The 72,089-nt window shown below is 38.7% G+C and overlaps 1 protein-coding gene, 2 long non-coding RNA genes and 1 pseudogene across 5 annotated transcripts; 2 read left to right on the plus strand and 2 right to left on the minus strand.

Annotated features, from left to right (window-relative positions):
* Window positions 1-23,973: 23,973 nt before the first annotated feature.
* Window positions 23,974-24,827, plus strand: LOC309501904. Its single transcript, XR_014207051.1, has 3 exons — window positions 23,974-24,213; window positions 24,317-24,496; window positions 24,691-24,827. It is a non-coding gene; the product is annotated as an uncharacterized lncRNA (long non-coding RNA).
* Window positions 24,828-36,521: 11,694 nt separating this feature from the next.
* On the minus strand, window positions 36,522-40,121 carry LOC309500487 (threonine synthase-like 1; annotated as a pseudogene). The gene is made up of 2 exons: window positions 39,040-40,121; window positions 36,522-37,765 (listed from the first exon to the last, which is right to left on the minus strand). The product of its transcript is annotated as a threonine synthase-like 1 (transcript).
* A 4,805-nt stretch (window positions 40,122-44,926) lies between these two features.
* Window positions 44,927-53,122, plus strand: LOC309500540. Of its 2 annotated transcripts, none has more exons than XR_014206621.1 (4): window positions 44,927-45,001; window positions 50,949-51,084; window positions 51,272-52,553; window positions 52,603-53,122. It is a non-coding gene; the product is annotated as an uncharacterized lncRNA (long non-coding RNA). The 2 variants fall into 2 exon arrangements; XR_014206622.1 differs by having other exon boundaries at window positions 44,930-45,001; window positions 50,926-51,084.
* Window positions 53,123-64,618: 11,496 nt separating this feature from the next.
* On the minus strand, window positions 64,619-65,619 carry LOC309501613 (putative nuclease HARBI1). Its single transcript, XM_082173752.1, has 2 exons — window positions 65,376-65,619; window positions 64,619-65,135 (listed from the first exon to the last, which is right to left on the minus strand). Exons 1-2 carry the CDS (start codon window positions 65,605-65,607, stop codon window positions 64,675-64,677), a joined length of 693 nt encoding a protein of 230 aa, XP_082029878.1. The 5' UTR covers window positions 65,608-65,619; the 3' UTR covers window positions 64,619-64,674.
* Window positions 65,620-72,089: the final 6,470 nt, after the last annotated feature.

Here is a 72,089-nt window from a genome sequence, read left to right on the forward strand (position 1 = left end):
GTTTTAGAAAAAACCCGAGCTTCTAACTCCACCTGGAGCGTGTTATTTGTTTTGCAAAAATCCAGCGCTCCCGCTTCATCAGGTCCAATCAGCGCAGGGGGGTGTGAGATCTGACTGTCAATCACAGGTCGTGCACACGCCACAGATCCCCCCTCACTCGCGCACATTAATATCACATGCACACGCCACGCCTGAAGTTCGCCTGGAGATTGCATGAAGCGTGATGGCGGAGAGAAAATCTACTAACAAGCTTCCAATTCCTCGGTTATTGCGATCTATGGATAGATTAGCCAGGGCAGCCTACCTCCGAGTCCATGGTGTTGATAGATGCTGAAGAGACGGACGCGTTCACAGAAAATCAGGTACACACGCACAGTGGCGCACTGACGAGCACGACCTCGATGGGAGGGTGCTCGCTGGTAGTGGGGAGGGGCATGAGAGTTGTAAACATTCAAAATTTTGGCTAATCGACCCAATCTGCCAGACTTGCTGACGGCAGCTTTAATGAACGCGTCACTACTGCATCAGCACCGAAAACACTGCGTGAGTAAGATGTGTGGTGTGACTCGTGAGTAAAGGAGGGTCAATTGCAAACGGTCAATTAATAATATTGATAATGATACCATGATAATGCATGTAATTTACCGCAAAGCGCCACCAAGTAACAGGGCTGATTTGTGTGGGGCGTGGTAAGGCTTTGGCAATCAGCATTACCAATGGCTAGTCAATAGCCGCGTTTCCACTGTCGGGCCAGGGCCGGGCTAGGGCTAACAGCGAGCCGAGCCGGGCCAGTGGCCTCGGGCCTCAAGCACCGGGCTTGCGTTTCCACTGCCGGGCCATTAGCCCTGCAGCGCTGCGCTAAACCCCGCCCTTAACACGCCTTCCTGGATCAAACGTCATACAACCCCACCCATTTCAGCGGAAATTATGATGTTCATTCAGGCAGGAAGTTAGAAAACTTAGATTTTAAGAAGATAGCATACAACTCACCGTCCGCGGCTGCCATAGTGTCCCGACTTGTCTCTCCTCTAACAGATGGACGGTGATCCAGCACACCGTCCATCAAGTCGAACCATGGAAAGTTCCTTCTCTGGGCACCGCTTTGTCCATTGTGCGTTTTAATCGCCTTGTACTGCGCCGGTGCGCCCACAACTTTTTTATTTTTTCCCGAACTTGAAGCGTTGTTCACTGAATGCTTAGCTTAGCAAGTTCAGCAACGATGTATTTTATAACGTCCTCGTTTCTGCACAGAGGAAGCTCCCGAAAAAAAAGTTGCTTTATTTTATGATAGTCCGGTATAAAGAGACGAGACGTGGGCTACTGACAGATAAAATAAAAACATGACTGTGATAGCCTTTATGATTGGTCGGATTTCTTCAAGCGTATGTTTTTTTACTATGCGTATCTTCAAGCGTTTACTATGTTTACTATGGTAACGGTTAGCGCGCATAGTCTTTTGCATCACAAACACAAGGCATTCAAACATGAACGCGAGTTAAATTATTTTAAAAGTCTTTAATGCTGACAGAATCATCCAGCGCTGCCGTCTCTCGACTCAGGTATACTCCGCCTCTGTTCGTAACCACTCCTCTAGCCCGAGCTGGCCCGCTCTGGTCCAAGGTATTCGACGGGCCAGAAATCCTGGCCGTTGGCCCCGAGTAAGTCCCGATCAAGCCCCGGAAGTGACAGTGGAAACGCGACTGGCCCTGGCACGCACTAGCACGGCCCGGCCCTGGCCCGACAGTGGAAACGCGGCTATTATGCTCCACAGCCAATCACGGGCCCCCTCCTTGCTCGGGCCCCGGGGCTTTAGCCCCGCCTAGCCCTATGGTTAATACGGCCCTGGCTATATGTCATGTTTTAGTCAGATATGACGACGCTACTGCAACACACTCGCCACAGATGAGAAGCTGCATCAACGTGCAAACTATCGCAAATCAAAGTGAAAGTAAGTCGCAGACGCTTAACACACAATCATCTTCATTAAATGTAAAGAAACGAAATGATCTTACCAGGGCTGTTTCCGCTTTCTCTTATTGCGGGCTTTGATTCCGAAATTTTAGCTAATGATCAATAAAATAATGTATCTCGTTGCTTTCGGTGACGTGCACTCCATTAAATCTGCATATAGCGGGAATTGAAGATCGGATTTATATCAGCAAAAAAACAACAACACACATTTATGTAACCAGGTGTAAATGGAATCGATTTGATAAATCAGATTGGAATCCGATCTGAGAAAACGCATGAAGTGGCCTGGTGTAAACAGCCCCTAGACATAGGTGAAAAATGTATCCCGACCCGACCCCGATTAAAAAAAAAAAAAAAAAACTTTATATTATTTTTTTTATATATAAAAAAATATAGACCTACCTACCATCCCTTTTTTTCATTTTTTTTGCTGTTACTGCAAACCAAAATATTTTTAAGGATGGCCTGAAAACTCCTGTTATGGTATTAAAAGAAATTCTGTACTCAATACCTTGACTTACTTTAATGTATCAGAGAACTTTGTGCTGGATATTATGCATGATATCCTGGAGGGAGTTGCACAGTATGAAGTGAAACTGCTTTTTGAATACATGAGTTGCAATCTAATTTCTTGCGATTCCATTCCTCAAAGATTGTATGCCTTCAACTATGGCTATTTGGACAAAAATAATCGCCCAACCAAGGTTAACCTTCAACAAGCTGGAAACAGCATTGGACTCAACGCAAGTCAGACATTGTGTCTCATTAGGAACATCCCTCTCATATTTGGAGATGTAGTCCCAGAAGGGGATAAGCACTGGCATTTGATGTTGCTCCTCTTACATATTGTTAACATTATATTTTCTCCTTGCATCTCTGAAGGAATGACAATATTTTTGAAGCATCTGATAGTGGAGCATCATCGATTGTTCAAGGAGTTGTACCCTTCTAGGAATCTGATTCCAAAGCACCACCTTATGATTCACTACCGGAGTCTGAGATCAGCGCGCAGTGAGTCTGAGTTCTACTAAAAACTATAAGCAAATGGCGGACCCTGAGTTCTCTAGCCTGTGTTCGGAATTCCGATCTATCGAGGCTCTACTGGAGGACGCTGTCCTTCGACAATCCCTGCTCCTCTCCCGTCTGGAAACGCTGCAGCGAGAAATTCCACTAGGATCTAATATTTCAACGCCGTATGATTCTAATAGTTTGACTGCTCATACGTCCTCTACCTGGTCATCCGTGGTGAAAAAGAGAAATCGCTTATCTTTACCTCTGTTTGCTCCCGAGGACGATGATTTCTCCATCCCGGTCAGCAATTTCTTTGCACCGCTCCAGACACTCCAGCCAGATGACCAACTAGAGCAACCTATTACTGTGCAAATGCAGCTTGGCCCGGAAGTGCGGCATGAAGAAATTAGGTTATCAAGTCCCGTTAAAAGGACTGCTGGCCCTTGTCGTGGGAGAAGGAAACGTGACATCTCTCCTTCTTCTTCTTCCCCCTCCTCTGTTAAAGTCCGAAAACGTTGCCGTCGCCATTCTCCCTCTAGTGTTTCTGGCCTCGAGAATGCCTTTTTCACGAAACACTATTCGGGAGAAAAGTCGGCTTCTATGCGTGATGCCTCCTTGTCAAACGCTCCGATGATGACTGATGACGTCATACACCTGGGTTCCCCTTCAATGTTTCCAAACCCGGTGGCAATCATCTCCAGGGAGACTACACTACCCTCTGGCCTTCTGGAGCCAAAATCTCCTGTTACCTGTACTCTTCCTGCCAATCTTGCTGTGTTCTCATATAAAGACACTCTTTCTCCACAACTTCTTTTACTTGGGGACTCAATAGTTAAAGAAATTAGACTTCCAGAAGCCATCACATACTCACTTAGTGATGGTAAGGTCAGTGATTTTGTCCTCCTTTTACCTAAACTTCTTGATCTTCATCCTTCTGTAAAATCAGTCATTGTACATGCTGGGGCAAATGATGTAATGGATAGGCAGTCAGCAAAACTGTACCAAGATTTTGAGAACCTCTGTTTTAAAGCTGACTCCCTAGGTAAACAACTCATCATATCAGGTCCCATTCCATTGCCCTCTAGGGGATGGGAGTTTTTTAGCCATCTTTTTGGATTGCACATATGGTTAAAACATTTTTGTATTGCTGCTGGTTTTAATTTCATTGGAAATTTTTATTATTTTTGGACTAGACATGATCTGTTTGGAAGAAATGGCCTTCATCCAAATAGAGGAGGAGTAAAAAAATTGACTTATCCTTTTAAATTACACGGCCTTTGGTATACATTGACAGTTTTTCCAGCTAGACACTCTCCCTGTGCTCTCAGATACTTTGCAATCTATAAGTTATGAATGTCCTGCTGGAAACGAAAATGAAAATCCTTTATGTCTCTGTCCATCCACTCAGTTTGTGCCATCTAATGTTAGTGTCCCAAATTGGCCTATCCCAGTAATAAGTGATAGGAGAAATCGATTACATCCAGCCTATGGGGTAAATCTGGTAAATCTTCAAAGAGTAACTAAACAAACTCAGATTTCTAAAGCAGATCATATCACCATAGTGAAATTTGCTCTTTTAAATATCAGGGCCCGTATTCATAAAGATTCTAAGAATCCTCTAAGAAAACTCTTAATTTAGCTTAAAAACTTTTACGTAGGAGTCTTAGCTTAAAAGCGATTCGGGACCGATCTGAGAGCAACTCTGAGTAAGGAAAAGACAAAAACTTTTATCTTAGTAAGGAGGAGGGGTTGACCCCGTTGCTATGTATGACGCAATCTTTTGCAGACTGTGATTGGTTGGTTGTCCAAGAAGGAAAAAATAGAAAAGTGATTTTAAGTATAGGGTCTATTCTAAGCCTTCACTTTGAAATTACATGCGTCATTTTTCCTATTTGACCGTTGTCACACACACAAATTATATATGTGTATATAAATCCTTTTTTTTTATTTACCATGCTGTTAATTTCCTATAAGGTATTTGATTGGCTTAGAATGATAAAAATTGTTCCACTCTTTCCAATTACACTGATTGCTGGCATGTCTATTTAAGTGGTGGTTTGAATGTTGGTTTTAATGTATCAAACATGGAATTTTCCCAGTTGCCAAATATCGTAATGTAGTGATTACTTTCATTTCTGGCGCTATGGCATTTCTGTGCTGTGTCGGAGATGTTAGCGTGTCTCTAATAAGATCAGTCACAAACATGATCCCTGCACGATCTAATCTATAGCGTCTTATTAACTCACTGTTATTCATTGTCTGCAAAACATTTCTTCTCCCTCTTCGTCGTTCTGTCATTTTCTCCTCTGCTAAAGAAACTCTTAAGCCTCTTAAAAGTCCTCGTCCGTGCTCCTAACAATTTTGACCTTAAGACCTCTTTTAAGGGTTAAGATGCTTTCTGAATTACTTTTAAAATTAAAGAAAAAATCCTAGTAAAGAAAAGAGTAAACGCCCACATTTCTAAGAATTTTCTTAGAATTTTGTCACTAGGAGCTACTTTTTGCATTAAGATTCTTTATGAATACGGGCCCAGGGCCCGTATTCATAAAGATTCTAAGAATCCTCTCAGAAAACTCTTAATTTAGCTTAAAAACTTTTACGTAGGAGTCTTAGCTTAAGAGCAATTCGGGACCGATCTGAGAGCAACTCTGAGTAAGGAAAAGACAAAAACTTTTATCTTAGTGAGGAGGCGGGTTTGACCCCGTTGCTATGTATGACACAATCTTTTGAAGACTATGATTGGTTGGTTGTCCAAGAAGGGAAAAAAAAGTGATTTTAAGTATAGGGTCTATTCTAAGCCTTCACTTTGAAATTACATGCGTAATTTTTCCTATTTGACCGTTCTCACACACACACACACACATTATATATGTGTATATAAATCCTTTTTATTTTTATTTACCATGGTATGGTAATAATGTATCATGCATGCTGTTAATTTCCTATAAGGTATTTGCTTGGCTTAGAATGATACAAATTGTTCCACTCTTTCCAATTATTTTCCACTGATTGCTGGCATGTCTATTTAAGTGGTGGTTTGAATGTTGGTTTTAATGTATCAAACATGGAATTTTCCCAGCTGCCAAATATCGTAATGTAGTGATTACTTTCATTTCTGGCGCTATGGCATTTCTGTGCTGTTTCAGAGATGTTAGCGTGTCTCTAATAAGATCAGTCACAAACATGATCCCTGCACTATCTAATCTATAGCGTCTTATTAACTCAGTCATCCATTGTCTGCAACACATTTCTTCTCCCTCTTCGTCTTTCTGTCATTTTCTCCTCTGCTAAAGAAACTCTTAAGCCTCTTAAAAGTCCTCGTCCATGCTCCTAACAATTTTGACCTTAAGACCTCTTTTAAGGGTTAAGATGCTTTCTGAATTACTTTTTTCTTTACTAGGATTTTTCCTTTAATTTTAAGAGTAAACGCCCACATTTCTAAGAATTTTCTTAGAATTGTGTCACTAGGAGCTACTCTTTGCATTAAGATTCTTTATGAATACGGGCCCAGATCTTTACTTAATAAGTCCTTCTTAATCAATGATCTCATTTGTGCATATAACCTTGATTTCTTAATTCTAACCGAAACTTGGTTAGACCTAGCAAATAATGTGTCTACCCTTATTGAATCAGCCCCTCCTAATTATAATTTTCTAAGTGCCATTCGTTCTAACAAAAAAGGAGGTGGAATAGCCACAATTTTTAATTCATCTTTTGAATGCAAACAGTTATTCTTTGGCAAATTTGTTTCTTTTGAGTATTTAAGTGGAATTATTAAGGGTTCTCCTCAAATTCTGTTACTGATCATCTATAGACCACCAAAGCATTCCCCTAGAGTTTTTCTTGATGAACTAGGTGAACTATTTTCTTTTATTTGTTTAGAGTTTGACAGTGTTTTAATATCTGGGGATTTCAATTTGCATGTTGACAATCCAGATATCAACTATGTTAGTGAACTACTTTCACTGCTTAACACATTTAACCTAACTCAACATGTACAGGAAAAAACACATTCCCTTGGTCACACACTTGATCTGGTGATCACAAGGGGGATTGATATTTCTGTGACTGTAAAGGATTTAGCATTATCTGATCATTCCTGCATTTTCTTTGATGTTTCCATGTCTCCGCATAAGTCTAACACCTCTGATAGAAAAAAGAATGATTAATGATCACACCAATGCTCTTTTTGAACAAGTTTTTCATTCTAAATTTTTGAGCCACACATCAAAATCAGTAGATGATTTGATGGATCATTTTAATTCACAAATGATAGATATTATGGATGATATAGCACCATTAAAACTCAAGAAAGTTAATAGAAAACAGAAAGCCCCATGGAAGCTTAATTTAACAGTTAAGCTCTTGAAGAGAGAATGTAGGAGGACAGAAAGACAGTGGCATAAAACCAAACTCCCAGTACACTATAATATTTACAAGGAAAAGCTTAAAAACTTCAACACTGAAACTGGTAAAGCAAGACAGTTGTTCTTTTCTAACATTATCAATCAAAATCTAAATAACGCTCGTGTTCTTTTCTCGACAGTGGAAAAACTGACAACCCACCCTCAAAAACTACCATTTGAATTCATCTCGACCATAAAGTGTAATGAGTTCGCGTTCTTTTTCAAATCCAAAATTGATCAAATCAGATTGAATATAATACATCAAAAACATACTACAATGCAATCAGAACAAACAACTACAGGAATATTAAACAGGATGGCTAATTTCAGTTTGATCGATACTGAAACACTGAATAAAACAGTACAAAGCCTCTCCTCTTCCACTTGTACACTAGATACCCTACCTACCACCTTTTTAAAATCGTTTTTTCATATTCTAGCACCAGAATTGCTTAATATTATAAATTCATCTTTACAAATGTGTACATTTCCTAAATCCCTAAAGACTGCGGTTATAAAACCACTTCTCAAAAAGAATAACTTGGATACATCCATATTAAGCAACTATAGGCCCATTTCAAACCTACCGTTTATTGGCAAAATTATTGAAAAAATTGTTTTTAATCAACTTACATCTTTTTTAAAACTTAACAACTGCCTAGACGAGTTTCAGTCAGGTTTCCGGACTCACCATAGTACAGAAACAGCTCTTGCTAAAGTCATAGGTGACATCCGACTAAATACAGACGCAGGCAAGGCATCCATCTTAGTATTACTGGACCTCAGTGCGGCTTTCGACACTGTTGACCATTACATATTGCTTCATCGACTGGAACATTGGGTTGGTTTCACCGGTGTTGTGATCAGCTGGCTAAAATCGTATCTTTGTGACAGGAGTTTTATTGTTAAAATTGGAAATTGTTCCTCAACACTAACATCTTTGACCTGTGGAGTTCCCCAGGGCTCAATTTTGGGTCCACTGTTATTCAATCTTTATATGCTACCACTTGGTAAAATCATAAAGAAAAATTCAATCTCTTACCATAGTTATGCTGATGATACACAAATGTATTTACCTCTAATGCCTAATGACTATACCCCCATTGAAACTCTGTCAGTGCATTGAAGAAATCGATACTTGGATGTCACAGAACTTTCTCCAACTTAATAAAAATAAAACTGAGGTTATCGTTTTTGGAAGAAATGAGGAAAGATGTAAAATCTCTACCCTGCTAGAAACAAAGGGCTTAATAGCAAAGGAAGTGGTAAGAAGCCTTGGTGTCCTAATAGATAATAATCAAAATTTTAATAGTCACATAAAAACAATCACAAAATCAGCGTATTTTCATCTTAAAAATATTAATAAGCTTAAAAGATTCATGTCTAAGGAGGATCTTGAAAAGATCATACATGCTTTTATTTCGAGTAGGATTGATTATTGTAATGTGCTTTTAATAGGACTCCCTAAAAAGAATTTAAAACCGCTTAAAATGGTACAGAATAGTGCAGCCAGAATCCTTACTAAAACTAAAAGAATAGATCATATTACTCCAATCTTAAAGTCCTTACACTGGCTACCAATTAGATATAGGATTAATTTTAAGGCACTCTTATTAGTTTTTAAGTCAATAAAGGGGTTGGGACCAAAATATCTTTGTGATATGTTTCAACAGTATACTCAACCAAGACCCCTTAGATCACAACATAAACAGCTTCTATTAAAACCTATTGTTAAAACAAAACAAGGGGAATCTGCTTTTAACTATTTTGGCGTTCATCTCTGGAACCAGCTTCCAGAAAACATTAAAAACGCTCCAACTATCACAATTTTTAAAACTAGATTAAAGACCAAACTTTTTTCAGATGCTTTTTACAGTTAATGTGTGAATAAATATATATATATATTTATTTATTTATTTGGTTGGTGTCTTATATATTGTAAAATTGTATGTAGTTTCATATTGTTGTTTTTATTTTTTACATTTTTGTGTGAAGCGCATTGCATTGCTGCTGTGTATGAAATGCGCTATACAAATAAATTTGCCTTGCCTTACCCTGAATGCATCAGGCAAATTGGCCCATTAATTCATGTATGGACTATGAGGTATGAAGCAAAACACAGGTTTTTTAAAGAAAAATCTAAAAATTTCAAAAACCTGACCAAATCACTTGCCAAAAAACACCAGCTAGCCATTTCCTATCACTGGGAGCACTGTACTATCAAAGGTATTGAGTCTGGCCCTGTTTCAAAAGAATTGTTGTCCGACCTTGAAAACGGTGATTTTATTTCTGAGCAGCTCCACATTGATCTCTCAAGTGAATTAACGGTCACACCGTGGGTTAAGTGTCATGGTACGGAGTATCGTAGTGGTCTTGTTGTGTGCTTAGACTTGGTTGATGATGCACCTGTCTTTGGAAAAATTGTTAACATTTTTATTATGGATGGAATTTTTTTTTTGGCATCATGTATGGAATCCGAGTTTGTTGAACATCTTCATGCTTTTAGTGTTTTTGCACAAGAGAACAGTCTTGTGCTCAAAAAACCTGACGAATTGTTTTACCACAAGCCGTTTGATTTACAAATGTCCTATGGAAATGACAGTCTATTTTACATCGTTTTGGACTGTTATTTGTAAAAAAAAAAATGTAATTTATAATTCATGTAATTTAAAGTACTGGCTAGATGTATTGGTGCTCTGTGCTGGAATAAAGTTTTGAAAGAGTAATACAGAGTGATGCGTTTATTTCAAAGTGAATTTATTCTTTTCAGATTAAATAATTGTTAGTTTATTTTACAGTTCTTTAAAGTAGGTAATGCAAAACCCTAATAAGAAAAACTGGTAACTCCTTTAGTGTTGTTTTTTATTTGTAAATAGGTGTTCCATCAACACCAGGATGGTGTAAAATTTGACTCCTATAAGGTTGAGAAGATTGTCATTTCCATTTTTTTAAAGTGTTAGGTCAACACCAGAACAGTGTAGAATTTTAACTCTGCCAGTGTTTGGTACAAAGCTGCACCCAGCTCTGTAACAGTGTTGTTGTTATCTGCATTGGTGTTAAAATTTTACTCTCTTAGTGTTCATATTGTTACACTGTGTCGGTGTTGCGAGAGGCAACACTTTTGAAAGTGTTGAACTTAACACTTTGTGGGTGGTTCCCATATATACACTTTCAAAGTGTTGAAATTAACTCTATTGGTGTTGATTTCCGGATTTAAAATTTACTGTGATCAAATTATGTACTACATATTACAGCATTGTTTCAATACAAGACATACCAATGGACTCACGCACCTTTCTGTCTTCTTTGGGCACCAGATGTTCCTTCCTCACCCGAAACAAAGGACTTATTCGATTAGCTTGCGTTGATATAGGACTGGTCTTCCTTCTCTGCTGTAAAATAAGAAAGTCTCGACTTACTCTATGTGCAATAACTATTGTTCTTGAAACATAAATTAAGAGAGTTATAAATAAGTTAATTTACCATACGATTCAGGAGAGAACATTTGATGAGTAAATACTGATTGCAATATTCTAAAAAATAAATAAGCAAACTTATTCAAATTCCCTAACATAGGGGTTTATATAAACTGATATTCTAATATAAGTAAGAAGAATTTAATAGCAGGGACTGTATCAATTTTCTTTAAGGTTTTACAAAATAAAGAAAAGTAATTTTTTAATGCATTCACATTTGGAAGAGATTTTGTGAAACGACATTTGTGGATATAGAATTTAACAAACAGTATAATATTATTTATCAAATATTCAACTTTTTTATTTTTCATTAAAAGTCCATATTTGATCCCATTCCAGGAAAAAAAATCCGATCATGACGTAACTCTTTGATAGCGAGAAAGTTAACCTGCGCATGCACGGCCCCGCCCACTAAATCCAGCGGGGTGAAGCTGGAGCTCCAGCGAGGGGAGGAGCTGGAGCTCTAGCTCCTCCCATTTGGCGCTGCATCGAGTACCAAAATATATATATATATTTTATGGCAAAAGAGAGCAAGCAAGCCTTGTGTTGTTCCCTGCCCACGTTATATCACGGGTGGGGAGGACACACATTTCAGCTTTGTGTTGCTTGTTTGGGAGTGGAGCATGCCAACAGTCAGTTCTCGAGGGGGCTGACTGTGAGCATTGCGAGGAGCTGTCCGTGAGGACGCTCCGCTCCCGCCAGCCATTCTTCGAGGAGGACGGTTCGGTGCGCGCTCCCCGAGGCGCGGGTCCCGCTGCTGCCGAGGCACGGCGTCGACGCGCATCTTGGGGATCGCAAATGGATCGAACAGCGGGGTTTGAGACGGGCCCCACCCTATATCTGCCTTTAAACGCTCTGCGGTTTCTCCTCCCCGGGATGAGGCACTCATGCTGCGATTTCCAGTTCCGAGGAATTGGTATCGTTAGTGTTTTTGTTAAGAGAACAAAACAATTAAAAATATAAAGAATGAAGCAGATGTTTATGAATTTTCAATAAATAAATAAACAAGTCAGCTCATAACTCTGTTGAATAAAGAGGAGCTTTTAAAAGGAGGTTTTATCTAGTGCTGTTGCTAAGTTAAAGGAGAACTCGGCAACTCTACAGCTGTGGGGGGGCGTATATTTCAAAACACGGTCGTAAAAAACTCACTGCCGGCGGCCTCCACCCCCTCTCTACCGCTGCTCATGTGCGTTTGTTTTGATCGGAGCAAGCCAACTGTATCGTGTGGAGCTATGTCTACCGAGGTGGGTCATCTGGTAATACATCATACATGCGTGTGTGTTTATGTCGAATTGCCGTAAAGCAATTCGTGTTTCGCGCTCGTTCTCGTTCTCGCTTCTCACTGCCGGGACGGTAGTCCCCAAGTTGCAAGGTTGGTTTTCCAACTGGGAACGCTGGGGGGAGCGGGGAAAGTCACCAATATCACCAGAACAGGTTGTTTAACCATCCAAATGAATTCTAGGTTAAAAAAGTTACCAAGTTCTCCTTTAAATATTACTGGCCAGCGGGTTATTATGAGAGTGAAAATATAAGTAAAACTCTATATCTCAGCCTCCTCGTCGGGCAATGCCGTTTTTTCCCTATCTCCACACTGAGGTGTCGAGATCGTGGAATAAACCGGTTTCTATTTATGCGTTTAGTCACCAAACTTCTACTATAGTAATGTTATGGGTTATGTTAAGCACTAAATGGTTTAGCTCCCCAGTACTTGAGCGAGCTCTTAACGCATTATAGTCCTTCACGTCTATTGCAATCTCAAAATACCGGCCAGTTAACCAAAATACAATAAAATATATCCAATAAAATATATATTTTAAAGTTAAATAACCAAAATACTATGTTTGATAGTTATACTTATAATTTTGTTTCTATTACATGCAGTTCTAGCTTGAGCTCTTACTGTACGTTCACACCGCCGCCGACTTGAGCTTCCAAAGTTACCGGAAGTCATTCATTTTCAATGGAAGCTGGCTTCTCTCTTCTCTCAGCTGCAAGGAGCGTCAAATCCATTGGCGTCGCGTTTTGGGCGTTTTGAGCGTCAATCAGAAAGTTGAAAGTAGCTCAACTTTATGGTAATGAGCTATGACGCGGTTCAGCGGCAAAACGCCAGAAACCAATCAGAATATAGACGTCCTTCGCGCTGGCTGATTCCGGAGAAACATACGATGTAAACTTTCGTTCCTACCAAAACATTAGTTCCGAGAAAATGGAGGAGAAGTTGATCATCGCCGTTGCTGGGTTTCTTATCATTATCGGATTAATTGCACAGTTTAACCATAGAGTGAAAGTTTATCATTTGCATGTGTTTTAAAGTCCTGTCAGTTTAACAGGGCGCGCTTGACAGGGCATATATAAGAACGAGCAGAGAGAGAGAGAGCCCCGGCCGCGCGCGCGCACTCACTATTAATGATAATAATAATAGCTAATTATTATTTTTTCCCGACCAAATGTGACCAAAACGGTTATAAAAATGCTGTCGTTATAACATTACATGGTGTGACACAGACTTCAGAGCGGCCAAAGCGTCAACAAGCTTCCCCGTACTTTTTGACAAGCGTCCTTGACAGGGCGGCCAGAGCTTCTTTGCAGCTCAAGTCGGCGGCGGTGTGAACGTACAGTTAGCTCTCCAGTTAGAATATTGGCTTCTTACTGACCCTTTAAAGGGATACTCCACCGAAAAATGAAAATTCTGTCATCATATACTCACCCTCATGTTGTTTCAAACCTGTATGAATTTCTTTCTTTTGCTGAACAGAAAGGAAGATATCTAGAAGAATGTGAGTAACCAGACAGTTTTAGATACCATTGACTTCCATAGTATATTTTTTTTCCTACTATGGAAGTCAATGGTATCTAAAACTGTCTGGTTACTGACATTCTTCTAGATATCTTCCTTTCTGTTCAGCAGAAGAAAGAAATTCATACAGGTTTGAAACAACATGAGGGTGAGTATATGATGACAGAATTTTCATTTTTCGGTGGAGTATCCCTTTAAGAAACACAGAACTCACTCTTGCACTCACACTTACAATCTCACACACACACACACACAACATGGTTTATGAGGACTCTCCATAGGCGTAATGGTTTTTCTAATGTACAAACTGTATAATCTATCCCCCTACACTAACCCTACCCCTAAACCTACCAATCACAGATTTAGTATGTTTTTTAAGCCGTTTGGTTTAGAAGGACACATATGTCCTCATAAACCATGTTTACGTTGTAATACCCATGTCATTATACACATTTGTGTCCTCATAAACCATATACAAGAACACACACGTCACACACACACACACACACACACACACACACACACACACACAGCCCCGGGTCTAGCCGGACAGCCTGTGTGTGTGGGTGTGGGTGTGTGGTGTGGTCATTGAAAATGTGTTCAGATATATATTCTCCACAGAAAATGCGCCAAGGCCAATGAGTCTGAGTTTGAAAAAATAATTAATCGTATAATTTTTCTCTTGATAAAAAATGAAACCGGGTCCTACAGACCCGAACACCATACAAGGGTTAAAACGACACTAACGAGACGCTTTACAACACAGCGTACAAAACAAACATTTTATATAGATATCATATTCTAATTAAATGAATACTTACAATCACAGAAATAATGTCCTTGGCGATGGTCAATTTGCTGCCGCCGCAACTGCTGCTCGTGTCCGAAAGCTGAATCATACGTGTAACAGCTGTTCTAAATAAGCTACATCTGATTGGTTAATAATAATCCTATTTCAGTATCTTGCCGCACTATTGGCTCGACTGATATAGTAGGCAACCGCGTTTGCCTGCATATTTACGGGTCGTGCAATATAATTTCGGGGGAACATGTGCAATAAATGGGAGTGGCAACACTTTTCATATCGTTGAGAATAAAACAACCGTCCCAACTTTACAAATCCAGGTTCTCCCTCCATGGGGATCATCCATTTCGAAAAGTAAAGCAGATACGGAACCTCGGCCCACGCGAGATGCAATGCGATTGGTTGCTGGACCAGCCAATGGAATTAATATGTGTAATATTAATAATTAAAATTGCCTAGTCATTAGATTTGTGAATTCTTTTTCTGAAAAACAAAATTATATCATTAATCTTTTAATTATTTTGGCGAAGTTTTATATCCATAAGACAAAAATAACTCAAAAGAAACCCTCCTATATTACCTTTTATAACACTGATCTCGCAATATACTTAGAATATCTTTTAAACATGAGATCACAAAACAAAAAGCTTATAAAAACAATACAAATTTTAAAGCTTTTCAAATACATATAACTGCCCTGATATTATAAACTTTAATTTCTGTATTTATTATTTATTTTTTATTTTATTATTATTATGTACATTTATACTTTAGTTGTTGTTGTTATTCTTTGGTTTATACATTTTGAATTGTATTTACAGTGCCTTGTATTCATTTAGTTTTTTGTTGCATTGTAGGCTACTTGAAATGTTTGTAATTTAACTAAATAAATAAAAAGCACAATATGTTATGTATACCATACGTAATAAGATATATTTCTAAAATCAATACTTTCAATATTATAATATTATATATTATATGACGTTACTGTCACAAAAATAGCTTTAATGGTTCTGTTTTTTTGTTTTTTTAAGCAAGTCTGGAGGCTAATGAAATGAAACAGATGAGAATAATTTTCCCATCTAAATACAGTTGATTTTATTGTAATGTGATGAATCAGAAAAATAAACAAATATAACATTCGCTTAGGCTGTTTTTTAAATGGACCAAAACAAAGTGAAACCAACGTAACAATTTGAAGTGACCAGACCACTGACATTGATAATAAATATTATTAAAAAAACATATAAGATGGCACCACAAGACGACGTTCACTTGCAGAGCAAATTTAGCACGTTTATAGTTAACTCAACTGGGTAGCAATTGTGAACAATTTTAATAGAGAATTCAAAAATAATTTGGATTTCTTCACCACTACTACTAACCGGTTGGATGGTGTATTCGTGATATTGAAAGCTGATTGGCCTTGATATATATGCGGAAAAGGGCCAATTTAATTATTAATTTATATGATGTCCGATTTATTCTCTCTTGTGCCTTTTTGCGCGCATTTTCCACGGGTTTTAATAATAAAACTGGTCTGAAAGAATGAAAATCATATTAAAGAAAACGTCAACATTAAGGTTGCAATTATTTAATAAATCAGAGTCGATGTGCGCGTGCATGCGTGGTTCGAATTTTAGTTGCTATGTAGGTTATGAATTCTGACTGCATATATATTTACACTCGAACCGGTCGCTGTCTGGGCGTGCGTGCATGTTATGATTCGAATGTTAGTTGCTATGGCGACGCGTTTTATGAATTCTGCGATCTGCATGTATCTCTCTGCTCAACGATCGACCGCTGTCTGTTGGTTGAGAGACGAGGCGAATTAACAGACTGACTTTTGCGGAGAATTTTCTGGCCGAAACTCGATACTTTGAAGCTTTTCTGGATTGCTGAGAGGAGACTTAAGAACCATATTCTTGAAGGACATCGGAGGATATATACTTTTTGAAAGCGTCATCTTATAATACTTTTATTTGATAGTTCTTTTCTTATTTTAGAAGTAACATTAGTTTGTTTGATATTTTTTTCAGGGGAGTAACTCTATTTCTGAGGATATTTCTATTGTATTGTCTTGTCTTGTATTTTGTACTGATTTTCTTGCAGGTTGGCGATGGCGCGTAATCGCATGATGGGTGGAAGAGGAAGTGAGTGCTTTAATTTTTACTTAATTTTTTATGGTGTGTTGTACAATGACTGATCCCATTTGATCCCATTTATTTGATTCATTGCATGTGAAATAAACTTGAATTGAATTTGAGTAACTTAACTGAAGTAAAAATCTGTAATTGACCACAGACATTGATTATTGATTATGATTAAACTAACGTTATGTGATATGTGAAATATTCCATCCTTAGAGCACTCCAGATCCAGGACAGCAGCTTTCTGTCAGACGGCTGGTCGGGAGGTTTGGAGGCCCGATTCTGATGACCGTGATCAGGATCCGCTGCCCAGAGATGGACAGAGTAAGTTACAGATACTTCTGGTCAAATATTACTCAGTTACAAGTAAAAGTTGAAAAGACTGATTTTTACTTGAGTAAAAGTACAGAAGTAACGTTACTTGTTTTTAAAAGTACTTAAGTATCAAAAGTAAAAAGTAAATGTCAATGCATTGTTTTATTATTGTTTGTAATACTTACAGTACCTTATGCCTCTGAATCTATGCCTGCCTACCTACCCACCCTCATATCAATATATCATTTATTTCTAGAACACAGTTCCTGTAGTGGGATTGAATGTGAGATTGAATAAGTGCTCTCAATAACGTCCACAATAGTTTCGGGCTGTTCCCTCAAATAGTGCCCTATTTAAAGATTTTTGGCTTTTAGGATGAATATGTCAGCAACTGTTATAAGCTAGTGTGCTCCAAAACAATGACAAAATGAGCATTTAAAAGACCAAACCCAACATTGAAAATGAAAGTCAGATTGATGTCAGAATCCAACTACTTTCTACAGAAATGTAACGTTAGTGGAGTAAAAAGTATGATACTTGTCTTTCAAGTGTAGTGAAGTTAAAGTAAAATGTTTCCAGAAAAAATAGTACTCAAGTAAAGTACAGATACTCAAAAAGTGTACTTAAGTACAGTACTCAAATAAATGTACTTTGTTACTGTCCACCTCTGCCGCTGCCAGACCCGACCCAGACACAGAGCCAGGATCGTCCTGGATATTTACCATCTCTGTCTTCTGAGTTTTCTGTTTCTGTGTCCACAGGTCAGGCTCACGGGACGAGGGCGAAGCAGAACCCAGATGTTGGACGTCCGTCCACTTCATCTAACCACTCTCGCAGAGGTCAGAATAGGCTTTTAATAAAGATGTAATGGCTTAGTTTCTATTTCTATTTTCAATGGCTGATTTGTCAACTAAACCAACTAAAGTAACGATAACACTTTATTTTGATGGTCCCTTTTGAACATTCTGTCGACTATACGTAACTTTGCAACTACATGTCGACTAACTCTCATTAGAGCATCAGTAGACTCTCTCCTTAATATGAACTATGATGATATTTTAATCATTGTTTTAACTATGTACGAGGCACTGCGAGTGCGAGCTGACATCGCGTTTGTCTCTCAGGCTTGCTTTCACTGCGTGATGTGTCAGTGCAGTTATAGATGTCCCCAAATTAGTTTTTGTCTTATATTTATATCATATTATGTTGTTATATTAGAATATCACATGATCAAGAGTGCCGTTTTCCTTTGCACAATTGCAAATGTGCTATTTATTTTATACAACAGTTAAATTAACAATAAAGTTAACATTGTGAGTTACTTTTTGGACACAATATTGTCAATTTTCACTTTATATCGCCGACGAGAATTTCATAATGAAGCCGTAGTCCAACAGACAGATTTGTTTTTTACTGAAATCCGCGTTTTGAACGAATCATTTGAACGATTCAATGAACAATCACTTGTTTTCTGAATGAATCAGCCGTTTGAACCATAGACTTCATATAGATAGACGCCCTATCGACCGCTACTGCCTACTGGCGCGGGTGAGCCGTGGGGCCGCCATCTTAGACCGGTCACCCGCTCCACTCAGTGTAATCTGTATGGCAGGTGCAATGAGCTGTCAGCGCATTTAATTAATCATACCTCACTGATTTCCACGCGGGTTTGTTTGCTGCAAAGGTCATTCATGTAGCTATTATACAGGACACATGGTTCGGCGTATTTTAATATTCATAGTAGGCTTAACAGTAATATAATATTCTGATATAAGATATAAAGTGACCAGACGTCCAAAATCAAAATATGTGATGTAGGATATAAGCTATTTTATAAATCACACACTATAAATATGATAAAGAAGCAGAAACAGATAGTTGCAGTAAAGTAAGATATTTTAATAAGTTGAAGAAACGTGTGTGTTTTACATTTACATTGCTTCCTGATATCACGTGCGCAAACACAAATAACCTATATTTATATATATATAAAACAGTTATGTCCGGTCGAACAATGTATGAATTAACTTAAGATTGGATTGCGGTAAAAGTAAGTTTCGTGCCTCTTACAAGTGCTTTCGAACTTCTTTCTGATCTGAATGGTATGTGGAAAACACTTGAGTTGAGGGAGGGAGAAAACACGCAACTGAATGCCTTTTCAAGCGTCTCAATACTTGAAAAACCACAGGAAACTACTTTTAAACACGAAATTACTTGATTTACAGAGGGTCTATTCGCACGTTTATAAACGTTAACGTTACCTGAGGTAATTTTCCTGGACCTTTTTACAGAAGGTAAAAGTCGCCGTAATCTTTACTGACATTGTCCGAAATGATGACTGAGATGGCACATTCGGACGGGACTAAAATAACCGAGAAGCTCTTGTAATTATTACTTTACCCCACCTCTCCATGTCAGGTGAACACCGGCTGGTGCAGTAAACATTGCCTAGCTAACGTTAGCTGGCTACGATATCAGTACAGTAATATCAAAGATCCTTGCTCCTTCTCAATTATCTGGTAATATTCTATTCACAAAATACAACCAATAGTACGGTAATGTTAAAAGTAATCCCCCGGGCCCTATTTGCGATGGTCCGCCGATTAGAACAGGAAAATACTCCACAGTGCTCTAGCATCTTCACTGCTGCCACGCAACGAAACTAGGAACACGACCGGTTTAAGATGGCGGCCGCATTTCTCAGTGCCCAGCGGCCAATAGGGCATCTAGTCTCTATATAATATCTATGGTTTGAACAAATCGGTTGAATAAATGACTCCAACAACTCGCTTATTAAGACAGTGACTTGCCGCCACCTACTGGTGGTTTTAGTTTCATATTTAAAGTATTCTTTAATTAAAACATTAAAAAACTGTACAGTAAATCATTAAATAATTTTAAAATATCATCTAATTATTATCGACAAAACGTTGAAAATATCGAGACATATTTTTGTCAATATTGCGCACCCCTAATGTACGGTATTCATTTTGATTTCTTCAGGTCTTAAAAAGCCTTAAATTTGACTTTAAAAATTGTGCAGGTACCCTGTAATACTCTAATGAGAGTTAGTAGACATGTAGGTGCAATTTTACTTGTAGACAACTGAATGTCTGTTGGGAGGAGCATTTTACTATTAAGATTTGAATAGTAAAATGTAAGTTATATCATTATGTCATTGCTTAATTTGATGTCAGAGATGGGTCTAAAAGTTGTTTTCATTAGTTTTTTCTGCATTTCAGAAAAAGCTCCAGAACGTCTTTGCCTCAGGATCTGGAAGGCTACGAAGGGACTTTTCAGCTGCTGTTCCGGTAGTGCTGTGACTGTTGTGGAGCCTTTTATTCCGGAACCATCGTCACCTTCTCCAGATCACTCCGGCGTCAAGCCAAATAATGGTAAATCATTATTTCTCCAACATTATTTTAAACAGTATTACAGGGTGTCCGCGGATCCTTAAAAAGTCTTAAATTCGATTTTTTTAATTTAAGGCCTTAAAAAGTCTTTAAAAGTCTTATTTTTACTTATGAAAGGTCTTAAATTTTCGATGGCAATTTGACTTACACATATCTAAATGTTTTCCAAATTAGAACCGTCTAATTAGCGTACTTTTTTATTTATTATTCTATCTTTGTGGATTTGCTTGTTCACGTAAACCTAATACAATTCAGTTTATTTACTAAAATGTTTTGACAATCACAATACACTTATTGTGATGCAAGTTTTTTTTGCAAACCCCCCCCCCCCCCCCCAAATCTCACTCCAAGTTAAACTCAAAAGTATACAAAAAAAAAAAAACACTTTTAAAAATAACACATTTAATAGTGAATTGTTAATTTGCATACACGAGCAGTAACTGCACTACATGTACATATTCACAGGAATGATTATTGTAAACAAGATTTAATTTTGATATATTTATTTACCTACCCACCTCTCTCTCTCTCACACACACACACACACACACTAACCCGACCCCTAAACCTACCCATCACACACATACACAAGTCAAGCGTTTTTTGTCTATAAAACGCCGATAGCAGGCCGGGTGAAACCCGTAGTTGTTGGGACATCAGAGACCGGTTTGTCCAGGAGGGCAACATGTTTATTAGCAATAGCTAACGTTAGCTCCGTAGTGTCCGACGTTTTGAGCCATTCCGATGCTTGATTTTTTCCCACCGGACTTCAGTAAAGGGCTGCGGACCTTTCCCACCATCTTTTCCGACATGAAGAATACACTTTACGGGTGTTAATCGAGCTTGATCGCCGCTATCAGATGAAGATGCGCTGCTTACGTCCTCCTCCATGTTTACATGTGCGTAGTGATATTGGCTTGATTTCGGCTGTGACCTACTTACATTTTCGATGCTGATTGGTTGAAAATCTAGCTCAACAGTTTTACATGTCTCAATACGCAGTCAATATAGTGCGCCAATAAATTACACTTTTCTCATTAACTGCAGGATAATGCGTGGAGAACTTTTTGCTTGGATACCTTTAATTAACGTTGAACATATTGAGCAAAAGAAAAATTAGTGCCCCGTTTGTCGGAACGAAACTGAACGATACAGCTCACGTACAGCGGCCTATTAACCAAGATAAAACATTTTTGAAACGTTGAAAAAACTGGACGTTTTGAACGTCCAGGGAACATTTAGAAATAATGTTTTCTTAATTGAATGGGAATGTTAGCAAAACGTTCTCAATAAGGCATGAGCTCGATGGCTGTCTGACACACACCAGAAACACACGCAGAGAAAGCCGCTTCACAGACAGCATACGATCCAGAAAAGAATTCAATTTCACCACTTATTTCTCTTGAATTGTCAAAAACATGCAAAATTGTCAAAATGGCTGTCGTGCCGAGTATTACAGAGTCAGTTATGTCATAAATAAGACATTGCTATGCATTTAATAAATGTGTTTAATAAAATATATCTATATTTAGATATGGCCCATATGATCTTTACCATTACAAGAACTGAGCCACATGTGCCAGAGTTGGCCAAATGAAGCCTGGAAATGTATGTTTTCTTTTTAATTAAAGATCAGATAAAATAAGAAAAATAACTTTAGCGTTGAATCGGAATCACCTCGTAATCGTGATAATAGTGAAATAAAATTACTATTAATATTGTGAAATAATATGTTGGGACATTTATGCAGGCATTAAGCAGAAGTCAGGTGGATAGCGTGAACAATTCCCATTACTTTAGATTTGTAACTTTACAGATAAGATTTGAATAGTAAAATGTAAGTTATATCATTATGTCATTGCTTAATTTGACGTCAGAGATGGGTTTAATAGTTGTTTTCATTTGTTTTTTCTTCATTTCAGAAAAAGCTCCAGAACGTATGAAGAAACCTGGTCATTTCCGTAAGCGCTGGAAGCGTTTTTTCAGCAGCTCAAGAAATGTTGTGGAGCCTTTTATTCCTCCAGCAGATCCTGTTCCTGAAACATCATCGTCACCTGCTTCAGATCACTCTGGCGTCAAGCCAAATAATGGTAAATCATTATTTCTCCATCATTATTTTAAACAGTATTATCTTGTTTTCCACTCAAAATAAGGCTTGTTTTTACAGAATATTAAAATAATTTCCCCCATTATAAAATTATTTTCTCGACCAGCGCTGACATTTTTTAAATAAAACAATGGATCTAGCAACAGACACTCTACTGACTATAAGTAACTTTTCAACTACATGTCAACTTATTCTAACCCTCTACTAATACTCTACTAATACTCTAATGAGAGTTAGTCGACATGTAGGTGCAATGTTTCTGATAGACTTATAGAATGTCTTAAAGGGACCAAAATAAAGTGAAACCAAAGTAACAATTTGATGTGACCACAGATCCCTCTCCGGGCATCACGTCATCCTCAGCTTGGTCCTCACCCTGGTCCTCACCCCCACCTGAGGCCCATGTCGAGAGAGGAAGTAGAGAGTCGTTGAATCTGTGCAGCCGAGGCTCGTACAGCGTCGAGGGGAGCTGGAGTGGCGATGGATCGGAGAGCCCAAGCGAAAAGGGTTTGTCCAGGTCCAACAGCTTCGAAGGGTTTCTGTGTCCTCCGCTGCCGGGTCAAGTTCCTGTCGAGCCAACAGAGACATCAACTGGCCGAACTGCTCAGCGTGCCGTGGAGGGTTCTCCTGTGAACGAGAGCTCAACAGGTGAGACTGAAATAAGGCTTGGCAGTGCAAAGTCTACAGATAGAGATTTAGCTATTTCATGCATAACTGAGTCAAGTTTTTAACACGTCCGATCACATTTACTGTTGCTCGACCAGCACTGATATTTTTAAAATAAAACAATGGATCTAGCAAGCTAATAATTGTCTCATATTTTTCTGTTTGTTTTTCAGAGTCCTTTGAGTCTCTCTATAACGTGGAAAAGTTAATTGGATCCGGAGTATTTGGCAGGGTTTTCCTGGGAACACGCAAATTTGATGGCAAAAAGGTCAATCTTACTGAATTGTACAAACATTTTGCTCTTGCATGCATCAAAACACATTTAAAACAATTTACAGATGGTTTAATACTTAATACAAGGCTAGGTGCTTGAAAACTGTTACTGTTATTGAAACTGTTTTTTTGTTTGTTTTTTTGTGTGCAGGTTGCCATCAAGCGGATACGCAAGATTGACAATGATCGTTATCTTTATATTGTAAGTTGGCCAAAACCTGAATGTGTATTGAGTTGTTTAAGTGCAGATTACTTTAGTTAATACACCCGTAGGAAGCATTAGGTATAAATGTGATCAACAAATAAGCCTAGAGGCACCAAATAACTTTGAGCTGAAAAGGCTCTTTTGAACGCATCTAAAAAGATCAAAGAATAGTACATTTCAAAATGATGTTTTCTTCAGATTTTTACCCAGCTAACCTTCTGTCTGCTTCTTCTCTCTAGCCTGGGAATCGCGAACCTCTCGTTACAGAAGTGGCGCTGCTGATGATGATGAGGCGAGAACCCATAAGCCCCTTCGTCATACAACTGTACGAGTGGTTTGAACATCCTAAAGAATTCTCTCTGGTTATGGAGTATCCGGAGGCCTACGAGACCTTGTATGACATAATCACTCGTCAACCTTGGAGTGACTGCTTCTCACGGGTCGTCATGAGACAGGCTGTGCGGGCAGTGCTACACTGCATCCATCATGGTGTTTTCCATAATGACATTCATGCTGAGAATTTCCTGTTTGAGAAAGACACGCTAGATCTCAAGCTGATAGACTTTGGCTGCGGTCAGCTATTTAGTAGTGAAGGCTACGAGAGCAACAGATACAGGGGTGAGCATTTTGGGAGTGTGGAAACCTGAAGCTAGTGACTTACAAATTTTTTGATGATGCTTTAAAAAAAAAGCTCAACAATGTGCAAATGTCTTCCTTACAGGATTTCGGGAATACTGCCCAGCTGAAGTCTTTACAGAACCTCGATTCCACGCCGTCCCAGCAAATGTCTGGTCTCTAGGAGTGTTGCTGTACGAGTTGTCGAACGCATGTCTTCCTTTTCGTAATAGAACGGAAATCAAACAAGCCGAAGTTACATTTCAGAACCCCAACTTATCCAAACGTGAGTGAATAATGATGATAACATTGATAAACACACATAAAGCAAACGAGTTGTACAGAAAGTTAAAGGTTATAGTGTGTCAGAATTTGTATATATACTGTAGCTCAACGTACACCGAGAGCATCGCTGTTTTCAAAAATGCCAGGTCACATGGTCATGACTAACCAGCTCTCTCCTTATTAAAATGTGTACAGACTGCAGGGATTTGATTGGACAGTGTCTAGCTCGCGATCCAGCTGAACGCCCCAGCTTAGAGCAGATGTTACAACATCAATGGTTTGTTCGTACACTACGCTAGATTGGAGAAGCTGAGGAGATTCACTCGATCAGTTTCAGGTGTGTGGAAGTGTAACAAGCAGAGTAGGATTATTATCTTTTGTCTTAAATTCTGGATTATTTGTAGTGAGATTTTCAAATTTGTGTTCATTGTAATGTTCTTGTTACTGTCAAATCACCTTCATTTATATAGCGCTTGATACTATATAATAATGGTAAATCATTATTTCTCCAACATTATTTTTAAAAGTATTATCTTGTTTTCCACAAAAAAATAAGGCTTGTTTTTACAGAATATTAAAATTATTTCCCCCATTATAATATTATTTTCTCGACCAGCGCTGACATTTTTTTAATAAAACAATGGATCTAGCAACAGACACTCTACTGCCTATAATTAACTTTTCAACTACATGTCAACTTATTCTAACCCTCTACTAATACTCTACTAATACTCTAATGAGAGTTAGTCGACATGTAGGTGCAATGTTTCTTATAGACTTATAGAATGTCTTAAAGGGACCAAAATAAAGTGAAACCAAAGTAACAATTTGATGTGACCACAGATCCCTCTCCGGGCATCACGTCATCCTCAGCTTGGTCCTCACCCTGGTCCTCACCCCCACCTGAGGCCCATGTCGAGAGAGGAAGTAGAGAGTCGTTGAATCTGTGCAGCCGAGGCTCGTACAGCGTCGAGGGGAGCTGGAGTGGCGATGGATCGGAGAGCCCAAGCGAAAAGGGTTTGTCCAGGTCCAACAGCTTCGAAGGGTTTCTGTGTCCTCCGCTGCCGGGTCAAGTTCCTGTCGAGCCAACAGAGACATCAACTGGCCGAACTGCTCGGCGTGCCGTGGAGGCTTCTCCTGTGAACGAGAGCTCAACAGGTGAGACTGAAATAAGGCTTGGCAGTGCAAAGTCTACAGATAGAGATTTAGCTATTTCATGCATAACTGAGTCAAGTTTTTAACACGTCCGATCACATTTACTGTTGCTCGACCAGCACTGATATTTTAAAAATAAAACAATGGATCTAGCAAGCTAATAATTGTCTCATATTTTTCTGTTTGTTTTTCAGAGTCCTTTGAGTCTCTCTATAACGTGGAAAAGTTAATTGGATCCGGAGTATTTGGCAGGGTTTTCCTGGGAACACGCAAATTTGATGGCAAAAAGGTAAATCTTACTGAATTGTACAAACATTTTGCTCTTGCATGCATCAAAACACATTTAAAACAATTTACAGATGGTTTAATACTTAATACAAGGCTAGGTGCTTGAAAACTGTTACTGTTATTGAAACTGTTTTTTTGTGTGCAGGTTGCCATCAAGCGGATACGCAAGATTGACAATGATCGTTATCTTTATATTGTAAGTTGGCCAAAACCTGAATGTGTATTGAGTTGTTTAAGTGCAGATTACTTTAGTTAATACACCCGTAGGAAGCATTAGGTATAAATGTGATCAACAAATAAGCCTAGAGGCACCAAATAATACTCACTAATAAATAATAAATAAAACACCTAATACTCTACTAATACTCTAATGAGAGTTAGTAGACATGTGCAGTGTTACTTATAGACTTATAGAATGTCTTAAAGGGACCAAAATAAAGTGAAACCAAAGTAACAATTTGATGTGACCACTGACATTGATCATTAATATTATAAAAAAATAAATAAAACAAAAACAGTTTTTGATATCTGAAATGTTCCATCCTCAGGCTGCTCCAGATCCTGGAAAACTGCTTCCACAGATGTTTCTCCGGGCATCACATCCGCCATCGCTGCACTGACGAGAATGTCTCCCAAGCGTTGGGCTGGATGTAATAATCCACATAGCCTCTCTCTATTTACTCCCGAAATCTGAACCGCTGAAGACGAGGTGGATTAAGTTTGTTTTTGAAGAAAATGCTCCCTCAACTCTACCAAAATTCGTTTATGTCTGCTCGAATCATTTTACACCGGACAGCTTTTTGAATGAGACTCAGTATAAAGCAGGTTTTGCAAAAAAATGGCTCCTGAAGGATGTAGCAGTGCCAACTGTTCGTGATCCAGCTACACATCTAGAAGTATGTATTACGCGTTGGTTTTCCAAATTGCCTTTGAATTTGTCAAGTTCATAATAACATGTTAGACTTATAAAGTTTGTGATAGCATGTGATAGCACCATGAGTCCAGCTATGTTGTTATTTTTTTATCGCGCTGATAGTGGAATCTTTATTTGTTAAGGACAGCACATCAGAACAGAGCAGCCAAACCAGAGATGTTGCTTGCCAGACAGACGCAAAACCGCTGACCAAGTCTGTTGGTACTCAGTCATCAATGAAGACGTTTCATGTTCGCTACAGGAGTTCAGGTATGTTTATGTATTACATGATACTGCTTATACAGAGGACCTATAACTAGTCTTGTTACACAATAAGTGTCACATAACAGTAACACACAACTACTTTGTATATTACAGGTGTCTAGACGACAGATACAGTTTCGGACATTGACAGTTTGTCACCAGCAGCTGGTTTAATATTTAGGACCTCTACACCTATAAAGTGGCCATCAAAGAGACCTCGTGTGGAACTGGAGGAAGAGGATGACGAAGAAACCCTAATGGACACATCATCTGTAGTAGCACCTGAAGAGCAAGATTATACATTTGATCCAGCAGAGACGGACACAACTTTAACGGAGACAGCAGACATGTCGTAAGTTTCAAAACTGTGCATTTGTTTTAGAACAGGGGTGTCAAACTGAGTTCCTTGTTGGCCACAGCACTGCAGAGTTTACCTCTAATCATTATTAAACACACCTGAGGCAGCTAATCAACTCTCTAAGGCTCATTCAAAAAGTTCAAGTATGCCTGTTGATCCTTCTGAAACTGAGTTTAACACCCCTGAGGACTGTTCCATAAAACAAGATTAGAAAACAAGCCAGGCTTATTTTGGTTAGTCAGACTTTGGCCCGGTTTCACAGACGGTTTAGATTAAGCCAGGATTAGGCCTTAGTTCAATTAGGGCATTTAAGTGGCTTTTATAAACGTACCTTTGAAAAAAACATTACTGATGTGCATCTTGAGACAAAACAATGGCACAAATATATTTTAAGATATGTCAGTGCAAGTTGCTTTCCGTTAAAACAGCTCCAACATGCATTTTAGTCCGGGACTAGGCTTAAGCCTTGTCTGTGAAACTGGGGGTTATTGTCGGTGGATTCCGTTTCATAAAGCAAACTTAAAATAGTTCAAACTCAGTTACCCTGGCAACTTATGCTGGGAAACTAGCCTGGTCCAGGGCAGGCTAACTGTCAGGCTAAGCCTCAGCTGTTACACAGATCCTCTAACACTGACCAATAGGAACACAATGATATTACCACTGACACTCTCTCATACCATTATTGGACTTTATTAACCACTATTAGTCCAAAAATAAATACACAGTATACAGAAAATCTACTTAAATAAGGCTACAATGATAAATTAGACAATATAGACCTATATATATATATATAGATAGATAGATAGATAGATAGATAGATAGATAGATAGATAGATAGATAGGTCTAAATACAATATATATACAGGTTTTCTTTTTTTACTGGCTGAATGTTTTGTGCCCAAGATTTAATTAGATTGTTTTAAAGATTTATGAATACATTTCTCTCTGGTTTTGTTTGGCAGCTGTAGTACATGTTTATGATTAGAAGAACATTAGAACACAATAAAAAAAAAAAAAGCTTTGTAAAGCAGAAGTTAAAATCACAAAATTAAAAATAAATAATTACAAAAGCACAGTATAAATTTTAACTGGTAAGATGAATCTGAGCTTAGTAATTGACAGTATAGCCTACATTTGATTTACCCCATTACAATAGTCCCTTTACAGTTATTGCTATCATAAAAATACACTTGTACACATCTAATGACCAAATAACAAATATTATATATATATATTATGTACTTTATTATGTCTTTCAATTCAAACACATTTAACACAATTATACAAATGGACAGTTCCTTTAAAGACATCATATTTTCCCCCAATAAATATTCCTTATTTTTCCTTCTACTTTTTTTCTTTTGTGATAATACCCACCAACACATAGCCTAAAAAACACACGATTAGAACAATAACCAAAAAGTACATAGTTAGACACTTTTACATATGATTTAAGGGGGAAAAGACAAAAAACAATAAATAAATATTAATAAAAATTTAACATTCACATATTTATATCAAACTCTTATAATGACACATAATTCCTAATAGTTATTCAAGTAATATTAATTAAATATCAAATATTCAATATTAAATAAGTAAATAAATAAAATAAAAAATAACTAGAAATAAAAGGGAGGGAGGGTTATATAAAAATGTAGTTAATGTAGGCTAATATATATTCCTTTATTTTATGGAATATTCTTTGATTTTAGAGTTGCACATATCTTTTCAAAATGTATACATTTGCTCTTAATTTCATGTTATTCTCTCCATAATGTACTTTAGAAACTAAATCTACTTATTTAAAACTGTGGATTCTTGCTTTCTCCAAAAAAATTATTGCATTAAAAGCTGTAATTCTCAGAATTCTAAATAAGTAGGTCTATATGTCATCTTTATTAAGTAGCATAGGTCCTATACCCAAAACTATATTTTGTATCTTTATATATTTAGTTTCTTAAAAAAAGTTCTGTTTACTGAAGTACTTCTGTTCGCTAGAAGTTCATTGCAACTTATCCAACATCCTAAAGATAAATCATTATAATTAGAAGATATTTCTAGTGTTATAAAAGATCGCATATTAATTTTCCAAGCAAAATTATTGCGCTCCTATTTGGCGCGCATGCGCACAGCAGCGCTCGTTCAATATGAAGATTAGCAGCAAAATGGATACATTTGCACGACTTTCTAACATTTACAGATGGAGAATATAACTGTAAAATGTAAGTTTTGCACTGAGGGGAAAAAAAACAATGTCACAAACGCATAAAACAGCACAAAATATACGCTGTTTGATGGTGGATCGATTTGATCCACGATCGACCTCTAGGGCTGCTTCAGAAACACGTGCACGCGCAATTATCTAGACTAGATAAACCTGGATCAAATTAGTGAGATTGCGTGAACTTCAATTACCTTTTATGGAACCACTTTAGCCCCAACTTATTTGTTAGGCTCATTCAAGTCCGGTTTTGGAGTTTAATCCCCGCTTTTCTAAGCGTCTTTTATGGAACAACCCTCTGGTTCAGAATTTTCTTATTTTTATTATTATTATATTTTGTTACTTTTGTATTTAATATTTGTTAACCAGTACGAGTTTTTGTTTCTTAGTGCTCAAGCAAAATGGCAAAATGAGACGCTAGATCGCCTGAGTGAAAGGGAAAGGGTCATCGTTGGAGGTGACATGAGGGCTGACTCACCAGGTACATAGTTGTAAATAAGAAGGATGCATGGATGCTCAGGTATTTTCCGGATCATGAAGCATAACATGCATAGGTAGTATCTAACTGAATTCAATGCACTCGTGGTAATAATGCTTTGTGTAATATACCCCCCAATGAAGACCCAGTAGGGGACAGAAATATCAGTTTTGGGGGGGTCAGATCATTTTTCTGATATTGTGAAAAAAATAATTACAATTACAATACAATACAAGTCAACTCCTATTTTCACTGTAGGAACATTTTAATGTAAAGCGATTTCAGACACCCCTATTGTGGACCGTTCCATTTTTAACCACCGTGGCTAGAAGCAACAGAGATAGAGAACGACTTCAACTTCTCAAGCAAGTGTCAACGTTGAATGACAAAACGCTAGTTTCAGAAAGTATCATTCTTTTCAACATTCCTTATTTGTATATTCAAAAATATTTAAAATAATCTAATTTAATAGTTATAATTTTTCAATGTAAATGATTTAATTTTATTGGTAACAGCCTAGTGTCTAATTATTTTAATTGAATATATTTATAAAATTTAAGAATTTGAAATGAAAGATGGAGCATACATTTAATAAAATTAGGGGAAAATGCCCTTTATAAAGGTACAAAAAATGATTCTGAGTGTTTTCAAACAGTGATGTAATGAAACATTGACAATTTAAGCTTGAAGGGAGTAAAGCCTCTGTTTAGGCTATTAAGGAAATGTAATTTTGCCAAAAGAAGAACTTTTATTTTAAATCAGCCTACTTCAGTGTGATGTTACCATATTATCATGCTTAACACTAAGAATTTGAATAATTGTAATGTGATGATCAGATGCAGATATCTAAATATAGGCGGTTTGCGGGTGGATTTTTTATTTTTAAGGCGAGACACTACAGGTGAATAGGGTAAAATGTTTAAATAATAGATATAACCATGAAACTTCCTCAGTTGATTACTTACACAAGTATATAAAAAAAATGTATTACAAGTTTTAGAAATGTATATGTTTAATTATGCAAATTAGGCATTATCTCATTAAATATGTACGATTTTGCATATATTTTCGGTAGATAGATCTGGGCTGAGTTTCCCGAAACCTTCTTAACGCTACGTCGTTCTTAAGTTACACCTTAAGCTGTACCTTATGGATAATACGTGTTTCCCGAAACGTTCTTAGTTAAGTATACCTTCTGTAAGTCATACTTTCGGAAGGTTGGTCTGGACCACTCTTAGCTTTACCTTATCACTGTTGCAGGGCTATATGAATATAATTCTGAAGTTTTAATACACCCAGACAGTGTTCAGTTAGGCTAATTCAAGTGTTTTCATGCAAAGAATAAAATTGTCATTACACTGATTGTTGTTAGAATTTTAATTATATTATTATAATACAATTTTATAAATGTATTTTAATAAAAGAGCGCTTTTAAAGGCCAGTGAAAGCAAAGGCTACTGTCAGTTAAGTCCTATTCGGACGCTAATATTGTTTCTCATGGGCTCGTATGGTATTTTAAACATTTACAGGGGTAAGTCTGTGATTTTAGTGCCGTCCGAATCCATAATATCAGTGTTTTTTCTCACCCAACCCGCGTAAAAATCCCTGGCCAAATTAGTACCTACTGTTTTTTGACAAACAGGTCGTGTGGTAATTTAATTGCCGTCTGAATCCACATCTCCGAGTTTACAAGAAGAGATTCAAAATTCACTTTTTAAATCCTTTTTGATCACTGCCGAGCACCGTACGTGACGTACACTTTTATTACTGAAATGCTTGAAAGTATTTACAAGAACAATATTTCATCGCAGCTCCACCTCAGCGAACAAAAATGGGAAAGAGAAGAAAGCACATTCAAATTTAAATGGTTATTATGGCAGCAATATATGATACAATTTTAAAATATGTAGGCAATGCTATTATAGGCTATTATAGTTTGGATTACTTTTTATAATATCCCATGAGTCCTAATAAATGCAATTTCAACTATTTCTAAAGTGCTTTTTTTATAAAGAACACCGCTTTCTCAGATAAACAGCCCTTGCATGAGAGAATAATTGATTCTCGAGCCATCGATATCAGCAGATTCAGCAGCATCGTCACGGACAGCACCTGGTAACGTCACACGTATGAAGGTATATCTTAAGCAGCTTCTTAAGGTATAGTTCGGGGAACACGGTTAAGTTATACCTTAAGAGTCTTCGTAGCGCGCTAAGAGACAACGTTATCGGGAAACTCAGCCCTGAACATATGATAAAGCCAGATGCAAAATAATTTTTTCATTTTGTTTACACACAAGATGAAAATAAAAACTCAGAGGGATTTCAGGATATATGCTTTCATTACCTAGGAAATTAAAATATACTGTCCATAGCCTCAAAATTTTTTTTTGATTAAAATGATTTATTAACAAATCCCTCTGAAAATATCTTCAGAATACTGCTAAGTGTATAACTGGAGAGTTTGGTGTACACAGGTGCTACATAGGCTGAGATGTTTCTACTGGAGAATGACAAAAAACTCATTTTGAGAAAACGGCAGTTAAAGAGTTAAATAGCTCTAAATGAGATTTCGTCATTAGCTTTAAATCCCCCTTTGGACATTCACGATTGGTTACTGATAGAAAGGAAATGCCCATATTTGGGTTACATAGTGTTGTGCAGGAGACTCAGAGCTTTACAACGATCCCGGTCATGACAGACTTCAGTAAACAGACGGATCTCGGCGTGTCCCGTGGGAATGATAACTTCTTGGTAAATTCGGGAGAAACTTACTGCCGCAAGTAAACAAAATGTAATAAAATAAACATCTTAATGTATATTTTCAACGTTTTCTTTATAGCAGCTTGAAAGAACACATATTGAAGGAGTAAACTAGCCCAAAATCTCAAGACTGAGCACTGCATGAAAAATCTTTGTTTTTGCCTGCCGTGTCTCGCCTTAATAGTGGATTCGGGGCGACTCAAAGTGCACCAGATTAATGAATTTATCTTTAAAATGTACAAAATTTTCTTTTGTAAGAAAAACCCCCCTAGAGGTACCAAGCTCCACCAACAGAAAAAAATGTGGAAAACACATTAGGCTATATGATGATCTACAAAAAAATACACATTTTTATTATCTTATTATTAAAATACATTATTATGATTTTACCACCTGCGCCTCATTTTGAGCCAGGAAAACCCTGAAATAGGCAATAGGCTTCTTGTAAAGGTATTACTATTTACTAGTAATTAGAATGGTATTTCAGTGCACTTAACTTCTAACTTTTGGGAGTTGATCAAAACAGTTCTCTTTTGGATATATAATAACAATGAGATATTCTGTAGCCTACTGATTATCAGTTTGTTGCATGTTTAGACCTTGTATGTGTGTTACACAACACATGTTGCACTTGGCGATCACGGTGGGGATTGATATGGTAGTGGACCATGATGGTCATAGAAGAAGTGAAGCAGCAGTACCCCCCAATTATGGTGGGGTAATTCGCACTCTGCCTCAGAGAACATAACATCAACCAGTTTTATGATGTGTGGCACATCGAAAAAGGTTTTATTCAATAACATAGATTTATAAGTGGGTATAATATGAAAATTAAGAAATTGTGACAGTTTATAGGCATATCACAAATATTTAGTACTGGCAAACTGTGAACATCACTGTTTTTATTCTCAGCAGTAAAATGCTTGTCTATATTTTTATTTACAGGGATTGCGAGGAAACTTGAAAACATTTCCAAGATGAAAGACTTGTGAAAAATTACGGAAATGGCAGAGAAGCATTAAAAACCACATTTACTGGACTGCATCATCTTCAACCACTGGACCAGAAAGAGTGGCAAAATGGAAATCGATTCTGAACCATGTCAGGAACGTACACAGAGGATCCAAACTTTCCTGCTCGTCTACATCTAAAGGGAAGCAGAGATAATAACCTAAAATTAAAGTTATTAGTTGTAATTAATGCAATTTTTGTATCATTTCTCATAGAAACTCAGGCATTCTACAAGCTGGAGAAAGTGATGACAAACACGCGGATTTTGAAGGACATCACCAAACTAAGTCCACATCACCAAACTAAGTCCACATCACCAGACTTCATCTTTGGAGTCATTTCATAGTGACATTCTACGGTTTGCCCCCAAAAATGTGGTGTTTGTCAAATTGTCACAGTTCATAGATCCAATGTCTCTCTCTAGTCTCGTGCCTTGTTGTTTACATGTGTGTGAGTGGGTGTGTCCGGATCGTTACGGTTGATCAGTATCCAGCTGCAATCACTCATCATCACCAGCTGCCACTCATCTCATCTCCTATAAATGCTCACCACTTTCTCATCTCCTTTGTCAGATTGTTGCATGAAGTCTCTGTGTTGTCTGATCCTGTTCCCGTGCCTCGTGTCCCGTCTTGAGTTCCTGTCTTCCGGTTTCGCGTCTTGTTGGATTACGTTTCATGTCTGGATCACGTCATCACTCATCAGAGCACGCTGCACTTCATCCATCACTCCGTGTCTGACCATCAAAGTCCCTGCACCACCGCCTGCATCACCCGGATTATTCATCATCATCATCATCATCATCATCATTGACTATTAAATAAAAGCTTTTTACTTGCACATTGTGTCCTCGTTTCTGACGTAACAGTGTTCCCATTTCTTGGGATGTTGTGCAGGTAATTTAACTGCTGTTAAAATAACTTTACATCACTATAGGCTATTTTCCTGAATTGTGTCTGTGCACTTGCAGACTAAACCTGGCTGCGTTTCATTACAATGAAAATGCTGGTCGTGCACAAGCAACATCATCAACAGGATATACATTTATAAATACATTTTGTTTTATTGCACAGAGTATGTTTTTGTGGACCCTGCTCCATACATGGATGAGGTACTTAAGATACCCATACTATCAGACCTTTGTGCGGAGTATGAGCGGCCAGACAAGGAGGAGGTCATTTCCACCATGGTGTCCAGATTCAATCATCAGCTGGTAGGAAACCAACATATCTGCCCTGATCATCTGGAAACTCACGGCGAACCCTCATCACCACCCAGGCTGGAATCACGACACGTACCCGACGGCCAAGGAAACCCCAGCACCAGCTCACAAAGGAGCGATGTGCCAGAAACCTGTAACGACTAAAACACAGGCACATGGTCAATGTACCGATAGTACTTTATTTTTCAGCAATGTCTTTGTTTTGTTTTGATAGCACAGCCTATGCTTCATTTTGTGCTTTCTTATAATTCTATGAAGACTCCTGAAGTTATTTCTTACTATTGTATATAAAATGTCAAATATTCACTTGTTTGTTTACAGTATGTATTGGTTTTGTAGAATCGGCAATGTTTATTTAATTACAAGAATAAAGTAAGATCCATCCACTAATTATTTATACAAATTGTGAAATAATTTTCTTGTATTTGCAGAGTGTATTGTGATATTAATAAATATTAAGTTTGTTCTGCCATATGTGTTGTCAATTTCATGGTTGCAATTCAGAATATAGGTAAGTTTTTACTTTTGTGCAGTCAGTATGTGTAGGTTGATTGTAGATGTAAATATATTATTATATTATATAGCCCTGCATTAAAATTTTCAAACTTTAATAAAATATAAAAACTTGACATAACATTTAAAAACACTATCGACACTTACTGTACAATTCCACGTAGACGCAAGGTTCCATTAGCCTGGAAATCCAGACCTAAATCGAACTCGCTGAGCTAATTCAACTTGTGCTCTCGCGAGAACTCTGGAATACCAGGGTAAGGTTCCATAGTCGGCTCGATAAATGTATGCATTCTGAAGAGAATACACGTTTAAACAAACAGGATCCAATCCAGGATGCTCCGTCATTATATATATAAAGATATTGGGAAGAATGTTGATAAAGCAAACCGGTTTGGTTACCATTGACTTCTACTACATGAAGGGGAAAAAACTGATTCATTTCTCAATATTATTATTATTATTTTATTTGTATTTTTTTGTGTTTGACAGAATAAAGAAAGTAATTGAGGTCTGGAACAACATGAGTGTTTGAGTGAATGATGATGAACTATCTCTTCAAGAGGGAAAAACTTTTTGTTTGCCTTGTCAGTTTATTTATTTGTATTTCAACCCTTAAAGAAATAAGCTACACATGTCAACAACAGCAATAGGAATAAAAATGATCAATAAATTATTTTTATTAATAATATTCAAAAAGAATAATTCCACCAAGTAATATTTCATTATGTAACTGTAGACGGTTTGCTGTTGCCAGCAATTAAGCCACTATCAGTATAAACAGGCTTTTTTAATAAAGTTATCAACACTTAATTAATAAGACATCTGAGAGATTATGATAAAGTACAATTAAGACTAGTTTATGGACTTACATGAAAAGCATTTGAACTATATCTCATGACTTTACTGTCACCTTGTGTTCAGATTTGATGGAAGTATAATGTTTGGGGTTTCTTGACAGACTTTGCCATCAAGTGGACATGTGCAGGTACTGCAGGTTGCACTGGACTCTCAGAAATGAGTCTTGTATCATAGTTTCTACTTCATCTGTGAGCTTGTTATAGTCAGCCTGACATACTTTATGTGGATGATGTCCACTGTTTCCCATGCACTTCAGCAGAGCGTCATGCATCTGCTCTCGGCCTCCAATGCTGCAGAGTTTATCCAACTGCTCAACAGGATCCGGTGGGATATCTTGACACTGAAGGGCTTTTAAGACAGCCGGAGCAAACTTCCCGTGGTGTGCAGTGGAGCATATCGCAGGTTTTGACATGTATACGATCGGCGACTACTTTCCCAACCGCTGTGTGAGTGTCCATTATGAAGCCTGTTGTCGCGTGCACCTCCTGTATGGCCCTCAAACAGTCTTCTTCAGAGCACCAACCAGCTTGAAGTTCCAGATTTATCTTCTGCCGTAAAGTCTCCGACACTTTAAAGATGCGCTCTCTTTCTAGATTCAAAAACAGATCTCTGACAAGACTTCCATCCCCACCGGAAGCGTGATGGATGAACCTCTCAAGGTTGGAAGACTTCAGGATATCAATGGCAGGAGAGTTTGAAACCTGCAGCTTCCGGTTGCGGAGATCATACTTGCCACTAGCGATGAAGTCGGATATGATGCAGTTATGATTGGATGCACAGATCACCTTCCTTATGGGTATTCCCATTTGTTTGGCATACAGGGCTGACATGGCATTGCCAAAGTTTCCGGTAGGGATGCACACGTCAATGGGGTCTCCGAAAGTCAGCGTGCGATTTCTAAGCAGGTCCATGTACGCCGAGCAGTGATAGACCACCTGAGGGAGCAGTCGGGCCCAGTTTATCGAGTTTGCGGTGCTGAGAACCGTGGCATATTCCACAGCTAAATGTCCGATCAAGTTCGAGTCCCCAAACATTCGTTTAATGCTCCTCTGGCAGAAGTCAAAATTGGACAGGACGCTGATGGACTTGGCATTGCCCTCCTGAAATCCTGTCATCTGTAGCTTCTGAATCTCACTCACTCCGTTCTCAGGGAAAACCACAAGCACGCCGATCCTCTCCCGGTCACTGTCTTTAAGACTTCTGAAGCCGTTCAGCACCGCGCTTCCGGTATCTCCAGATGTGGCCACTAGGGATGGGCATTCGATTAAATTTTCTTAGTCGATCGTCGGGAGAATTAACGATCGACTATCGATTAATCATTCATATTTTTATATTGAAATTCATTATTTCTTTAACTTTTTATAAATTAAAAATGCAATGAAAATACAAAAATACAGTTTGTTTGTCCTCGATGAGATCTTTATTACAAGAAGATCAACTTGTGGCAGTGAAACTGGACGTTCGGTAGACTTGAAGATTCCTGCGATGCTCTAAACCAGCGGAACCTGCAGCTGCGAGCCGGCGTTCTTAAACAGAGACCCATGGCCACTTCATCCGTTTTCTGTGATCGGATAGCTATCCGGTCGTGAAAAGACCAAATCTAAATGCCCTCCGAAACGCATTCGAGACGGATTTAAATCCGATCGTTCAAACCACTTCAGGAGGAGATCTGAGACGCATTCCAGACGAAACTGGACAAGAGTAAATGCATCTGGTTGTTGAAACCACATATGTAAATTTGACTTAACCCAAAAATGATAAGAAATAAACGTGTGAGAGCGTGTTATAGGCTATATGTCATGTTATATCCAGATATGACGACGCTACTTCAACACGCATCACCACAGATGAGCATCTATTCATCAAGCCAACGTGCAAACTATCGCAAATCAAAGTGAAAGTCATTCATCAACACACAATCATCTTCATTAAAAGTAAAGAACCGAAATGATCTTACCAGGGCTGTTGCCGCAATATCTTGTTGCGGTCTTTGATTTAGAAATTTTCGCTGATGATCAATAAATGCAGCTCATATCAGTTGCTTTCGATTCGATGACGTGCAACAATTTAAATATGCATATAGCGCGGGAATTCAAGATCGGATTTATATCCGTTTTGCAAAAACACATTTATGTGACCAGGTGTAAATGGAATCGTTTTGATAAATCAGATAGCTATCCGATCTGAGAAAACGCATGAAGTTCCCATAGAACTTCTGCACCAGTCTACTGATTTCTTTTGAGAAAGATAAGCATGTTGACATGATCTGGGATCAGACGCGACCGCAACCTGGTGACAGCCAGTCCAGCCGCCGAAAACACCCGCTCTGAGGGGACTGGCGTTGCCGGGATGCACAGGTACCTCCGCGCTAAAATTAATTCCATTGCTTCAAGACTCACACTACGCAACGCAACCTGCATTAGTTTAATCGATAACAAATAAACGTGATCGACGAAATTCTTAACGATCAATTATCGATCGTCGATTAATCATGCCCATCCCTAGTGGCCACTAGAATCAGGTAGTTGCACATCTGTGGCAGGCAGTGGGCAAACAGCTGAGGCATCAACTGCAGTGCCAGGTCTTTAAACGAGGCAGTTGGGCCGTGAAAGAGTTCTAGAAGATACTGATGATCAGTGAGGTGCTTTAGAGGCACAACCGACTGATCGGCGAAGTTCTGGCCGTAAGCACGACACACCATTGTGCTCAATTCTACAGGGGACACATCCATAGGATGGATACAGTTTTCCAGTATGGCCACAGCTCTCGTGGCATGGCTGGATATTCTCAACCATTCTGAAGGTTCCAGTTTGGGGAAACCTTTTTTTGGTACGTAAAGCCCTCCATCTGGTGCAAGACCCTCTATGACGACATCACTGAAGAACTTGGGGTCACTTGACATTTGGCTCCTCGTTGAAACAAACACCTCTGATTCTGAATCCTCATATCTGAGCTGAGTCCTCAGGACTTTATCAGCCACGTCCTCCACGGAGTCTCCCGTCCCACAAAGGACTCTCGCATCTAGCCATTTCTCATAAAACTGCTTCCTGTAATGTAATATCTCTCTCATAGAAACACCAGCATCCTGACCCACAATCCTGTTCACCTTCATTCGAGAGAGTCTCTGCATGATATCTTCTGTGTCCACATCCAGGTACACATCCAGTCCAGAGCGCTTCAGGTGCCGCATGGCGTCCGAATGCAGGGGATTGGAGCCGGTCAGAGAGATGACACTTCCTGTGGCTGCAAACCTGCACACTGCTTTACCTTCTTCTTCAATAAAACCATCACCACCAATTTCAGAGAGCTTGTCTGCCACACTCATTCCCCACGTCCTTTCGAGAACATCGTCATCTATATCAATAACAGGCATACCTAGTCTGTGTCCCAGAATCCGGCCTACACAGGTCTTCCCTGCTCCAGGAGGACCCATCAGGAGAATGTTTCTTTCATGCGGTTTAGAGTTTTGATTTGATAGCCGTGCTGTAGTGAAGTATGAAGGAGCAAATAGCAGGTGGGTCCTCAGCTTGCTCACTTTAGCCAACAGCTGGCCGAAACTTGCAGGGACCATCTTGGAAAAAAGATCAAATAATCTAGGAAGCAGAAATATGTTTCAGAATTAAAATCATGTCAGTAGATTACAGATAATTTGCTAAAATACAAAATGTAATGTTTAGGCCTGGTTTCACAGACAGGGCTTAGAGTAAGCCAGGATTAGGCCTTAGTTAAATTAGAGCATTTGAGTAGCTTTAATAAACGTGTCTTAGAAAAAACATGACTGGTGTGCATCTTGAAACAAAACAATGGCACTGACATATTTTAAGATTTGTCAGTGCAAGATGCTTTTAGTTAAAACAGCTCAAACATACATTTTAGTCTGGGACTATCTTAAGACTTGTCTGTGAAACTGAGGGATATTGTATAGGCCTTTATCACAACACATTAGAACGCTGGAAATAGCCGTGAAGCAGTGTACGGCGTCTTCTGGTTATTGCACTGGACTACTTCGCTCTCGCATCTGCCAAAAGTTTCTTTTTTTGTTTTGTTTTCTTGATTCCATTTTAATGGTTTGATTAAATTGTTATAACCAATTATTTAAAATGTAATGATTTAAGCCAAACTTTCTTCAAAGGTTAAACCAAACTTTTATTTTGACGGGTTGCCTTGTACACCTTTGAGTCTCTCTGTGTTTTATGATATGATAGTTTTTTCTCAAATGAAGCTAAAATGCTGCTGAAGTGACTCTCAGAGCAGCTGTGTTGATAAAGTGCATTCATGTTAAGACGTTAGGCTGAAAACATCATGCGTGCCTCAGTGTGTGTGTGTGGTAAATGAAACCATTCATTCACAGAGATACACAGAACATGCATGATTCCTATTTAAATGGTCTTTATGTGGTTTAATATTGACAGACACTGGTCTATATCGCAATTTTATTTAAGTTTACTGACCTACTTTTCATCTAAAGGTGTAACTACTTAACCACCGGAAGTGCGAGTACACTGCTTGGTGATTTCGAACATTCCAAAACCAGGAAATGAGATAAAGGCCTATTGGTTTAATCTATGTAAAGATTTGTTTTAATAAAGACACAGCCCGTCCCAATGGAACCCTAGGCCTTCGACGTCTTTCTCCAGTTCCACGCTTTCATGACATAACGCTGCTTTGTCTGTCGGGTGTAAGTCTGCTTCCTTCTGAAACCTAAAATGACAAATGGGACACCCTGCAGTCTTGTGGAACACCACAGATGCACATGAAGTGTGCCGTTTAGAACAGGGCCTTAAAAGTCACAATGAAACGGAAGTATAGACAGATCTTTTCTTCTGCATTGTGATATCTTAATGTAACAACTTATTGAAAGGAATAATAGTAGGACTTTCTTCACGCCCAGACGAAACTTACCAATTCACAAAATTAACGGAATGCATACCTGATATAAAAAATTGGATGACTAGTAATTTCCAACTACTTAATTCAGAAAAAACAGAGATTCTAATTATTGGACAAAAAACTCCCTCACGTAATAACCTGGAATACTGTCTAACACTTGATGGCTGCTCTGTTAAGTCTTCGTCGTCGGTTAGGAACCTGGGTGTGCTCTTTGATACCAATCTTTCATTTGAAAGTCACGTGTCTAGTATCTGTAAAACCGCATTTTTCCATCTTAAAAATATATCTAAATTACGTCATATGCTCTCAATGACAAATGCGGAACAATTAGTTCATGCGTTCATGACATCAAGGCTAGATTATTGTAATGCTCTACTGGGTGGTTGCCCTGCACGCTTAATAAACAAACTACAGCTGGTCCAAAACGCAGCAGCTCGAGTTCTTACCAGAACCAGGAAGTATGACCATATTAGCCCTGTTCTGTCAACACTGCATTGGCTCCCTATTAAACATCGTATACATTTTAAAATACTGCTGATTACTTACAAAGCACTAAATGGTTTAGCTCCGCAGTACTTGAGCGAGCTCTTAACGCATTATAGTCCTTCACGTCTATTGCGATCTCAAAATTCCGGCCAGTTAATACAGGGTGTCTACAGATATAAACTTAAAATATTAAAGTATATATTTTTTCCTACTATGGAAGTCAATGGTATCTAAAACTGTCTGGTTACTGACATTCTTCTAGATATCTTCCTTTCTGTTCAGCAAAAGAAAGAAATTCATACAGGTTTGAAACAACATTAGGGTGAGTATATGATGACAGAATTTTCATTTTTCGGTGGAGTATCCCTTTAAGAAACACAGAACTCACTCTTGCACTCACACTTACAATCTCACACACACACACACACACACACACACACACACACACACACAACTCACTCACTCAGATATGTGGTTTATGAGGACTCTCCATAGGCGTAATGGTTTTTCTAATGTAAAACTGTATAATCTATCCCCCTACACTAACCCTACCCCTAAACCTACCAATCACAGATTTAGTATGTTTTTTAAGCCGTTTGGTTTAGAAGGACACATATATGTCCTCATAAACCATGTTTACGTTGTAATACCCATGTCATTATACACATTTGTGTCCTCATAAACCATATACAAGAACACACACGTCTCTCACACACACACAGCCCCGGGTCTAGCCGGACAGCCTGTGTGTGTGTTGGTGTGAGTGTGGGTGTGTGGTGTGGTCATTGAAAATGTGTTCAGATATATATTCTTCACAGAAAATGCGCCAAGGCCAATGAGTCTGAGTTTGAAAAAATAATTAATCGTATAATTTTTCTCTTGATAAAAATGAAACCGAGTCCTACAGACCAGAACACCATACAAGGGTTAAAACGACACTAACGAGACGCTTTACAACACAGCGTACAAAACAAACATTTTATATAGATATCATATTCTAATTAAATGAATACTTACAATCACAGAAATAATGTCCTTGGCGATGGTCAATTTGCTGCCGCCGCAACTGCTGCTCGTGTCCGAAAGCTGAATCATACGTGTAACAGCTGTTCTAAATAAGCTACATCTGATTGGTTAATAATAATCATATTTCAGTATCTTGCCGCACTATTGGCTCGACTGATATAGTAGGCAACCGCGTTTGCCTGCATATTTACGGGTCGTGCAATATAATTTCGGGGGAACATGTGCAATAAATGGGAGTGGCAACACTTTTCATATCGTTGAGAATAAAACAACCGTCCCAACTTTACAAATCCAGGTTCTCCCTCCATGGGGATCATCCATTTAAATTTCCCCCTGGGGACAAATAAAGTGCTTTGAATTGAATTTCGAAAAGTAAAGCAGATACGGAACCTCGGCCCACGCGAGATGCAATGCGATTGGTTGCTGGACCAGCCAATGGAATTCATATGTGTAATATTAATAATTAAAATTGCATAGTCATTAGATTTGTGAATTCTTTTTCTGAAAAACAAAATTATATCATTAATCTTTTAATTATTTTGGCGAAGTTTTATATCCATAAGACAAAAATAACTCAAAAGAAACCCTCCTATATTACCTTTTATAACACTGATCTCACAATATACTTAGAATATCTTTTAAACATGAGATCACAAAACAAAAAGCTTATAAAAACAATACAAATGTTAAAGCTTTTCAAATACATATAACTGCCCTGATATTATAAACTTTAATTTCTTTCTTTCTTTATTATTTATTTTATTATTATTATGTACATTTATACTTTAGTTGTTGTTGTTATTCTTTGGTTTATACATTTTGAATTGTATTTACAGTGCCTTGTATTCATTTAGTTTTTTGTTGCATTGTAGGCTACTTGAAATGTTTGTAATTTAACTAAATAAATAAAAAGCACAATATGTTATGTATACCATACATAATAAGATATATTTCTAAAATCAATACTTTCAATATTATAATATTATATATTATATGACGTTACTGTCACAAAAATCGCTTTAATGGTTCTGTTTTTTTTTTTTTTTTTTAAGCAAGTCTGGAGGCTAATGAAATGAAACAGTAACGTTATTTCTGAGGAGATTTCTATTGTATTGTATTGTCTTGTATTTTGTACGTTACTGATTTTCTTGCAGGTTGTCGATGGCGCGTAATCGCATGATGGGTGGAAGAGGAAGCTTAATTTATCATTTGGGGCTCACGAGGAGGACGAGTTACCGATTGCTGCAGCAGAGGGTGGCCTGTCAATTTTGACAACAAATTTTGATTTAGTTTTAGTCATAGTCTTATGACTAAAATGCCATTTGGTTTTAGTCATATTTTAGTCATCTGAATTGTTTTAGTCTAGATTTAGTCAACGAAATACAATAAGATTTTAGTCGACTTAAATCTAATGTGTCTAGATAAATTGTAGTGCATTAATTAAGAATTTCTAAAAAAATTCCAAACCCATTATATACTCCTGGAGAAAACATCTATTAACCTGTTAATATGAATGATTCTTAAGTTTAAACATACAATACAGACACAGATTTAACTGCTGTGACTGCAAATAAACCACTTCTCCTAAAGTAGAACACGGTCTTCTTTTCAATGAATGATATATGCCTTCTTTATAACAACTTGCATACATCATTCTTTCTTCTTTCAAGCAGACACATTTATGTGTATAAATTAAATATATTAATATTAAGTATTAATATTAATACACTGAGTATTTATTTCCATTTTTTTATGAGGCGATGTGAGTGCTCTGTTTGCGTAAAAAACCATAATTTACCATTTACATTTACTAACAAAATTCAGTGTATATATATAGACCCCCTATATATGTATATATATATAGTTCATATGATATGAAAAAATATGACCCTCAATTCATCATATTTTTACAGATTAGTCCAAGCTCTACACTACAGTTCAGTAGGGGGCGGTAATTCAACTTAAGTGTCTTACCAACCGCCGATAATAACAGAAGAAGAAGAACGACAACAACAACAACAACAACTCGAACTCTTCAGCCCTGTGATCTTTTTTGTAAGTGCTGGTTGTAGTTCAATTAAGTTATTGTTCTCATTGTTTCTTGGGAGTAATTTTAATGTCTTATAACGTTAGTTGTCTCTGAAATGGATTCAGTGCTGCCTGGAAATCGCATATTCATGAGTTTTCCAGCTCCTTAATTGTGTATCAGAACGTTTAATTCATTATTTTATAAAGGTATAGTTTCAGCGCCTCGCGAAATTATGCTTTACAATGAAAATGTTTACATTCTCGTTACAGTTTATAAAGTTTTATTGCTCATTTTGTGGAGTCCTGCATAACTGAATGACAGGCATAACTTCGTGTAACTTTCAACTATTGTCTACATTGGGTTCAGTTAAAGTGCTAATGTTTGTACATTGTGATGTTTTAAAACTGGGAGTTTGAGACTTGTTATCCTTTATTGAATACATCACTGCCTATAACAACTGGAATAAACCTGTATGAATGTATCCGTAGACATAATCATTTTGTAACCTATACTGGTGTGATGATGATCCATGTGTCCGCATTACACCTCTGAAACATGTTGCTGAAGTTTCATTGTTTCCCATTATTTCTTGAAAGTGTGAATGTACTGCATGAGAGGGTGAGAAAAAAAATGAAAGAGTTTCAGTGATAGTACTACATTAAACTACTATATGTAGTGTTGTTTAATATAATGTATATTTGTGGGTCCTGATAATGCCAAATATCTGAATTTACCAGTACAAAAAATGGCCTACATTATTTTAAATATATGTAGATAATGACAGACTGCAAGCATATGTGTCTAACACAATCTCTTTATTTTCAGCTTCAGAATCATGCATATTTTTTATTCTGGTATCAGCATTGCCCTGTGCATTTATGGATCAGGACCAAGTCCAAGCCTATTCAAGTCCACCCCGATGTAATACCAAATTTAGCATTTTAATCAACAAAACATTTTTAACTTTTTACCATTATGTCTTAGAAGCAATAATAAAATAAAATAAAATAAAACTCTTCTTTATTTTGGCTTAAAGTATCGCGTAGTACTGTATCATAAGTTCAGTGTCAACTGTATGATTTCAGATAGATTATATTAATTTCCAATTGCAAAAAAATATGTAGACTATTACACCAAAAACAGTAACATGATGTGATCTCTGTCATTCAATCATGCACAAAATGAGCATACTAATAAAACATAAACTGCAACAAGAAGGTAAACGCGGTGGTGATAAAACTATTACCTCTGTGAATTATTTCATTAAATGTATTTTAGTGAGCGCATCTCTGGGAAACTCCACCCACAGAAACTGAAAATCTCATAACTCCGGTCTGAATTCATTTTTTTCATAGCAACTCTGAAGCAAATAAAAATAATAATAAAAAAAAAAACATAAAAAGTTGTGAAGTTAGGAACTCAGGGAAGGGTTAACTGTCCAAAACTGCACTGTGAAACTTTTCACAAATCACAATAGTCTTTTGAGCCATATATGACCCAACTAGATGACCAGTTTGCTGTATGTCATTATTGCACAAGAAAAATGGGACCGTGAGAAACACTGAAATGCGACAGTTTGTGATTGTGAAAGTGTTCACAAATCAGGCTCAATCTAAAACTAGGGATTTTGTATTGATAGTTTGCGTGTTTATTGGAAATAGACATTAAAACAAAAAAAATCACAAATCTAGCAGGTCAAGAATAACACTGCTTTCAGTCTTCTAAGTTACCAGCTTTTGGAGCTATACACATACAAAAATTAAGAGTCGCTATGAAAAAACATAAACAGATTTCGAAGCAGAGGACCTTTTCAGCTGAATTCACAAATCATAAAGAGTGACATGCAATATTGCATTTTGTAGTCTAAAGAATTCTGAATGTCAAACTCTGCAGACTCTACAGTGGTTGCAATATTGACAAAAAATGTTGTTGATAACAATAAATTGGACATTTTTTTTCTGATATTTTGGCTGTCATGGAGGGCTGACTTCTGAAGATTTTCATTTTCTGTGAGCAGTTGGTCATAACACAGCAATGACCGAAAATTACATTTTCATTATTTGCCACTTTCAGTTGAATTAGTATTATTATAATTTTTTTAAATAATGGCATTTTTTTATCCTTAAATGCATGCATCATCTTTTATGTCAAATTCTTATATTTACTTAATAAATTAAATTAGATGAATAAAGGCTGTTACCAATTAAATTAAATTAGCATACAGTATATATATATATATATAAACATTTTTGCACTGCAGAAATGGCACATGAGAGATTTTAAGATTAATATTTTTTAAATACAGTAGTCAACATTTGACGTGGATCAAAAAAGTTAATCAAAGTTGTCCTTAGACAAGAATGGGTATTGTTCAAAATTCATGTATAACTTTGATTAAAGGTTTTGATCCACTTCATATGTTGACTACTGTACATTGATGATTGAAATATGATCAATTAAATTAAAATTAAATTATACTTTAAAAAAAGGGCTAAAACCACCAGGTGGCAGCAAGTCGCTTCATTCAAACGGCAACACACCTTTAGGGCCACATACCTACCGCAGCTAAATTCACCTTTCAGTCTCAATCCTGTTCAGTAATTTATGGGAGTGATGACCTCATTCTACGAATTAAATGCAGTGTATTGACATATTTAAATGCACTTCAGATCTGTGTCTCTCTTCTGTATGTGTGCAGTGCAAGAAAACCAGAGGGAAAGAGGTACGAGCCTCGACTCATGAGAGTTGACCGATTTTGCTATTAAAAACAGCAAACAAGAACAAGCCCATATACACATAAATAGTTTGCAATGCTTTATTTTGAAAATAAGATAAAATAAATGAATACTCGCAATTGCCCCCTTTATTAATTCTATAAACTGGATTGCTTAATGAGCCAAACCCAAACAACAAGCCCAAAAACGCTTATAAGTGGACATTGCAACACCTCAAGAGAGCTCTGAGAATCAGCCTTCCAAGCATAAAAACACTCTATGGTAGTTTGGATAATATTGGCAAAATTGCTGTAATATTACTTTGGTCAAAATAGCAGATGCCAAATGCCAGGAAGCTGCTATGGTGACCACATCTGGAGTGAGTCGTGTTTAGGTCTGGGTATTGACACAAATTTTACGATTCGATTTGATTTCGATTTCATAAGCTTGCGATTTGATTAAATTCTGATTTGATATTGATTAATTGGGGTATGTATCGGGTACAGTACATGGACAATATTCTCATGGAAAAAATATCTCTTAACTAATGCTTTAAACTATACAGGGAACCCCAGTTGGTACTATACTAAAATATTAATTAAAATTTCAAAGTAAAAAATTTGTCTACTTGCATTTAAATTACACAAAAGGAAGTTTTTATTATAATAGTGTTGTAATAATTTGTATTTTTTAATGACATGTTGGCCAGAGGAGAGCTGGTTTCTCCCAAACTTTTTTTTTTCTCCATTCTGTCACTGATGGAGTTTGGGTTCCTTGCCACTGTCGCATCTGGCTTGCTTAGTTGGGGAAACTTAATATGCAACAATATTATTGATCTGACTGCACTGAGACTATTAGATGAGAACTGAACTGAGCTGGATGATGACATCACTGTTTTCTCCAGAGCTGCTGTATAGATCAATGAACTAAATTAATAATGATTTTTTTTACAACAGAAATTAATCAACACTGAACTTACTTAAGCTGGACTATGATGCTATTTTCTTCTAGATCTGCTGTACAGCAGAAACAAACTTTGTTGCATTATTTTCCTGATATCACTGTAACACTGCTTTGAAACAATCTGCATTGTAAAAAGCACTATATAAATAAAGGTGACTTGACTTGACATAATAATATTTCTACTAGTTTTTTTAAATATAAACATTTAAATGGTGGCTGTCATAAAAACATTACAGATTTATTCAAACATTCATTAGATATTGAATAGGGACGGACAATATATCGGCCAATATATCGTTATCAGCAGATATATGTTCATTTTAAATGTTATCGTTATCGGCCCGATAAGTAAATTTGGCCAATATATTAAAGCCGATAAATAATGGATTACCCATAGATTATTGACACTTCAGATGAGCACTGTTCACCACAATGGTTTTTAATTGCTTGAAATATGAAGACACTGGCTTCACTCCTGTTGGTTTTCTCTCTAGAAAGTCACCCTTCAGTTGTATATAGTTAAATCTATCTCAACTTTGTCGCATTATTGGACACGCCTACATCCTGTCGCTAACGGTCACTGTCGCTACTGTCGCTCATGCCGCCGGAAATCGCCAGCTCTCCATTGAAAAATATGCGATCATGTCGCTTTGTTGCTGCGTGTCACTGGCAGTGTGAACTGGGTGTAGTGTAGTGATATCACAAGAACTGGGGTGAGAACAAGAAGATGTCGTAATAGTTACGTGATTGAACATGTAGTTAAGAGTTGTTAATAAAGTTGATAAAACAATATCAAAGACTGGTTATTGAGACATACAGCACAAGACCGGGCTTTAGGGTGGTTTTATCACTGAAAATTGGATCATACTTTGTCTACTCTTTAAATAGCACACTGAAAGAATTACTTGTAGGATTTACTCCTCATAACAATTTGCACTAACACATTATAAGTACATTTGTAAGTACAACTTACCTGTTATTATCAAGTAAAATCTACTTACTATTGACTCATTACTCATTTGGCATTTAATTGACACTTAACATTTAATTGAAGTAATTAAGTAAATATTAATTATATTTAATTTCACATATAGAATTAACATTTCTATTCTTCACTAAAAATTCGCTATTCTACCGCATAAGCAGTCAAGTTGAAAGCCCATTTTGCCAGCGGTAAACTACCCCTTTGAGAGTATATGTGTAATTGAAGCCTTGAATCATTGATTTGTTCAAAAGTGCTTATTAAATCTCCTTCAGGAATGAAAAACCACTGTGTGTCAAGTCACCTTCATTTATTTAGCGCTTTATACAATACAGATTGTTACAAAAATGCTTTACAGTGATAACAGGAAAATTGTTCAATGATGCAAACCGAGTTCAATTGTTATGTAATATGTTTGAGGTTGTATCACAAGTCAGAATTCAGATTGTGGATCACAGGAGCATTCAAATATTTCATCCAGTTTGTTTTGCTTGAGGATCAGATTCATCATGCCATCATGGAGATACAGCTGGTCATATGTCTGTGTAGAGGACTTGTTTGGTTCTTTTTCTCAGGGATCCACAACAATTCTGTTGCATCTTTTTGGAACTATTTTCATTTGTGGAATAGAGCAAAAAAGTCTAAAACGTGCCACAATATTAACATTTTGATTATTGAACTGTTGTATAAAATCAATATCACATTTTCAATTGTGCTGATATTCAGGAAAAAACAGCACACTTAGTTGTGTGGTATTGCTTTAAGCTGGCATGAAACAGAAGTTGCAATACGCTTTTCTTACCTATTGTGACGTCTATATGTCCAAATAAACGGCTTCTCGAACAAAAACAAATGTGGAGCGGGGCTTCGCTTGATTTTGTCCATGGGGAATTGATCGGATGGTTGTGGTTTGCTATTGGTCGATCTCATGTGAGTGACAGGTTGCCCCTCCCTCACACCAGTAAACACGTCATCAGAGATGAGAAGAGAGGTCACTGTCTGCAAGAGGGAGGTGAAGTTATTTTGATCAAAGTTTACGAGGCACATGAAGGCACTGCTTGCAAATCTTTAAAACAATATGTAGAAGATAAATATCACACACCCAAATGTTACAATTACTTTATTATAGCTCTTCATTTTGTATCCAGTGTCAGACACAGTGGTCTCATTTAAGAATCTTTAAAATGTGTTTCATTTATGCTGAATCACTGAATAAAAATGAAGTGGAATTAATTGAATGAAGTAATGTATATTGTAATCGCTTTTTTTCTTTTTTTCTTTTTTTTTTAAGATCTGGTCCTCCATACCTCATAGCAATTACTGCTCAAGCCATTTCCACTGCAATTTATCAAACTTGGATTCAGTCTGGCTGTAGGTGTAACAACTGAAAGCTGTTGTAAAGATGGAGAAGCATGCAGAGTGAAAGATGAAGATACTGAGGAACAAGGAGGTTGGTGTCTATTCTTGATTCTTCATTAATGTCTGTTGAAAAACATGAATGTAACAAATTTTCTGTCAGATTAACAGAATCGTAGGATCCCGGGTGTTGTGAAAGATAAAGGCATTGTTTATAAGCCAAGAACAAACAGAAGTGATATTTGAAAATCACATCTAAATGAATTATATTTTCATTTTAGACTTAATGAAAGTGCAAGAGGAAAGTGAAGAATTGAATGAAATGGAGAATAAACATCAGATTCAGGATCTTCATGATGCCAGAACAGGAGAAAAAAAAGGACAAGAACTACCTCAAAGAGCAGAAGCCAAAACATCTTTTACCTGCCCTCAATGTGGAAAGAGCTATAAAAACCTTAAAATTCACCTGCAAATACACACTGAAGAGAGGCCGTTCACATGTGATCAGTGTGGAAAGAGTTTCAAATGGTCAAATAGTCTCAGAGTTCATAAGCTCACTCACTCTGGAGAAAAGCCATTTGATTGTGATCAGTGCGATAAGAAATTTGTTAAGGAATCGGACCTAAAGGACCACATGAAAGTTCACACAAAAGAGAAGCCTTACTTGTGTTCTGTTTGTGGAAAGGCGTTTTCATGGCTGGGACAATTTAAAGACCATGAGAAAATACACACTGGTGTGAAAGAATATTTGTGCTCTGATTGTGGTAAAGCCTTTACTACAGCCACTCAGTTGAAAGTGCACCGAAGGATCCACACTGGAGAAAGACCTTACAAGTGTTCATATTGTGAAAAAAGTTTCAAGCAGTTAGGAGGCCTTCAAGGACATGAGAGAATTCACACTGGAGAGAAGCCGTATCAGTGCCATCAATGTGGCAAGAGATTCGGCCATTCCAAAGTTGCACGGATTCACAAAAAGAAGCATTGTCCAAAATTAAATGGAATGTCAGTACAATTATAAAGCAATTTAGTATTATTATTATTTGGAATGGGGTGTTTTATATAAATGTGGGAATTGACTGTCTTGAGAAAAGTTTAAGTGGTGTTTTCTTTTCTTCATACCTCTGTATAATGCTGAATAAAGTTTAAAATAAAGTATGTTCAAAAGTGCAGTTCTGCTTTGTGTACAGGGGTAACCTCTCTAATTCTGCTGTTCTAATGTTTACTGTCATTTTACTGTCAGAGTGCATTTTCATTCAGCACATCTGCTGTTTTGTTCAGGGCAATTATATATAAAATACAAAATCCCTTATGATCATGCCTTTTCTTTAAAAATAGTTTGAAGGTTTAAATGTTAGGTATAAATATATAATTATATGGTTATTTTACTCTATGCTGTCACATTACACTAAGAAAATGCTGGGTGAAAAACAAACCAATTTGGGTAATTTGGGCTACCCAGCATTGGGCTGTATTGACTTTGTTTTACTATTTACTAGTTGGATACAAACAGTGTGAAAAGCAATGGTCCTATTACTGAGCCTTGGGGTATTCCATACTGAACTTGTGATCGTTATGACACCTCTTCGTTAACTGCTAAAAATTGGTAAGTCAGATAAGTATGATTTGAACCATGCCAATGCAATTCCACTAATGCCAATATCATTTTTGAGTCTGTTCAAGAGAATGTTGTGGTCGATAGTATCTAATGCAGCACTAAGTATCTAATCCAGTAACATGAATAGAGAGAAAAAACCACGATCAGATTATAAAAACAAATTATTTGTAACTCTAATGAGAGCAGTATCAGTACAATAATACTGTCTAAATCCTGACTCAAAATCCTTGCAGAAACCATTTCTTTCTAAAAAAGGAAACACAGTTGTGAGGATACTGCCTTTTCTAGTATTTTTTGACAGAAAAGGTAGATTCGAGATCGGTCTGTAATTTAATTAATTCTGTTGGATCAAGTTGTGTTTTTTAAATAAGAGATTTAGTAACAGCCAGCTTAAACGTTTTTGGTACGTATCCTAATGACAATGATGAATTAATAATATTAAGAATAGGATTTATAACTTCTGGAAGCATCTCTTTCAGTAGATTAGTTGGTATAGGGTTTAACATACATGTTGATTTTGATGATTTAACAAGTTAAGGCTTCAAGTTAAGGCTAATGGAATTTATCCTCCGGGGGTTTATAGCACAATGTCTGATGCAATACTGTAGTAGATGGTTGCATGGTTATAATTTTCTCTATAATAGTATCAATTTTGCAATTAAAGAAATTCGTAAAGTCATTACAGCTGTGCTTTGAATTGTTTTGATTTTAATTGTTTGGAATTGTCTACAGCTTTTTTTCTCATGAATTTAGCCACTGTATCAAATAAATAGCTAGGGTTGTGTTTGTTCTCTTCTAAGAGAGTCGAAAAGTAAGCAGATCTAGCAGTATTTAAGGCCTTTCTGTATATGATAACACTTTCCTTCCACAAAATGCGAAATACCACTAGCTTTCAAAGTGCCAACAACAAACAGCATTTAAGACACAATGTGACTGCAGTCTAGCACCATCACACACAAAAATGGATCAATTCTTGAACGTACACCCTATTTATTTCCTGGTCATATGTCTCTTCTACTGCCCTGAGGTAGCTCACTGGAGGTGTTACAGGGGGTACATGAATGGATGTATTCTGGTAGGGTTGTTTAAAATCTGTGTCCCTGCCAAGGTGTTTGGGGGCGTAAAGCTCGCTGGGGTCTGGATGTAATGCTAATCTGGCCTCATTTTCATGTGCATCATATAACATCATAAGGATGTTGCGACGGAGTCTTATCTTGGTCAGTGGGCCTTTAATAAGCTTCATCTCAGTAACTACCTGTTTGCCAAATGTTTGATCAACATCCTTACCGGCATCTACCAGTGTTTCAGACACATTTTTCCAAATGGTTACTTTCTCCATTTCAAGTTCATCTAATGATTTGTCTTGTAACTTTTGTTTGGGCTTGTAATGTGCTCTTTCAGGATTATTGATTGAAACCTGACGATGCTGGTGGGATGATGAGGCTTCAAGTGAGGTTTGTGGAGTTGATGGTCCAGATGAGTGGTGGGAGGTGGAGGTGGATGACTTGGACACATCCTCCTCTGTCTCCTGATCTTCTCTACCCTCATCTGTGATGCTGTGTTCTAAGTCATCCAACTACGATAAAACAAGTTGTATGAAATATCAGGTATAATAAGTAATGGCACAATACATATTTGGAAGCATATACTATTGAGAATGAGCTGATGTCGTCACGACACAGCGCCCCGCCCCCAGAGATCACGGCATCCTCCCCCTTCCGCCATTTTGGGAGGATACCCGCCAGCACCGTTCATTGTTTGTGTTGGTAGCAGAGGAGGTTGTTGCAATTCTGCACTATTTTAGAATGCCTGGAAAACACTGTAAAAAACTGCTCCTATTTAACATAGGGGTGTACTTACTTATGCCCCCTGTATTTTAAGGAAGAACATTTATTTATTTACGATACATTATTCATTCACAAAGAAAATTGGTGTCCTTAAAGGTTTTTGAATTAGGCATTAAGGTCAATTTCCAAAAGATTATTTTTTTATTCCACTTTTTAGTCAACTAGCATGGGTGTATTCACTTATGCTTAGCACTGTATCTATCAAACTGTTGCTTCTTCGAAAATACTTGATGGCCAGCCATTAATGTTGTTGTTTTTAACAAAACTAGTTGAGATTTTTTTCATGACATTATGCTAGCTTGTCTGTGAAACGTGCTCGCTGTAATGTGTTTATCCCACACAGGGGTTCTCCACACCAGGGGTTCCCAAACTTTTTAGCCCGCGACCCCCATGATAAATGCGCTGCTGCCCCGCGACCCCGCACCTCCCCCACCCCACCTCAACAACCCCTCCCGTCGCGTGAAATGTACAGCAAATCGATTTTATGCCCAGTCTCAAAGCACACAAAGTTATATTTTATTGTTCTACGTGCAAAATCAGTGTTAACAGTAAACATTTCCCAATATAAAAACGGAATTAACACACGAACCTGCAGGCAAAACTAGAGTCTACAGAGACATAGCCTGTGTTAAGCCTGAAGGACCCCCAACACTGCACGTTTTCTTTGTCTCCTTAATCAAACACACCTGATTCAACTCATCAGCTCATTAACCCATGTGATAATGAGCTGATGAGTTAAATCCGGTGTGTTTGATTAGGGAGACAAAGAAAACGTGCAGTGTTGGGGGTCCTTCAGGACAGGTTTGGGAACCACTTTAATGTGATGGGTGCGCGCTGTGCGCTGAGCAAAGCAGATCCAGTCTGGGTTTAGTTTTTTTCCCGATGTTTATTTTTTATGTAAGTCAGTGCGGAGAAAGTCTTCGCGGAGAACCTTCACATCTGGGGCCTAGCAGAAATACCAACATGCCCTCTGTGCCCGGCTCATGGTTCCCTGGAGCACATCCTGAGTTGCTGCCCTAAAGCACTAGGAGAGGGGAGGTACACGTGGCGCCATAACCAGGTGCTGAAGGTAGTAGCGGACACCATCTGCACCGCAATCCGGGAGTCTAAACATCAAGTCCCAGTGAGGCATAATATCTCCTTTGTTAGGGCAGGGGAGAAACCTCAGGGAGAACGTAAGGCCTCAACTGGACTGCTAGCCACGGCCCGAGATTGGCAGTTGCATGCGGACCTTGGGAGGCAGTTAAAGTTCCCAGAGCACATAATAAGGACGTCACTGAGGCCAGATCTGGTCTTAACATCTGACTCAACAAAGCAAGTTGTGCTAGTGGAGCTTACTGTCCCCTGGGAGGACAGGATGGAGGAGGCTTTCGAAAGGAAGAAGGCCAAATATCTTGAGCTGGTTGAGGCATGCAGAGGGAGTGGATGGAGGGCCCGCTGTGAGCCAATAGAAGTGGGCTGCAGGGGCTTTCTAAGTCAATCTGTGCATCGGGCATTCGGGCTCCTTGGCATCAGAGGGTTGCGTGAAAGAAGAGCCACTAAAAACATCAGTGAAGCCGCAGAAAAAGCCTCAAGGTGGTTATGGATCAAAAGGGGAGAAGTATGGAGTAGCGCGCTGCTTGGACACAAACCGGGGCCTGATCAACCCCGGTTGGGTCGCCCAGGTGAGGGTGTCTGAAGATCAAAGACCCGAAACACCCTATGACCCTGGGTCCTTCACTGAAGATGTGTCCAAGCTGCACCTTTAAGGTGTTTCAAAATCTCGCATAAATAAGTTGATCCAAATGGCATCAATGTATCCAAAGCGGCTTTGGAAAGCTGCGGGTACTCATCCTTCACCGAAATCCAGAACTCGTCCAGCGTTTTTGAGTCAAAACGTGTCCTCAAGGTTCGATCAGATGAAAGTTCAATCAGCGCGTCCTCTGTGTCACACGTCAGATGGTTTGCGGTGGCAGTGAAAGGGGATCGAATCCAATCGTGTTTTTCTTGCGTACCTTCCTCTTTAAATTACTTGTTAAAATGATCCAGAAGGGATTGGAGATGGTCAGTAATAGACTCCCTGACAACATTTACACTCAATGTATTTTCCTCGAGGAATTCGTCTAATTTGGTGAACATGTCTATGCGCCCAGTTTCCACCCGTTCTCTCCAGCGCTCCACTTTGCGCACAAATGCCTGCACTTTATCATTAATAGACAGGATGCTTTTGTTTTTGCCCTGCAGTGACATGTTAAGTCCGTTCAGTTTTTCAAATATAGATGACAAATATGCCAGCTTTGTAACCCAGCCAGGATCAGTGAGGTGCTCGGCGAGAGGAGATCTTTGGTCAGTGAGGAAAATGCGCACCTCATCTCACAGCTCATACAGACGGCTCAGCACATTGCCCCGCGATAGCCAGCGGACTTCTGTGTGGAGCAGCAGGCCCTGGTGCTCTGATCCCATTTCATTGCAGAGAGTTGAAAACAGTCTCGTGTTAAGTGGTCATGATTTAATGTGATTGACCATTTTTACTGCAGTGTCAAGAACGTGTTTTAACTCAGGGTTCAGTGTTTTACATGCGAGGGCTTCTCTGTGTATGATGCAGTGAGTAAAAATGACATGAGGTGCCACTTGCAGGACTCGTGCTTTTAAACCCTTCTTTTTTCCCGAGCATTGCGCCTGCACCATCCGTGCACACTGACAAGCACTCGCTCCAAAAGAGACCCTCTTCTTTTAGATTGCAGTCCAGTTTGTTAAAAATGTCCTCACCAGTGCACGTTCCCTCCAGCGGCACGCAAAACAGCATTTCCTCGTTAAGCTTCCCCTCAAAAATGTACCTGACAAAAACTAGGAGCTGGGCGGAATTGGAGACGTCGGTGGACTCGTCCAATTGTAACGAATACTTCCCTCCTTTCACTGCGTCAATGAGTTGACGTTTGATGTCCAGTGCCATGCCAGCGGCACCCGTTGGAGCTCAGCGGCCTGCTTATCACCATGCATAATCCGACTCATGGCTATTGCCGCTGGCTTGATTAAAGTTTCACCTATCATGTGAGGCTTTTTAGTCTGTGCAATTAAATATGCCACTTCATAGGAAGACCTCTGAGCTTTAGCGGGGATTGTTGTTTGTGTAGTTAGGAGTTTCTTTTGCCCTCGTAACCATCCCTCTTTTCTGCGTAAAAACTCGATAGGTTTAGCAGCGAGATTGGGATGTTTAGTGTTCAGATGTCTTTGCATTTTTACCGGCTTAAGACTCTCGTGAGCAAGGACTTCATCGCACACTACACACTGGGGATGTTGTACTCCGTTTATGACCTGACACACAAATCCATACTTAATAAATTCCTCTCTGTATTTTATTGATTTGGAGTAAGCCGGGTCCGAGTGATGGGCTTGGCGGGCTCCACCCTTAGCAGAAGTGGAGGGCATTTCTTGCGGCTCACCCTCACTGACCTCCGCTGCCCTCTCGGATGTTCCCTCCGCAACTGCAGTCTTCGCACCATCAACCGGCCTCACCTGTGGCACATGTGACTTTTCTCCCCCTCTCGGTTTTTCTGTTGTGGATATTAACCACCGTTTCATTTTAAAGCAGGTATTATTTGTTTGTAGCCTCCAAACACCTTAAGCTTTAGCAAACAACAGCGGGACACGTTGTGTTGCTGCGCGTGATGTACGTAACTTGATTGTGATTGACGCTGACGTAATCTCGTAATGTCTGGGACAAAATTACAAATTTAATTAAAATATATATATTATATATATTTATTTTTTTATCAGACTTTTCAGCAAACACCATTTAACAAATATTGAATTAAATTAATTGCACCAAAAATATATAGGGCCTATATATTTTTTCCACTTTTTTTAATAGAAATCATCTCGCGACCCCTGCGCCGGGGGCCCGACCCCCACTTTGGGAACCACTGCTCTACACTAACTTTCCCCACTTTAGAGAACATCACAAAAGGACTTCCAAACTATGTAATGTTTCAGATACTTCTACTCAGTCTCACGCCATATCTGCCTCAAGGTAGTTTGAAGAAGCTCTCACCCTTCCAGCTTGTCCTGTTGACTCTTATGCGCCTCAGACTAGACCTGCCAATACATCACCTCGGCCGTCTGTTTCGGGTGCACAGGACAACAGCCAGTGATGCCTTTCACCATACTCTCAGTGTGATGTACTCATGGCTGTCTCCATTGGTGTACTGGCCAAGCAGAGAAAGTGTATTGGCCAGTATGCCACACCAGTTTGTGGAATCGTTTGGAAAAAATCTGGCCGCCATTGTGGACTGTTTTGAGGTTTTTATCGAAAAACCCTCAAATGTACTTGCAAGGGCACAGACTTTCTCTCAGTATAAACACGCATACACCATGGTGTGTAATACCATGCAGGGTGTAATATCTTTCATATCCGAAGGGTGGGGTGGGCGCGCTAGTAACAAACATATAACAGAGCAAAGTGGTTTCCTCAACAAACTGTGCTGTGCTGACATTGTGCTGGCAGATAGGGGATTTAATATCAGGGAAAGAGTGGGTATGATGTGTGCTGAGGTTAAAGTACCTAATTTCACAAGGGGTCGTGAACCGCTGGAGGCGAAAGATATCAGGGAAAGAGTGGGTATGATGTGTGCTGAGGTTAAAGTACCTAATTTCACAAGGGGTCGTGCACCGCTGGAGGCGAAAGATGCGGAGGAGACTAGGGCCATAGCACATCTCAGGATTGGTGTGCGGAACAAATTTAAATTCTTACACTCAACTGTGAACATGCTTCTCAAATGTGAAGGTGAAAACACAATGGCGTTAAGGACAAGATTGTCACTGTTTGCTGTGCCTGGCCAAATATGTGCAAAAGTGTTGTCTGAGTGCGGACTTTGTTTTGTTTAAACTAAAGTGTAATCTAATCTACTGTGAAATGACATTTGAAATAAATTCTTGAAACACTTTTATATGACTTAACAGTATTTATTGAGAACTCACAATGAACAGCGTATTAATATAATGTTTTCACCATGTGCTCTAAAGAAATCACAATGAAAAATGCATTAATGTAATGTGGATGGATGTACAATAATCATATACTAATCAGCACAAGAAGGGCAAAACCAAGGAGTGTCAGCAGAAGGGGTGTCCACAAGCTCCACACAATGGAAGTGATACAACTATACTGTACAGTTCTGGTTGTCACATGCCACCATTTGACCTTTCTCTGGTCCAGCACAGAGACACCACACTGACTTATTTCTCATGGGTGCTTTGTCTTTTTTGGCAGGCTGCTTTCTTGGCCTTTTTACACACACTTCCAGTGGCTGTTGTTGCCGTAGCACACTGGGGCCAAACGATGCTTGGGAGGTAGGTGGTATTGTGAAATACTGCACCATGAGTTCAGGGAGAGCCACCTTCAGGAAGAACTCCTGTGCCTTCTGAAGCCGTGCCTTCCAAAAAAAAAGTGTCTGGAGTTATGCGTAGAATCACACAGTCCTTCAGTGTCCACACTACAAAGTCACAGTACGCACTGTCTGTTACAAAAAGTTGAGTCTGGACCTGGCTGTAGTACTGGTGGTTCTTCTTGAGGTGCACCTGTCCATCAACCACATGCAGGCAGAAGTTGCGGTCATCTGATGAACATGCATCAAGGACCGTGCAGTCCTTGTACTTTGCAGGGCATTTAACTTAAATGCAGCCTTTCCCACAACATGTGCAACTCACAATGGCATCTGGTGATGCTCCTACTTGTGGGAAGGCCGGGTTGACAAAAAACCCACAAGTTTGCACTTGTTGATTTCTGTGCTGGGTAACACTTTATTTTGATGGTCCCTTTTGAACATTCTGTTGAATATAAGTAACTTTGCAACTACATGTCAACTAACTCTCATTAGAGTATTAGTAGACTGTCTGCTTACTATCTGCTAACACTTTATTGTGATGGTCCTCCAACAGATATTATACTGACTATAAGTAACTTTGCAACTACATGTCAACTTATTCTAACCCTAACCCTACCAGTCTATTAATACTCTACTAACACTCTAATGAGAGTTAGTAGACATGCAGGTGCAACGTTACTTATAGTCAACAGAATGAGTTAAAGGGACCATCAAAATAAAGTGAAACCCTGTGCTGTTCTTTTGTTTGGGTGGTGTATGCCTGCCTCGCTGTCTCCTCCTGTTTGATACCACAACTGGTGGTTGCTATTCCTGGCCCGAGCATAGGGTAACAAACCCTCTTTATGGTGGAGAGAGCTAGTGAGCTGATGTCTGTTGCATAGACACTGTGCAATCAATGAGGAGGCCATGATTCTGCCTGCCCGTGCTGCAAACCAAAGTGACGAGGTGTGCTGTCCCCTCGTCCTTCTCTCAATCTGCACTGCCTGTTCCTCTGACACATCAGCAATGATTCTTGTGGTCTGGCAGTGCTTCTGCAGCGCTGACAGATCACTCCTATCAAGGCTAGTGCCACGAACATTTGCCAGAGACTGTAAGCTTCTGATTGGGCAGAATAGGGTCTCGAAATTCCTCACAGTATTCTGGTAGCACACTCAAAATGGCTGATCTTGTGCCTGTGTTATGGAGATCCCTGTAGAATGTTTCCAGCTCTTCCGGTGTTTTTGTTGTTGTTTTGGCCGCACGTGTTCTCAACGCAGGACTGGTGTGGGTCTCACCATCAATGCGTCTGTTTAGAGACCTGCAGCAGCAGCAGATATGAAGTCGATGCTGTGGCCAACCTCTGGATGGACTTTGCCGATGCTGCTTGGCAGCATCCAGTAGGCCGGTTCATCAGTGACTGTGGCCTTTTCCTTCAACCGGACACAGGCATCAACCATAAAGAGCAGGGGGCTCCAACATGGGTGCATGACTCAGCTACACCAGCCATGCATGTGCAGTGGGCTGAACAAACTTGTCCCGATGGTGTAAGGATGGCCCATGGTGTGAGAGGAGGCTCGCTGAGCCGCCGTGAATGCATGACCGGTTAAAATAATACAAAATAATATTCACCTAATATTCAATAATATTTTTTGATCTGCCTGCATTGAAACAAACTTTATTTTCCTGTTATTACTGTTAAGCTGCTTTGAAACAATATAGATTGTAAAAAGCACTATATAAATAAAAGTGACTTGACTTGACAAAAGGTGAAGCAACTTACCTTTGCCAGTACAAGTTTTTTTTCATAGTTTGGGGGCTTGTAGATGACCAAGTCGTGCACCCAGCCGCAGCAGAATGTCTCGTAGCTTTCCAAGGATTTCAGGCTTTTGAATTCTTGCATAGTGTAATAACTGATGCCAAAAACCAATTAATTAACCATTTCCATATAGGTGCAAAGTGGTAAACAGTCTAGGTCTCTGTTCCATTCTGCTGCAGGCAGCTCGTATGGGTCGACGTTTTTGATATCAGCCAGCTTCTCTAAATACCTCTGCTTGGCGCTTGTAGTAAGTTTCTCCCTGTAAGGACCCTTTTCTTTTGCCGCCACCTTCTCCATTTCTTCATTTCTCCATTTCTCAATTTTCACGTAATTTCTTTGTTTAAACGCCGTGATGATAATTCCTCGAGCCGTCTTTCCTGCTTCGTCTCTGTATCGCTCTTACACTGTTGCCCCTGGCAATCGATAGCGTAGGATCCCAAAATGGTGGACGGGCTCAGACACCTCCCAATTCATCACGTGACAGCTAGCTACCATGACGTATGTCCTCATTCTCAATAGAAAGCTCACAAATTTATTTAAAAGACTGAAAGTACTGTAACAACCTTTACCCCAAACTTACATTCAGTGTAGACTGAGACACGTGTTGGACAACAAAAGGTTGTAGAAACTGCAGGTTTTTTAAAATCCACTTCTGTCTGGAAGTTAATTCTTTGTCGCCGGTTTTGAACGAGTAGTTTCCCATACTGTGTTCGGAGGGAAGCAGCTTTTGTTTGGACCTCACCGGCTGTAAGTAAGAAATCAGATTACAAATCGAGCACATGTAAAATATAGTCTCTGTAATTGTCAATCACACTTAAGGCCAATTTATACTTCTGCGTCGGGTGCGCGCAATAGGTACGGCGTAGCTTACGCATAGACGTGTACCATACGTCGTACCCTTCGCCGTACCCTGACGCGCACCTCCTCAAAAGTGTAACTACACGTCACGACGACGCGGACCGCAAGATCTGTGATTGGTCGGCTTGGTAGCATCGCATTTCCGGCTACGCATTTCCGGCGTGTTCTTCTGCACCGCCCGCCATTTTTAAATTCAGAAGTTCAGGTGAAAGTTCAGTGAAGAAAATGGAAATGGACCAAGTGACCGAGCGATTAGTTGAAGAAGTCCGGAAATACAGCCATCTGTATGACTCGTCTTCTGCAGAATACAAAGACTGCCAGATGGCAGCGAATTCGTGGAGAGAGATTTCCTCCAACGTCGGTTTGGATGTAGCGGATTGTATGAAGAGATGGAAGAACTGTCGAGACAAGTACGTTCGCCTCCGTAAAAAGCTCGCCACAAGGAGCGGGGATCCAGGAGGGAAAAAAGTCCCAGCGTTTTATTTATTCCTGTCTTGGCTGGCACCTCATGTGAAACACCGGCTTACGGAGTCAAACTTTGACGATAAGGTAAATAATGCACGTCCTTTATGAACCTCTGTTGTTTTTAGGTTAACTAACTTAACTAGCAATGCTACCACGCCGTAAATGGAGTAACGTTAACGTTATTGATTAGTGCAAAAATAATATACCTGTGAAACAAAAAGCATGTGTAATGGGTTTTAATTATATTGTATTTATATTATATGTAATAGATTGTAATTATATTGGGCTTGCAGATAATACAAACGCAACAACGTAGCATTTGCAATGTAGGAATATGCAGTATTCATAGCTCTGTTTATCTGTGAATTAACACTGGATGCATCAGCTTTTATATATAAAAGACTAACTTACACTATTTACTATTTCTTTCATAATCGCAGGATGGGAGCGATTCAAGCTCAAACTCCAATGGTTCGGCTGTTGTGAGACCTTTAGCCAATAACGACCAACTATCAAGTCCACCGTCCCCCCAGCCATCTCTTCAGTCCCCCCAGACATCTCTTCAGTCCCCCAGTCCAAGGATGGCACAGAAAAGGAAGAGGAAGGAACAAGATGACTGGGTCCAAATGCAAGTTGCTCGGTTGGAGGCTCATTTGGAGGAATGGCGGGTCGAGCTGCAACAGAGACTGAGTCATGGAAATGACGAGAGCGACCGGTTTGGGCACACTGTTGCCGACATGCTGCGAAGGGTGCCGGATGAGCACAAGGCGCAGGCAATGTTTGATGTGTCCAAGGTCCTGTTTGAGTGGCAGCAGAAAAAATAAACAATTGTGCCTACTTCTACAACGTTGCACCTTTTAATTCTGTGCACTATCTTTATATAGTTTGCACTTTTGCATCTTTTAGTAAGTTGTCTGTTAGCACATTTGTGTATATAGTTTGCACTTTTGCATATATAGTTTGCACTTTTGCATCTATTCATATTTTGCTTGTTTGCACTTATTTGTGCAGGTTTTATTGTTTGCACATTTTTGTAAATAGTATGCACTTTAGCATTTTTTTTTTTATCATTTTGTCTGTTTGCACCTATTTGTGCAGGTTATACTATATAGTTTGTAGCTTTTGTGTACAGTTTTTTTTTCGTGCATTTTTATTGTTAATAGTGTATCATTGCACCTTAATACTTTGCACTAACTTGTACATAGTATGCCCGTTTGTGTATATAGTTTGCATACAAAAAATTGCTTGTTCCTGCTGTTTGCACATTGTATTGTGCAGGTTACTGCAAATAAAGATTAATGTATAGTTTGCCCATTTGTGTGTGTTTGCTCTTTTGCATCTATTTTTAATCTACAATTCTAGACCATTGCACCTTTATACATTGCACTATCTTTTACATATTTTAACCTATTTGTATATATAGTTTGAACCAATTATGTCATTTCCTGCTGTATGCATATTGAATGGTTCAGGTTACAGCAAATTAAGATCAATAACAGTTTACTTATTTGTGTATAGTTTGCTCTTTTGCATCTATATTTAATATAAACAATTCTAGACCATTGCACCTTTACATGTTACATTATTTTATACATAGTTTGACCATTTGTGTATATAGTTTGCACATTGTATTGTGCAGGTTACTGTAATTAAAGAAGAAACAACATGAACAGTTAAAACTGGCCTTTATTTACATGGTTGCATGTCATTTATTGGTGCATATATTTTACACCAGTACAATTTACTGACCAAGTTGACCACGACACACTATGTTGTTCTGCCATGGCACAATTCCGTGGGGTGACTGAAAGAAGGCCGTCAGGTCATTCCGCACACCAACTGCAGCTCTGGTGGAGCGGGCCCTTGAAAGGTGACGTGGATCTAGTGGTTCCAAAAGATTTGTGTCCCCTGACACCACTCTGCGCCACTCCCCGAGCTGAGGTGACCCTGTAGTGTCAGTGTCTGTGAAATTAGCAGGGATGTATCTGCTAACAGGTGTGCTGACCTCATCTGTGTAGGCCAGGAAGTTGTGTAAAACAGAACAAGCTTTCACAATATCAATTGCTTTGTCTGGCAGACATTCTAGAGGTCGTCCAAGGATTCGCCACCTTGCAACCAAAATGCCAAATGCATTCTCAATCACGCGTCTGGCTCTGGAGTGATGGTAATTGTAGGTCTGCTTATCCATTGGCAGGTTCATCCCTATGTAGCAAAATAAAACAGTATTAATTGATAGGCAATCATTGAGTGTCAATGTAGCTGTGATCAGGAATGAATATATATATATATATATATATATATATATATAATTCAGGTTGATTGGGACACTTTTTCCAAGTTATCTCAATGGCAAAAAGTGTCCCACTCAACCTGAATTCACCACCATATATACACATATACATGAAGTACTATTACATTAAATAAATCTTGTCTGTGACATACCTGGAAAGGGACGCATGAGGTTGTTGTGTAGGGGAAATGCAGCATCACCAATTATCACATGTGGGATTTTGACTCCTGTTCCAGGCAGATTGGCTGGTGGGGGCAGGTTCAGTTTGTGTTCAAGAAGCCTAGAACCAAATCGGCTCTCCTTGAAGACACCACCGTCACTTTCCCGTCCGTATCCCCCCACATCCACCATGGTGAAGCGATATCTGGCGTCACAGGTAGCCATCAGAACAATGGAGTGTGCACCATTGTAGTTGTAGTAGTCGCTACCTGCGTGCGGTGGTGCTTTTATGTTGGCATGCTTTCCGTCTACGCTGCCAACACAGTTCGGAAAGTTCCACAGTCGCCAAAAATCGGCAGCAATAGTTTCCCATTGGGCGACTGAAGGGCAGGGAAGAAACTCTGGCTGCAGTGCTTTCCACAAAGCTTTACATACCTCGGCGACTATGGAAGACACTGTGCTGGACGACAGTTTGTAGCTAGCTGCTACAGCCTGTTGGCTTCCACCTGAAGCTAAAACTCGAAGGGTGATTGCCAGTCTCTGCGTAATTTCTACACTACAGGCATACTGTGCGTACACTGATGTACGATAAATGGCTGCACACGACGAACTAAATCGTTTAATCTACCTGCAGACATTCGGAAATATCTGAAGTGCATTTCCTCGTCCATGTCTCTCAGTGGCCGGACAAGCACAGAAAATTCACCCTCCTTCTGCCTCATCAGGTTCACGGGTCGCACGTACCATCTCCTCCGACGCCTTCTCTCGTTTCTGCCTTTTAATTTGAGTAATTTCACTAAAATTAACTGTTTTTCCACCTCAATAAGCTCCAACTCCAACATGATCCGCTCTTTCAGTCGCCATTGCTTGTTGTAGTAGCCTAAACTCAAAACACCCGCGAGGAATCTAAACACAGTGGAACATTAAAACCCGCCCCCGCCAACTAGCGTTTCGGCGGTGCAACTGCAGAGCAACGCAGACATAACGCAGAAGTATAAATCCTCACGACGGCGTCGCCTACGTGCGTAGCCTACGACGTACACAACGCCGTACACTCGACGCAGAAGTATAAATTGGCCTTTACTCTCACAAATACACACACACACACACACACACACACACTCACTCACACCCTCACTCTCGCTCATTCACACACACACATACATACATACACATGCACTCACTCGCGCACACACACTCACTCGCACACTCACTCACTCACTCTCGCACACTCACTCTCGCACACTCACTCTCGCACTCTGACTCACTCACACACTCACACACACAGATACATTATCACACACACACAAACAATTTTCTCTATAGCGAAGGAAAATTGAATGAATGATTAGCTAGCTTAATGCTAATTCCAGTACTCACCGGGTTGCTGAAGTGCTTCCACTATTGTTCGGCAGCATTTTTCTTTTTTTATTCTGTCATGGTACTCCCTCGATGAAACATCAAACAGGCAGGAGTACTGTTGCCACAGCTCCACAAACCTTTCCTCCATTTCATAACTCCACCTAGCAGCACCATTGTCTGTCTTTCGTTTCGCCATTTTTGAAAGCTGTGTAGCCTACGGAAAAGCTTCTGTGCTCCTATTGGTCAACGTCATACATGTGACGGAACCCGTAATGGAGGACCCGGAAAAAATTACAGTTTTTCTCGATTGTTTACACACATTTTCTGGTACTTGAGACACAATGACCACAACATGTAACTCATTCACCAACCCCCTGAACCAATTCTGCTAAACTACAAGCACAATTCCTGCTTTACACTCAAATTGCAGTTCTAAAACAAAACACAACACACAATTCTCTGCTTTTGGCACAATTTTCATGCAGAAAATCTCTTGTTTTCACAAGGAACACACTGCCATTCAAATATGCACACTGACTCATCACCTGGGCAAACACCCGTCACACAGTTTTACAATTAGCAATCAGAGCTTTAGCATAAAAGGGCAACAGGTGAGCTCTTCAGTGGAGCAATGGATGCCAACATTGGATTTTTTTTTTTTTTTTTTTTACTGTAACTGTATACAGTAAATTCTTCTGTTTTGTATGTAGACCACTGTATGTGCAGCTTTGTGTTGGTTGGGATGTACACTGTGTACATTGTTTTTGTGGGAAAAATAAAATATATTTGTTACCATGTGTGTGTTCTGAGTATAAAAACAATATTCTCAAATATTTTACAACACACTTATGTATGTACTGTCTGTAGTAAGTGTAACACTGAACAAAAAAAGGCCTAAGTCATTATGATGAATGGAGAAGAAGTGTTTTCCATTCATCATAGTGTTTTACATTGAGCACATCAGTGTTCAACAGGTTCTTATAAATGTCTATTCATATGATGGTTTGTGTGTGTCATTTGAAAACAAAATACCATTTTGAGAAGAAATAACATTGTTTTGAATGTAAAGTTTCATTTTGCAGGAGAATTGAGGGGTTTTGCCCATTGTGTGTGTTTTTTTGGATTTGTGTGTAGAGTTCTGAGAATATGAGGCATGCTTTCAGAAAATGTGTGCAAACAATCGAGAAAAACTGTAAACATGCTAGTCTTTTTATTGTGATGTCATGAAGCATCGCAGACGCGGCGTCGGTTGTTGTCCACTATGAAACACTATACGAGATGAAACGATTGAATCTTGCGTCCCGACGCCCGTTGTCGTTTACGAATCCCCACGACACCTTACGTGAAACGGATTGTGCCAAAATCTGGCTAAAATCGTGTAATCTGAACCAGGCATAAGGGACCTTAAAGTTATTCCCAAAGTGCATTGCTCATAAAAGTCATGCCATAACTCTGAAAGCACATCCCTCAAAACCCCCCCTTCATCAACAGCATTTTCCAGCCGTCCATCGGGAAGAATGACTTTCGTCACAAAAAATTTTCAATAAGCTGTCGAAAGGCCTGACCGCGATGAATAACAAGAATTTCCACTGCCTGTTTCAATTAAAGTGCTACTCCCTACATAAATTAGGTCTGACTTGTCTGAATTGTTTCGCTGTTGAAGTGTGTCTAATTGTGTGTCACTAGTGATGGCCTTCTTCTTGGTTGTCAAGTAAAAACGCAAGCTTGGTAATTTGGTCAGGTCATAAAGTTCTCCAACTGTAATCTGCTCATCTATTGTTTGCTCTTGAAAGTCTGTTACATCGACCACAAAATCTGTGAAGCTTCCCACGGAACATTTCTCACCAGGAAAAAACAACTCGGCAGCTGTTGTGGCAAAAATTCTCATTAAACAATCATCACTGCGTAAGAGACATTTCTGAGTCAAATTTTCTTTTAAAAAGTATTTCTGTCAGGACCACTACCGTCAAATATGATTGACAATTAGCATACAGTTTGGATTGGCGGCATGGTTCCGTTCTGGGCGAGAACTCCCTGCGCATCCATGCAGCCTAGCATGGATAAGAGCAGGGAGAGCAGCAATAATCCCCCTTGGGGTAACAGAACAGAACCAACATGAATGTATGCAAATATATTTAATTCAAGATTTTAAAGCACAACATTATTCGATAATTATTCTGATTCAAGGGGAATCAGAATGTCAAATCCTGACAGGGCGAGAGGAGGAGCTGGGGATGGAGGAGGGTAATTAGCTCCTGAGAAACGCGATAGCTGCTGCTGTTAATACTGAAGGAGCTTATATGTACAGTGCCCTCCACAATTATTGAACCCCCTGGTAAATATGATCAAAATGGGCTGTAAAAAATAAATCTGCATCGATTATCCTTGTGATCTTTCATTCAAAAAATGTGCAAAATTCTAACCTTTCATTGAAGTAAAAGAATTGAAAGTGGGGGGAAAATCACATTATGAAATAAATGTTTTTCTCCAAAACACGTTGGCCACAATTATTGAAACCCTTTTATTAAATACTTTTTGCAATCTCCTTTTGCCAAGATAACAGCTCTGAGTCTTCTCCTATAATGCCTGATGAGTTTGGAGAATAACTGACAAGAGATCAGAGACCATTCCTCCACACAGAATCTCTCCAGATCCTTCAGATTCCCAGATCCATGTTGGTGCTTCTTCTCTTCAGTTCAGCCCACTCATCAGGTCAGGGGACTGAGACGGTCATGGCAGAAGCTTCATTTTGTGCTCCACAACAAATTTTTGTTTTGATTTTGATGTTTGTTTTGGATCGTTGTCCTGATGGAAGATCCAACCACGGCCCATTATAAGATTTCTAGCAGAAGGCGTCAGGTTTTGATTTTTTATCTGTTGATATTTGATAGAATCCACAATGCCATGTATCTGAACAAGAAGTCCAGGACCTCCAGCAGAAAAATATGCCCACAACATTAAAGATCCAATGGTATATTAAATTGTACACATGGGGTACTTTTTATCCTTGTGTTCACCAAACCCATCTAGTGTGTTTGCTGCCAAAAAGCTCTGTTTTAGTCTCATCTGACCACAGAACCCTGTGTTGTTTGAAGATCCAGTCGTGTCTGACAATTAAATTTGCTGGAATTTGTTTTTGGATGAGCGAGGAGTTTTTTTTTTTAAACCCTCCCAAACAACATGTGGGGATGTAGGGGTTGTTTGATAATTTTTTTTTTAGGCTTTCTGACCCTAAGACTCAACTAATCTCTGCAATTCTCCATCTGTGATCCTTGGAGAGTCTTTGGCCACTCAAACTTTCATACTCGCCGTGCATTAAGACAGTATAGACACACGTCCTTTTCCTGGCAGATTCATAACATCTTTAGTTGGTTATAACTTCTTAATTATTGCCCTGATGGTCAAAATGGGGATTTTCAATTCTTTAGCTATTGTCTTACAGCCACTTTCTAGTTTGTGATGCTCAACAATCTTTTGCTACGCATCAGAACTGTATTCTGTGGTTTTACTCATTGTGATGGATGATTAAGGGGATTTGGCCTTTGTGTTTCCTCATATTTAAACTCCTGTGAAACACGAAGTCATAGCTGGACAGTTTCATGTTCCTAGTCACCCTGGTGTACTAAAAAAGGTAAATATTAATGGGAATATACTTCAGAGATATTTTACTCGTAAAAAATTCTAGGGGTTTCAATAATTGTGGCCAACATGTTTTGGAGAAAAACATTTATTTCATAATGTGATTTCCCCCCACTTTCAATTCTTTTACTTCAATGAAAGGTTAGAATTTTGCACATTTTTTGAATGAAAGATCACAAGGATAATCGATGCAGATTTATTTTTTACAGCCAATTTTGATCATATTTACCAGGGGGTTCAATAATTGTGGAGGGCACTGTATATGGTGATAGGTGTCGTATTACTATAGGTAGATGTGGATCAGCTGAGGGTCAGCTGATGCAAGCTTGACTAACGTGACCTGCCAGAACTAACGCTACGCTTGATTTATTCTTGCAAGAATAGGCCCAGTTGCCCACACAGAAGTGACCCAAAGTACACTGTGGAGCAAGTGCGACAATCAGGGAAGGACAGAGCCGCCTTTTATATAATTTCTCAATATTTCTATAGTTTCTGCTTACAGGCTCTCTTATCTATTCCTAAATTCCTCTGGTCCTAAATCGGACCACCTCTGACCCTAGGGTATCAAAAGTATAATTTCAATGTCTTACTGCAAATAAATGAAATTCAATACTGTAAATCAATGAAAATCAAAATTTTCCATTACAGCAGCCTTTTCAAGTAGATATTTTTTTGTTTAGTCCTTTGACACGCAAATTTTCCGTGTACCCCCACCTCTTTTTGTTCGGACCTGAATAAACTTCCCTTCTCGAAATCTCCATTTCATCCCATTTCAATATTTCGCATACTCTTTTGAGCATTTTTTGACATTCTTTTTTCGCATACATTGCTCATGTATGAGTGTCACCTCTGCTTCTTGCTTGCCTGGTTCTTAGCCGATCAAAAAGTTTAGATTTTCTATTCTTGTTCTTTTCGCCATCTATGAATATCCAGTCGGTCACTATAGGCAGGCAGATATTCCTTCAGCTGGTCATCTGTCATAAGCTGTATGACACTGCAAACAATCTGCAAAAAGAATACAATTTAAAACACTTTAGATATAAGTTTACCAATCTCTGATGACAGTGATCCTGTGAGGTATAATTCAGAAATATTAAAGATTTGACTGAACGGAAACTTGTTGTATGAGATCTGAACTGAGCTGGACGATGACATTACTGTTTTCTGCAGAGCTGCTTTATAGCTGAATTGAACTCATTTCATAATTGATCTTACAGAGTTATTGAACGGTACTGAACTGACTTCAGCTGAACAATGACACCAATTGATATTTATTACAACCGTTATTTTCTTGTTTCTTACTGTAAAGTTGCTTTGAAACAATCATGGTTTCACAGAGAAGGCTTAAACTAGTCCCAGACTAAAATGCATTATTGAGCTGTTTTAACTGAAAGCAACTTGCACTGATAAAAATTAAAATATCTCACTTCCATTGTTTTGTCTCAAGATGCAGACCAGTAGACTAATGTTTTCTTTTTCTTTTTCTAAGACACGTATATTAAAGCTACTTAAATGTCTTAATTGAACTAAGGCATAATCCTGGCCAATATGTATTGTATTAAAGGACAAGTTCGGTATTTTACACTTAAAGCCCTGTTTACAGATCGTTTCTGATGAAATAGAACGGTTAAAGGGATACTCCACTTTAAAATGAAAATTCTGTCATCATATACTCATCCTCATGTTGTTTCAAACCTGTATTAATT

Source organism: Leuciscus leuciscus (genome assembly GCF_965113295.1).
Source record: "Leuciscus leuciscus genome assembly, chromosome: 6".
Lineage (NCBI taxonomy): Eukaryota > Metazoa > Chordata > Actinopteri > Cypriniformes > Leuciscidae > Leuciscus > Leuciscus leuciscus.

Excerpts from the sequence above, each read along its gene's own strand:
- LOC309501613 (XM_082173752.1), bottom strand. The coding sequence starts at position 65,607 with ATGGCTACCTGTGACGCCAGATATCGCTTCACCATGGTGGATGTGGGG. Across the intron at positions 65,136-65,375 it reads CCTCATGCGTCCCTTTCCAG|GGATGAACCTGCCAATGGAT; the intron begins GTATGTCACAGA and ends TTTGCTACATAG.